This window comes from Ceratotherium simum, chromosome 25 (genome assembly GCF_057802395.1).
Source record: "Ceratotherium simum simum isolate JZ-2026a chromosome 25, ASM5780239v1, whole genome shotgun sequence".
Classification (NCBI taxonomy): Eukaryota; Metazoa; Chordata; class Mammalia; order Perissodactyla; family Rhinocerotidae; genus Ceratotherium; species Ceratotherium simum.
The window spans coordinates 7,659,027-7,728,320 of NC_141924.1; the positions used below are offsets into that span (position 1 = coordinate 7,659,027).

Below are 69,294 nucleotides of genomic sequence, written 5' to 3' on the forward strand. Positions count from 1 at the left end.
AGGAGCACAGAGGCTGGGGCCATCTCAGAGTCACTTCCCCTGGACACATTTCTCAGCTGTGTGACCTTAGGCAAATTGTATTTTAACCTCCCTGAGTCTCAGTGTCCTCATCTGTGAAATGTAGCTGATTAGAGGACCTCCCTCACAGGACTGCAGTGAGGATTAAGTTGATTTGTAGATGAAAAGCATCTTGAACACTGTCTGGCGATAGGTAACTGCTCTGAACAGCTATGTCATTGCTTAACTGTGCTGAGGTTATTGCTCTCCCACCCTGGACGGGGGCTCCTGGAAGCTGAGGTCTTTCACTTCTGCATCCTTCTGCTGAGGCCAGCGCCTGGTCAGAACAGGCACTCAGCAAGATGTGAAGGGAGAGATGGATGGATGGACGGATGGATGGACAGACGACTGGTTGAGAGCAAGTGCTGGAATATGCTGTCCCCCTGGGACACTCACCAAGGACCCAAGACCCCTGGTGTCTTCTTTTCCAGTCGCATCAGTGGTCTGCAGCCCAGGGGCCTGCCCAGAGGGGATGTGGGCCTCCTCCCACCCCGGAGTCCAGCCATCCCGCCAAGGCCTGTTGGGATCCTACTACTGACAGGCTGTATGTTAAGCACCCACCTTCACAGTGAGCCTGGGAGGGGGCACGTTACCCCTGTCTCAGGCTCGTTCATCCATCCATTCACACACCAGTATTTATTGAGCACACACTGAGTGCCAGCACTGCGCTAGGAACACGGGAGTCAGAGGGGATGAAGACACACAGGAGGCCCCAGGCAGGCGGGAAGCCTTAGGCTGGACCCAGGCCCAGGGGCTGTTAAGCTCCCGGGGCTCCGGGATGCAGACCTGGGGCGTGGGCTGCACCGCCAGGGGCCCGGGGCTTTGTGTGCATGGGAGGCCGAGCGGCTCAGACAGGCAGGGCCAGAGGCGTCCCGTGTCCGCGTTCCGAAGCAGCCTGCGCTCGGCCGCCTCCCGATGCCGAGTCGTAGAGACTCCTCGAGGCGCAGACCGATGCCTTTAAAGCGCTCCTCCGTGCGCGGAGGCATTAATGTGACGTCTATCACCACGGCGTCGAGGTGCGGAGACAGCCTGCTCCCCCCAGGAGCTCGGGAACAGCGTGAAGCAGATTATCTGTGTCTCGCTGTGACATATGCGATCATGTATCACCGTGATGGATCAACAGTCAATACCGCCAGGGTCCCCGCCGCCCCGGGCTGGTGGGAAACGTCTCGCGTTCATACGTCTTCCTCACCTGGTGGGCGGTCCCTGCCCGCGCCTGCCACCCTCCCGACGCTCCTGGAGTCGGTGGGAAGGGCCTTCTGGCTTTCATCGCTCAGGTGCAAAGGGGCGAGGGGAAGGTATTGGGACGAAGGCTGGAGACTGGACCCCGTCATGCCACCATTGGGGGCTGCATGGGCCGGTAGAGAGGCTCAGGCTTCACTGGCTGGGCGTAAAATTCCCACCCCACGACCCTGGCCTGATCTTGGGCAAGCTGCTTTGCCTCTTGGGGACATGGTTTCCTCCTTTGTAAAACTGAGATAATCGCATGTATCTTGAGGGTTGATGAGCACTAATGGAGAAAGGAGTGCAGTGCTCAGCGCATGGTGCAACTCAACCAGCTTCCCCCGGCTTCCTCCCGCGCCTGCGAGCTGGGTTCCTCACTCCACCCCAGCCCCCTGCCCTCTGCCACTCCAGACACACAGGCAGGCATCTGTCGCCTACCCATCCAGCTCAGCCCCGGGCTGGGCTCCAGAATGCTGAGGGCAAAAGGCTCCCAGTCTGCTGGGGACAGGGGCCCAGGCAGCAGATAATCACTGTGCCTGTGCTGGTGCCTGCTGCAAGCCAGGCCAGGGGCTGCTGCGGGCCAGAGGGGGAAGCAGTTCATGTGTCTCCGGGGTCGAGGGGGGGAGCTCAGGTTTGGGAAGCCACAGGGAGGAAAGACTTGAGATGGGTCAGAGAGGGGGACCCATGGTGGCCCTCCCTGGGCTAATGACAACGGGTACCCTGACCTTCTGCCCCTGGAGGCAGTCGGCAGGAACTTGTGGCTCCTGCCCTTCCCCCTAACTGCCTGCCCCTCCTCCATCACGCACCTGCCCCTTCCCCATTCTCCCGACCACTTCCGCCCACCACCCCAAACCCTGCTCTCTGATGAGCGTGTTATCAGGGGCTCCTGGATTGTTTCCGAGGGGAAGTTTGTGTGAATGCGGTCGTTTTAAGAGTTTGAGACATGAGCAGCTAAACCAAGTCCCGGAGTTACTTGTACAAATTCTGTGTCCCCCTTGTCACTGGTGTCTTCTGGACAAGCCAGCAGCTGGGAAAGGGCCGATGAGGGGAGAAGCCCACCACACTGGCTGGGTTGGGAGACCTAGGTCTCCCCCAGCTCTTCTCCTGGACGAGGGTGAGCCCCAGATTCCTCACCTGGTGGCCACCCGGCCTGGAGCTGTTCCACTCCTTGAGTGGAAAGTCCGGGCTTTGAGAGGAGGAGGCCGAGCGGGCCCTTGAGGAAGCAGAAGGGCGGCCAGGGAGGAGCTTGGTGGGGACGTGAAGGGGAACTGTGGCTGCCAGCGTGCTGTTCCCTCCTGTGAAGCACAGAGGAAGGAGGGACACCGACCAGGAGGCCCCGATGGAGAGCCGGCCTCTGCGGCGGTGGGCCCAGCCGGGACCCCCCGTGTTCCCCCGGCTCCTGGGTTTGCTCCTGTTCCCCTGGACCCTGCCGCTCGCAGGTAGGCTGTCTGCTGGCTTCCCTCTCCTCACTTGCTCTCTGCTGCCGCACATCAGAGCGCCTTTCATCCGCCCGCCCAGGCGGCTAATTCCCTGGGCCCCGTCTCAGGGGATTTGCTGGTGGCGTTTGAACATTGCAGACTTCACAGGGGACGCCTTCAGGGACCGGGATATGTTTAGCTAACGCCTCGCAGAGGTGGCGTTTGAAGGGGCCGGGGCACGTTAACAGCGTCCCTGCCAGCACAGCCTGACCTCCCAGCCCTGAGACAGGGTGGGTGGGCATTGCCGCGGCCAGGGGGTGGCAGGGTCCGGCGTGGGGTCTGCAGGGAGGAGCAGCTCGTCCCCAAGGACTCTTATGGTGGAGCCACTGCGTTGAACCTGCCAAGCAGCCTCGCCACCCTCCCTTCAGTGTTGTTGCCTGTGTTAGCCAGGGAGACCGGGGAGGCCAGCAGCTGGCCACCTGGAGTGCTGTGCCTGGGGTGCAAAACTGTCACTGTCCCCGGAAAGGGTCGCACCTCCCACTTCCTGAAATACAACTTCCAGGGGTCACGTCGTAGCTAGGCCTTGCTGGGGGCCAACGCTGTGCTCCTTTCCTGGTCCCAGGCCCCTCAGAAGCTGGGTGGCCTGGATCCAAGCCAGGCCCTGAGGTAGGTGGCCTTGGGGCAAGTTCATCCAGGTCAGGGAACCCCAGGAGTGTCCCTCGCCCGGGCTACCCACACAGAACTCCCTCCGGCTCAGTCTCTCCCTGGGCGGCACTGACTCTCCTGTTGTCCCAGGATCCCTCCCCGCCCACCCACGCTTTTCTTCCTGTTTTAGACTTTCATGAGGCTTCCAGGGACTGCCCCACCCCCTTCTGCTTCATCGTCTGCCTTTTGTTTATACCATAAACAATAATGGCCATTCTTATTTTCATGAATTAACCTCTCTGGGCACTTGTCACACTCACCTCCCTCGAGGCACCCTTGGGTGTTGTCCCTACTGGCATCCTTTAGAACAGGGAGGCCAGGTGGCTTGTCCAGGCCTAGAGGGCGAGTAGGCCAGGTTCAGACCTGAGTCAGCCTGAGCCCTGAGCCAGGGCCCTTGGCAGTGGGCTCTGGGGCTCCTCCTCCTGCCTTTCTTTGTAAAGAACATTCTTCACAGAAAAATGTATCCCCCCCCCGCCCCAGGCAAGAGCTGACTGTGCTGTCTCTACCCCGGGCCTCGAGGGCCAGGTCCTTTGCCACATCATCTCCTTTAGCCCTTTAATCTTGTGCTCCTCAAGCCCCCTGCAGCCCCCCAGAGATGGACCAGTGCAAAGATGGCCCCAGGAAATGCAACTTATTGGTGACAATGCATTTGAACTCACACTGAGTCATTTTAAGCTTAATTTCCCCCAAATTTCCATCATTTCTCTTTGTGTGGTCCCTCCTCCCCAAAAGGGACCTGGCACATCTTGGTAACTGAGTGGAGGAGACTTTTTGGGGTGCTGTTGTGAAAAACACTTTAGTAACCATGTTCACTGCAAACAAACCGCAGATTTGCCCGTGTTGCAGCAAATGTACGAAAGAGAAACTCTACTCTTTCACAAGAGGGGAAAACACCCTCGCGGTCTCCTAGAACCTCTTGGAGCAGCAGGCAGCGCCCCATGACTCCTGGTCCTGGTCCTGTCCCTGCAGCGCCGGGCTCTGCCTCCTTGTCGCTCCCCGCCCCTGCCCCACCCCCTTGTCTCTGAGCTTCACGGGTTTGGTGGAAGGAGTCCAGCCTCTCTCACATCCCCCAACCTTCCCTGAATTCACCCATCAGCCTAGGGCAGCCAGCTCTGTCAACACCAGCCCGCACCCCTCAACTGTGTCCATGGGGGCCTTGGAGAGCGGCCGTCACTGAAGCCCGGGGTCAATGTGGAGCGCAGGCCCAGGGCGTTCAGCCTGAGTTTGAATCTGAGCTCTGCGACTCACCCTGGGCCCCTGGGCAGGTTGCTGTGCCTCCGTTGCCTCATCCGTTAAATGGGTGCAACAGTGGCACCTGCCTGGTAGCACATCCCGAGACTGAGGGGTTAGGGCTCAGAGAACGTCAGCCACCTGCCAGCCCAGCAGAGCCAATCGAAACGAGAGATTCATTTGGCTGCCTGGACATCTTGGGCAGCCCACGGGCTCCTTGGGGTCACTCCGACGTTTCCAGTGGTCTCCAGCACACCCAGTCTCTCAGGACCCCTTCTGCTCCCCACCCTTCTCCTCCTGTGTAAGCCGGGACTCAGGCCTGCTCTCCTCTGGGCTGCTGAGCCTCCTGCAAATCCCACTTTCCTCAAAGGGACCGGCAGCCACTTGTGGTCTCACAGGCAACTGCTCTCCCCTAGAGGTGGCTCATCTGAGTCTGAGGCCCAGCTTTCCTGCGAGCAGCTGCTCACCTCCTCTAGCCCTGCTTCCACAGGGCCTCAGTCACCTCCAAGGGCTTTGGGACCAGACAGACCAGGTGCAATGCCTTTTTATATTGATTGCTGTGTGACCTCAGGCAGGTTACTTAACCTTTCTGAGCCTCAGTGTCCTCAACAAATATCAGTCCTCTTTCTCCTCCTGGCCTTTCTAGAACTCTGGGCTGTATTTATTTCTCAAATATCCATTGAGGAGGACCAGTTCTAGGCACTGGGGGTGAACAAGCCACAGCCCCCACTCTCAGCCTGGTGGAAACGGTGAGAGTCACCCGGAGACCATGACCCGAGGCGGAGGCACGGATGCTGGTTAGCCTCCCCTCCCCACCATGTGCTCTGGACTCAGGTGTCACCGCTCCCTTTGTTGTCCAAAAGATGTTCAGGAGCCTCCTGCTTCCCTTCCCGCAGCTCCGGGCCTCTGTCAGGATTGGCCTCTGCTTTTCATCTTTGTCTAATCCCAATAAAGAGCTTCCGAGGCAGGCGGAGGAAAAGCACCTCTCTGCTGGAGGTGGGGCAGGGGGAGTGTTGGAGGGGGCAACGGAGCAGAGCCCAGCCGGGATGGGAGGAGACAGAGCAGGTGGGTGGGTGGCAGGCACAGCATGAATAAAGGCTGGGAGGCCAGAAGGCAGTGCCAGGGGGAGGGAAGGGGGAGAGGTTCCGTTTGATGAGAGGAGCGGCTCTCAGCAGCGCGGTGGGATATGATTCCCACTGGGAGATAATTCCGGGTGGATTATAAATGCCTGTCAGGTAGGGGTTCAGATGCCATTCCAATAGGTCCTATTGTCATTGCTTTCTCTTTTTAAATTGTGAAATATAATACATACACAGAAAAGTGCAATAAATATTACAAAACAAGGTCCTGTGTGACTACCACCCAGGTCAAGAAAGAGAACATTCCAGTGCCCCAGAGGCCCTGGACCCTGCCCCCCCCCAGACACCCATCTCTCCCCTCAGAGGTACCACCATCCTGACTTTTAGGGCAGTCGCTTTCTGGCGTTTCTTTATGGTTTTATCCTTTAGTATATGTCCCTAAATGATACAGATTACTCTTGCCTGTTTTTGAACTTTGTATCATCAGAATGATACTGTGTATATCCTTTTGTGACCTGCTTCTTTCACTCAATGTTATATTTTTTTAAGGATGTATCCAGTTGATGGTTGGGCTGAAGTTTGTTTATTTTCTTTGCTGAAGAGCAGGGGTTACAAACCACCACCCTTGGGCTAAATCCAGCCCACCGCCCTTTTGTATGGCCCACAAGTTATGAATGGTGTTTATATTTTTTAATGGCTGGGAAAAACATCAGAAAAATATTTCATGACGTGAAAATTATACAATATTCGTATTTCCGTGTCCATAAATAAAGTTTTATTGGAACAGAGCCAGGGTTATTCGTTCGTAGATCATCTATGATTGCTGTCACCCTACAGCAGCAGAGTTGCCTAGCTGTGATGGAGACCATATGGCCCGCAAAGCGTAAAATATTTACTATCTGGCCCTTTACAGAACACGTTTGTAAACCCCTGCTGTTGAGGGTCCCGTTGAATGAATATACTGCGATTTATTTGGTTATGATCAGCATTTCAGGAGCTTCTCGTCTGGGCCTTTGAACACTCGTGTGTGGTCTCCAGGCACATGTGTTTGGTGCCTCCAGGGGACATGTTCCCACTAAGGCCCCTTCTCTCCGTGCTGTCCGCCTCCCTGTGTGGACTGTGCACTTTGAGAGGGCAGGAAATGTGCGGACTGACTTGGCTTCGAGTCCCCATGCCAGGCCTGCACGTGGCCTGGCACCCAGCGGATGCCCAGAAAGTACTAACCATAACAGGATGAATTCCTCAGCCACAGACAACCCCAGAGGGAGTTCCCAAGGGGGTGGAGATGTGATGCCACCAGGAGAGGTGCCTGGGGCCCCCGGGGTAGTCCTGGGTGAGGTGGGGCTGGAGAGGGCCTCCTGCCCTCCCTGAGTGTTGGGCTCCTCCTGACACAGGGGGGGTAACAAGACCCTCCTGTCTCATGATGTCTCATGAATGAGAGAGTGGACAGGAGAGCGCTGGGGAAGCATGGACCTGAAACAGGATCTGACCCTCCACTGCTTCCCTTCTCACTGTAGATCCAGGCAGGGCCTCGCTGTAGTGGGAGTGCATGTGTCAGAGACTTGGATGGGGGCTGAAGCCAGAGGAAGGGAAGGGGGTGACTCGGGGGAGGCTGGAGAGGTGGAGGGGGAGGGAGTAGATGTGAAATTGGCAGGCAGAGTTCCTGGCCCCCTGATAAGGACAGTCTGACCGCCCTGGGTTTGAGTCCTGGGAGACTTTGGCCAAGTCCCCTGTCCACTCTGAGCACCTACGTCCCTGTCGTGGCGCTCAGCACCTCCCCAGGCAGGATTCTTGGAAGGAAGACCTGTCCAGGACCACCGCTGGCCCCAGGGCTTGGCACTGGGACCCCCTCAGGGAGGGACCGTGGGGCCTCAATCACGGGGACAGGGTGCCTGGAAGAGGCGGTGTGGCGGGCCTGGCAGATGTCTGCTCCCCTCCCACCCCAGGGTTGCGTGGGCTGTAGGGGAGGAAGGGGAGGGCCGGAGCTGGGTCCCCTTTGAGGCTCTGGGCCAGATCTCTGCTTGCTGCCCACGGACCAGGGGAGGGGACACTGAGCGAGTGCAGCCAAGCCCAAGAGCAGGGGCGGCCGCCCATCAGGCAGGGAAGGCACCTGCAGCACGGGTCATGGGTCCAGGGGCACATTTCTCAGGGCCACTTGGCAACACATGTCAAAATTTAGAACGTGCATACCCTTTAAATCAGCAACTCTCCGTCTCAGACCTTGTCCTAGGGAGCTGGGGGCCAGGAGATGACCTGTGTGTGTAAGGATGATCCCCAATGTGTCCTTGGAGCACGCTATAGACAGCCTTACTGCCTGCAATGCATTTAGATAAGACTGCTGCCCCCAGGCCCGCCTACCCTTTCCTCCCAGGCTCCTGCCCCCCTGGCCCACACCCCACTTTTTGACTGCTGCCCATGAGCTTTTGCTCCCGCTGCACCCTTGGCCTGGAAGACGTCCCCTCCCTTTCCCACCTGGTGACTCCAACCTGTTGGTCAAGGTCGAACTGCTTCTTTCTCTGTGGTGCCCTTTCTGGCCCCCTCTCCCAGCCCCTGACAAACCTGATGGCCTGCCCTCCCCCGGCAGGGCAAGTATTCACCTGTTGTTCTGAGTTACTGGAGCTCAGAGGTACGAGGAGCCTGACTGAGCTCACCTGGGGCAGGTGAGGGTGCGGAAGGAGCCAGGGAACAAGTACAGAAACTTAAGAAGTGGGCTGTGTAAGAAAAGCCAGAGAATGGGAGAAGGTGCATGCTGGGGGAACCCTGCGGGGAGGGAGGGGTCTGCAGGGTCAGGGTCATGGCCAGAACCAGCAGGAGCCAGAGCTGAGCCACCAGGGTCTTTGTGGTGGGAGAGAGGAGGTGACTGGGAGGGAAGGACAGGGCTGGCAGATTGCAGGATGTGGAAGGCCAGGATGGGGAGGACGGAGGGCAATTGAGTGATTTTGTGCCTGGAGGGTACAGGATCTTTGGGGAGGTAGAGATTTAAGAGAAGTCAGGATAAAAGTGATCTGGTGAAGGCATCCACAGGAAGGAGTTAGTGTGTTGACAGCCAGGAGCATTTATATTTAAAAGGAGGCTGGAGGGGGAGGGGGCCCAAATCCTGGATTGAATCACTATTGTGAGGGGTTTAGGCGGCTGAGGAAGGCTGTTTGGAACTCCATAGTATTTGTCTTGTCATCTTTCTAACTAGAAATACGATCATGTCACTTCCCAATTTAGAAGCCCCCAGAGGCTCCCCCAGGTTTCCAGGACAACACCCCCCCCCAAAAAAAAACCCTTTCTTTCAACTCCACCATGATTCTGGAGTTCTCCAACTTGGTGCCCTGTTTCAAGACTTCTAGAAGCTTCACCCAAGAGCTTTCTTGTGCTTAAGCCCCTCTCTGTGCCCTCCGCCTCCACTGCCTCCTACTCCTCCATCAAAGTTCAGCTCAGTGAGAGATGGGGAAGAAAGACCAGGTTGTTCACAGCTGTGATGTCAGGGTGGCCAAACTGCAGACAAGTTCAACGTTCTTCTTGATCCTTCGCTGTGGTTTCTAGAATTTCTATAGTGAGCATGTTTCACTTTTATAATGGGGGGACCTGAACAATTATGATTTAAAAAACAAGCAGGGCCCAGTCTGAGGGTCGCTTCTCCAGGAAGCGCCTGCTCCCTCCAGCCAGGTTGAGTCCCCTCCTCTGGTTTCTGCCTCCCCTGAACTCCCCTTTATCTCATCACTTTCCAGCCTCGTCAGTCAGCCCCCTCCCCAGCGGCAGGCCTGGCCCTCCCTGCAGGGACTTTGGGTGGGCACGCCCTCCAGGGGGTGCCCTGGCAGGGTCTGTCCCCCTCGCTCCATTTCTCCAGCCCCCATTTAGAGTCAAGGAGCAGAACCCCCACCAGCATCTCTTGAGCCCTATCGCCGCCCTCCACCCCATCTGATGCCCTTCTTTGAGGGTAGGGGGGTGTAAAGGGAGAAACTGAGTCCCCTGCTGCCCCAGGCCACATCCTCAAAGGGGCTCAGAAGTTGGAGCAACTCACCTTTGAAAACGGCCCGAAAGGGAGGCGGCTGCTATAGAATACCAATTAACACCTGTGAAGCTTATACATTTCTGGGACCAAACATTTGACATTCTGCACTTGGTCTGTATCCCCGTGTGGCCACTGTGCACCCAGAGTCCAGAGTCTGGAGGCGTGAGGACGGGACGCTGGCCGGCTGTGGAAATGGCCCCAGAGGCAAGCCTCATCCATCTGCATCTTGGTAATTCGGAGGTGTTGAAAGATGTGACAGCCAGTCTGATGGCACGTTCTGAGGGCATCAGCACTAAAAGCTCCGTAATACACATCTGTTCAAAGGTGGCCTTCCAACGCCTGCTCCACGCTTCTCCCCAGTCAGCCGCTGGGCCCCACGCCGTTCCATGCATGTATCCTGAAGGACTCACCCATTTTTCTGCGGCATCCTGGGATTCAGGCTCAGGCAGCTGCCCGGAGCCCTGTGCTAAAATCAGCAGCCCCGCACCTATGTCATCCCAGCAGCCCTGCAGGTGGGCCTTGAAAAAAAGGCACGGCTCTGAGAGATGCCAGAATTAAATTAGAGGGCAGAACTCCACACCTGTAATAAAGACCATGGAAACCGCTTTCTTCTGTAGCCGGGCATCAAAGTGTTTTCCTTTAAAATCAACCTCAGTCGAGATGGATACCTTTGATCAGTACGTCTGGGCTCTCACACCCTTGGCTGATGATGCTGATGCCCGGAGCCAGAGGAGGGATTGAGTTCCAGGCGGAGGGGGAGCTGGGGCCAAGGTCCAACTCTAGGGGTGAGGGGATATCATCCTGCAGTGAGGGAGGGACCCTGGCTGGCCCTCTTTTGACACTTGGCTGGCCCACCACTGGCTTCTGCTCTGGGAGCCACAAGCTCTACTTGAGATGGGTGACCCTCTAGTGCTACAGGATCTGTTCTGAGAACCATTGTCCCCAGACCCTACATGCTCCCAGATGTCTGTCTGCCTATTAGGGGATGCAAATTTAAGGAAATGGCCTCTAAATTTTTGACTCCCTTTAAAAGAGTGCAATTCTTTCATTGGAGAAGTTTTTTCTTTTGCTTGCTTTGAGACTTTAAAACTGTAGGGTAGAGCAGTGGTTAAGAGTGTTTAGGACCGAAGGGGACCCAGCTTAAAATCCCATCTGATGACTGTGCTGCTGGGGCAAACTCTTCCCTTCCCTGACCCTCAGTTTTCTCATCTGCAAAAGGGGAGCGTGCCCAGGGACCTCAGCTCTTATCATCGTGTGGCTGATGCCTGAGAGTCTGCGCTGGGCGGGCAGAGCCACGCCCCCAGGAGTGGCTCAGGGAGGAGGGGAGGTCGTCCTGCAGACCGAGAGGGTGACCCCACAGCCCGGGGAGAGGAAGGGAACAGGAGGGCATTCCTAGCAGCAGGAATAGTGCGGACCAAGGCTGGAGGCATGGTAGGCCTGGCGCCGGTGAGGGGTGAGCCGAGGGCCGAGGGCAGCCGAGCCGGGCTGCACCGGCCTGGAGCATGGACTGGATGCATGGACTTTCAATTGTTTTTTAATGGTGGCCCAAAGTTAAGGGATGCACGTTATAGCGTGACCCTGTCTGAACCCAGTTGTATGAATATAATTGAATCCAGAAGGTCACAAACCTGCTCTTACTCTGCATGCAATGCTCCATGTTCTATTTTTTGTAACTGCTTGTCTTGACCCTGTAAATTGATTTCAGACTCCTTCTCGGGTCTCCTCCTCTGGGGGGCGCCCCAGCAGGGTCAGGGAGGGCAGGAGCAGGCTGGCTGGTGGGTCCCCCGGGGCAGCGCCAGGCAGGCCCTGGCTGGGGAGGCAAGGAGGCTGGAGCTGTCGAGGCAGAAGGGGGAGTTGTGCTGGGGTGGGGAGGTCTGATGGGGTGGGCGCCCCTCCACACACCCAGTCCAGTTCCCTGATTGCGAATCCCTCCCCCTAGGGACTCAGCATGGGGTCCCTGGGCCGGGGTGGGAGTGGGGGCACCTCCAACCAGCTCTCAAACCCACAGTTCAAGCGGCCACAGATTCAAAAGAAGAACCGGAAAAGGAAGGAATCAGGCGCCAGCGGGTGGTAGACGAAGTCTTTCCCAACACCGGCAACAGACAGGCAGGATGGGGGAAGAGTAGGAGGAGGCTGCTGGGGGGAGGGCTCTCGGCTCAGAGCCGCCCCCTCCCCCACCCCCGTGTGCGCGCATGCACACAGAGCTCACCCAGTCAGGGGAGCTCCAGGGCTAGGCCCAGGGTCTGTGCCCCAGGGCATTGCCCACTCCCTGGTGTCCAGCCCAGCGCAGGGCCCAGGGTGGTAGGCAGCGAGAGAGGGCTGGCCCCTGGGAGTCCTGTCATGTCCTGAGGCTACCCCGTGCTGTGTGTGCCCTGCGCTGTGGGCCTGTCACTTATGCAGGCAGAAGACTCAGGCTGGCATTTGCCTTTCCAGACTCACAGTGAGGACTCAGGACTGGGCTGACTTCCCTGCCTCCTTTTCATCTCTGGGGAAAGGCAGCCCAGCCCTGTGGAAGGCCTGCTGTGTTCCTGGCCCCATTTAGTTCCATGACAACCTTGTACGGTTGGTATTGTTGCTCTCTCCGTGTTGCAGGGAAGATACTGAGGTTCAGAGAGGTAAAGCCACCTGCCTAAGGTTGCACAGCCTTTAAGTGGCAGAGCCAGGATCTGAACCCAGGCCTGCTGCCTCCAGAAACTGGGTTTTTCCCGGGCAACCCCCGCCCCCATCATGGCCATGCTGAGGAGTCCTAGCAGTCCCTGAAACTTCCGAGAAGTGAAGGATCAAGGATGCGCCATTCCTGAAAATATCCCTGAAAACTCGCTGCAAAGTGGAGGTCGGCAGGGCTTAGTGGTGGCAACCTGTGCTGCCCAGTGGGACCATCTGTACTTGCAGTTGTGTGGGGGGTGCAGAGGGGAGGACCAAGAGATGCACAACAGGCAGCCAAGCTCCCGGGTAGGGCTGGGCTGGGATGGCGGCCCTGGGGGGGGGGGCGGGACCCTCCCAGACACCATGCTGCAGCTGTTTCCCTGCTCCCGGGTTCCCTGCCACCCCCCATGGATTCCCCCCACCAGGGGTGCACCAGCCACATTCACACAGCCTCACACTTCTCCCATCCAGAAAAACTCCCCCTGGACCCAACCTTCACATTCTCCCTGCCCTCCAGCTCCCTCCTTTCCTTTTCTGACCAGCACTGGAAAAAGCAGCCACTGCAGGCTCTTCTCCCCTGTTGCCAGGCAAACGAATCCGTTCTCCCACAGAAAACACGCGAGGCTCCTTGAAGGTCTTTCCTCCCCGTGCCCGTCCCAGTCCAGCCGGCGTGGAGAGCGGGCAGGCCTCCCGGAGAATTATCCAGCAGTAACTTTGTGTTGCTCCTCTAGACCTCTCAGCATGGGGAGAGTCCCCCGGTGCCTGGAGGGAAAGCGGGCCGGCCTAGGCTGCTCTGGCCACTCTGGGTCCTCTGGTCACTTACAGTCACAAACAAGACCCAGTTCTTCAAGTCTCTGGCCCCGAGTAACAGCCAAAATTCTGAACGTGAGTCATGCCAAAGGGGCCAGCTGGGGCCCGTGTGAGAGTCGGGGGGAGGCCCTCTTCTCTCTCCCCAGCATCTTGGCCCTTCCCCACCTGTCAGCTGGGTCGAGGCAGGGGAGTGGGGGAGCAGGAAGGGGCAGAGAAGCCCGGCGGTCAGCTGCTGTGGACAGGTGGCCCCATGCTCTGGATGCTTGTAGAGTCTGGAGTGGACCCCTTCGGGCACTTTCCTGGCCACTCAGCGGCCCCTGCTGGAGTGTGCCAACAGGTCTCCCGGGGCTCTCTGTCCCGCCTCAGCCCCAGGAATCCAAGGTCCACCCCAATCCACCTCCCTGAGCCGTCTGCCCCTCTCGGCAGCCCATGAATCTAGGAGGATCCCGAGGCTGGCTCACTCTGCCTGGCCCCCCCTCCCTTGGGGGATATACTCCCTTCGCCTAAACAAGGGACAAGGTGTGGTGCAGCCGGTGCAAAACAGACAGTAGCCACTGTGCCATCCTTGTGGCACTCAGAGGACACACCTCAAGCTCTGTGAGGGCCACACTGAAGCCCCTCTGGGTCTGGGGTGAGAAGCAGGCACCCGCAGGGCAGGCTAGGTGCCCCTGCCTCTCTCTCGAGGTCCCCTCTTCACCCATTCTCTCTGCCATGTGGCCACTTGTTGGCCTCCAAATGTGAGAATCTGTGACGTCTGCCAGGGTCTGACAAACCCCTCTCTTTAGCATCTGATGTCTCCTGTGCTTGGTGCCACCACGGACACTCCCAGCCCTGCACCAGTCACACTTGACCGGGTCTCTGACTCTAGTACCCAGTGTGGTTGCTGGCTTTTCTTCCTTGGCACAGTCAGACAAACCTGGGTCCAAATCTTGCCTCCGCCACTTAGTAACTCTGTGGCTTGGGGCCTCTAAGACCCTCTGATTTTTTTGTCTGCAAAATGGGGTTGTGGTGGTGTTTGGTTGACCGAGGGCCTGCATCATACCCAGCCCAAGTGTGTTTTCTATACATTTTGTTTCCTCTGTCCTTGGGCGGTTTCAGCCCCACTGTACGTGTGTGTTCCTGCTGGCAGTTCACTGATGACACCCAGACCCCCAGGTCACCAGCATGCCCCTCCTCAGACAGAATCAGTGGTTCCCTCCCCATCAGCCCTCTCACTCCAGGCTCAGTCTGCTTCCCCGTTAGACTGGGGACCTTCCCAGGGCAGGGAGCCCCTCCAGGTCTTGGACGGGGCCTGTGGCCTTACTGGTGCCCCTTAAATGTTTGTCGGAGGCACAAACAAATGGTCGCTGAAAAGAATTCATGAACTCGGAAATTAACTATGAACTTGTCTGTAGCCCTGAGCCTTGACCGAGGAATTCTTGGCAGCCAACCGGAACAGCCTGCACCCCGGAAGGGGCATCTCGGAGGCACAGGTCCAGGAGAGGGGTGGGAGCTGGGCTGCTGTGGTCCAGGCTCTGGGGTTCTGACACCCCAATAAAATGAAGGGCCAGTGGCGGCAATTAGCTACGTCATCAGACCAGAACCAAACGCCTTCACCGCAACCACAGCCTCCCGCCTCCTCCTCGTGTTCGGCCTGCTGTCTCCAGATGGGCGGTTCCTACTGATCCACAGAGACAGCCCCAGTGCTTCACTCTTGGAGACAGCAGTTTCATCCGAGGTCTGAGGTTCTCCTCTCTGTGGCAGACCTGAGCCAGGGCCATGCATTTTCGTGATCCTAACCCTCTGACCTTAAGATAACGAATCCCAGAAGAGTATAGAACAATACTCATCTATTTTTATACATTTCCCCAGAAGCGTAAAGATGGGCTTAATTGTACTAGCAGGTTCCATCATTTTCTAGAGGGATACCTCAAATGGGGAGAATTTTTTAGGACAATTGAATGAATGTCTTCCTGCCAGGATGAACAGGAATGTGGCCTCGTTGTGCTGACCGCGCGTCCAGCCTCCCCGGGCCTGGGTGGCCTCTTAGATACATGGAGAGGAGGAGCGGGAGGTGGAGAGGCCTCTGGGCAGGCCCTGGTGCAGGGTGCTTTCCTGGTGATTCTGGTCGGGTCCCAACCTCCGACCCTCACGAGGAAACCCTAGCCTGGCACCACTCCCCCTGCTGCCACGCAGAGTCCCTGCGAGAACCACCTGGGAGGATGTGGACAAGAGTCAGCAATGGGTCCCGAGTCTGGGGACTAAGGAGGAGCTGGCCAGCTGGGGAGGTGGAGGTCCAGGCAGGGGGACACAGGGACAAATGCAGAGCGGGGATGTGGCCTATGTGTGAAGGGAGGATGGCAGCGTGGGCTGGCTGGGCGGGACAAGCAGTGCTCCTCTCACCCCTCCTGCCTCTTGTCCTTCTTGGCCCACCTGGGACCCCGGGGATCATGCAACAACACCCCTCCCCCTGCCCCTGCACCCCACCCTGCTCCTGCCACATCTCAGACAAACCTCAGCCCCGAGTCAATGCTCCTTGCTTTATGACAAAACTAAAATATCGTTATAGTTCAACAGCGACGACAGCCACCCTACAGAAGAGCCGAGAGACATAAAGCATGGTGTGAAGTCCCCTCCCGCTCCACCCCCAGAGGGGAGCCCCGGGGCCTGCTCAGTGCGTTCTCCACATGGGGGCATCGTCCTGTGTGTGACGTACACCAGAGCCGACCCACTGTGACCTCCGGACATGCCAGTCACTCCCAGGAACTGTTGGTGCCTTTAGTTCTTTGGAGAAGGGGTGTCTCTGTAGTTGCTCAGCAGGAAGCTCAAAATATCAGCGTGGACAGAGCTTCAAGGGATTAACTGGTGTGGAGGGTCATCTCTGTCCCTGTCCCTGGAGTCTTCCGGAGAGCCTGGCCTCGCCTCCCCGTGGGATCCAGCTCAGGGCTGAGCTGAAGAGGCCGGAGAAGCCAGCCTGGCCTCCTGCCAGCCCCGCACCACAGGCAGGAGGCCCAGCCTCACTTTCCCCAACAAAATAAATCTCACCGCTCCCTGTGAGCGTCTCCAACGCATGCTCTTCCCCCGATTAACAACCTGGCCAGCGTGTTCTTGGCTGCTCGCTGCCGACCTCAATTTAGAACTGTCTGCTGTTCGGCTGCTGGAGAAGGAAGGTGCTAGGGGACCAGGGCGTATGGAAGCTGGGCGGCTGGTGCCACTGAAGTCTGGGGGCGGGGAGGGGGCGGCTGCTGACTGGGGCCTGGAATCTGACCAGTGTCTCAGGAGGCTGCAGGGGAGTGGGAGGCCCAGCCAGGCAGGCTGCTGCTTTGGGGGCTTTCAAACTGTTTTCCCAGGTGCCTCTGATGAGAAGGGGGCTGGCAGGTGGGGGAGGAGGCGGCTCCCGTAGAACTGTCTTCTTAACAGTCATTAAACGCCGCGGTCAAATGGCTCCATGCGGAACACCTCCGCATTATCAGAAAACTGCTCTCAGGGCGTTGCTTGCTATACTCTGTAAAAAGTGGACAAACTCGTCTCCGTACTCAGATTCAGGGAAGGATTTGTCTGCCTGTTGCCTGGCATGCCTCCTCCTTCAGACTGGGGAGACCCACGGGCAGACCTGCCTCGCTCTGTGTGTCTACTGCCAGGAAGGGCTTCTTTATTTTGTTTCTTGCCTCCTTCCTCTTTACTTCTCCTCCTTCGCCAGCTTTGGGTCTTCTCAGACCCGTGCTTTCATACAACGCAGCCTCTCGGCCTTTGGGAAGGAGAGTGGTCGGGATCGTGGGGTCTGGAGTCTTCCAGCCCTGGGCAGGGCTGCAGCTCCATCTCATACCTGCTGAAAGATTGAAAGCTAGCAGCTTGACCTCCCTGACCCTTAGTCTCTTCCTCTGTGTAAAACGGAGCTCTCAACACACTTTGCCTTGGGTGTGTTGGGAGAGGCAGGGTCGTGTATAAAGCCCTTGGCGCAACACCTGCACACAAGTGTATGAGAAGTGTGAGCATGAACCACGGTCCTCCCAGGGAAGCAGTGGGATTGGAGCAGCCTAGAGAGTGAGCCCCACTCTCTCTTTTTCCTTCCCCTGCAGGAGGGCAGTCGGTGATCCACACTGGCCCCCCCATTGTGGTCTCTCTGGCCAACACGGCTGTTTCCTTCAGCTGCAGAATCACCTACCCGTACGCCCCACAATTCAAGGAGGTCAGAGTCAGCTACTTTTATGTGGACCTGCAGGGCCAGAGCAGCTCTGAGGAGCAGACTGGCTGCTGGCTCAGCCCAGGCAAGGAGAACCAGACGTCTACCACGAAGTGCCAGGTCACCCCCAAGCTGCCCAACGCCTCAGCCACCGGCACCTACTACTGCTCCATCCTCTGGGCGGGCTCCAGGGTGAGCGGCACTGGAACCTTCATCCTGGTCAGAGGTGAGGCTTCTTTGGTGGCTCTTCCCAGAGTGAAGGGCCCGGAGGTTTCATGCAGCCGAGTTCGGAGCACAGGATCCAAACATTTGCCTTATCTTCGGCTTTGGCGGAACAGAGCAGAGGGTCCTCAGGGAGCCCCTGGCCATACAGGTGTGCTGAGACGTCCACCTTTGTGTGGGAAAGGCAGAGTCCTGGGATAGGGATCTGCCTCTGGCCACCTCTGGCTGGTGACCTGAGAGAGGTCACTTGGCCCCTTGGTCTCACTGTCCCTTGTGACATGGTGTGGGGGCTGGGCGAGTGCAGAATTGGGCGTGTGCACGTGTGTGTTTGTGGCGGCCTGTGAGTGAGCACTCTGCTCATGTGCATCTTTCTGGGGACAGATTCCTAGTTTTCGTCTTTCATTCTTAAAGGAGTAAAGACTCCCAAAAGTTAGGAACAGCCCATCACCGGAGCCATGACTCTCTGACCTGCCTTTGCGACTCCCACTGGTAGGGCTGGGGCTTCAGACCTGCGTCTGGACCCCAGTCCAGCTGTTGCCAGGATGTGACCTTGGGCCTGGTCTTCATGGCAATAACCTGCCTGCCACAGGCTTGACAGGGATGAATGAGCTCCTGCACGCAAGGGCGCATGCCTGGAGATAGGCAGTGCCTGATAAATAACAGACACTGACATGCCTGCAATTTTTTGCCAGCCAGACGGATGGACGGAGGGAGGGATGCAAGGATGGATGGCTCAAAGGATGGGGCTGGGCTGTGCCCTTCACTCACCCCTGGTGCAGGCCAGCCACCAGCTGGGCCAGATGTGAACCATCCCCTTCCCCCTCACCACACCTGCCATATGATCATGGTTGCATGTGTGGAGAAGAGGAGGCCCCAAGAGATGGAGTGACTCACCCAGGGTCCCATGCAGCTCTCAGTGGAGCCAGTTCACTGAGGTCGGGCACTTAAGAAGCAAAAGATGTGGTCCAGGCTCTTAACAAGAATCGAGGCAGCAGACAGAGAGGGGCTTGGGAATGAGGGCCCGAGTAGAGGTGGGGGTCTGCGGGGCCTTGTGGGGGCGTTGTCAGCGGGGTCCTGGGTAAAGGAGGAAGCAGGGATTGGGGGCCTGAGGCGCCCCGGCCTCTCTCGGGTAACTAACCCCTCTGCTTCTTCGCTTTCCCCCCAGACACAGGGTACCAGGAGCCCCCGCAGGACCCCCAGAAGCTCCTGCTCTTTTGCTTCACCGGCCTCCTGATTGTGCTGAGCGTCGTCGGCACGGCTCTACTGCTCTGGAAGAAGGTACGGGGTGCGTGCACACAGCAACGCTGCCCCTCCACTCCGCTCACTATGGTTAGGGGTGCCTCCGAGGGGCGGCCGGTGGGACATGGGGAGGGGTGCCTGTAGCAAGTGTTCCTCGTGGCCCCTTGCACCAGGGCTCCCTCCCTCGCCTTTCCTGTGGCTGGGCCTGTGCTGCCAACCTGTCTTCACCAGGCCCCTTTTGATCTCGTGCCAAGAAATCAGGGCTCTTCAGCCTTTTCCGGGTCACAGGTCCCTCTGAGTATCTGATGGAAGCTGCGGGCCCATGTGCTTACCGTTTCCAGCTCTTCTGATTGGGGGTCCCTGTCCCGGATTTTCTGGATTCCTAGCAATCCAGAAGAAGGGAAGAAGCATTTCCTAAGAGCCACTGTGTGCCAGGCACCCTCCCATGCGATCTCTCATTTGTGTCCCACTGTAACTCTGTGAGGGAGGTTTTTTCCCATTTTACAGCTCTGGAAAGTGAGGCTCAGAGAGGTGGTGACTTTCCCAAGGTCCCACAGCAAGCATGTGGCAGAGTCAGGGCTGGAGTGTAGGTGGATGGGGCAGTTTGGTCCAGCGCTACGCCTCGCCGACTCCTGCTCACGTTGTGAAGGCACCTACGCAGGGAGGGGTGGCTCCCCTCACTCTCATCGTCACCCAGCCCTGTGGTTTCTTGTTCGATGCCCACCATCCCTGCCAGGTAGCAAATGCATGAAGACAGAGACTGAGGCGATCTTGTTGCCGTGGCTCTGTGTGTGCCCAGCATGCAGTGGGTGTGCAGTAAATGTTTGCTGAGTGAAGGAATGCAGTACCCAGTGAGCGCCAGTTTCTGCCAGGCTCTGAGGTTCAAAGATGGCTGTTGGGCTGCAGGACCCTCTGTCCTGGCTCCTTGAAGGCTGCCGTCAGAGCGGCTTAGGCCATTGCTCCACCTCTGAGACCAAGAGCATCTCTGCTGTCTGCTCTCTGCTCCGTTAGGGGCCGAACTGGGGAACAGCTCAGTCAGCGAAGCCCCTGGGTGTGGCGGCAGGGCTCCGGCAGCACCGCAAGGGGCTCCTTGGTCCAAGAAGGCTGAGGCCCTGCACCCAAAGGGCCAGACCCTGTCCACACCCATGGAAGGCCCCCTTAGATGGGAATTCATGTGTTCATTCATTCAGCAAACATTTATTGAGCACCTACAGCATTCCAGGCCCTGTTCAGGCCCTGGGGATACAGCAACGACCAAATTGGACCCCCAAGAAATCCCTGCCCTCGTCGCCTTGTATTGCAGCTGAGGGGAGACAGACAGAAACCAACAAGTGAATAGGTAGCGTAGCAGTGTGCTAAGTGTTGGGGAAACACAGCAAAGAGGAGAGTAGTGAGTGTGGGAACGGGGGAGCTTGCTGTTTTAAATAGAGGGTCATGGAGGGCCTCCCCACTCCGCACTCAGAAGGAAGGGAGGCAGGCGGGCATTGGGAAGAGTGTGTTCGGCAGGGGAACAGCAGGTGCAGGTACTCTGAGGCAGAAGTGTGCTGGCAGCATCCCAGGAGCTGCAGGGAGGCCTGCGTGGTGGTGTGGCCTGAGTGCAGAGCAAGGGAGGGAGGGTGGAGGTGGGAGGCTAGGGTGAGGGCCATTGAATGGACTTGAGTTCTTACTCTGAGTGAGCTGGGAGCCATTGGAGGGAAAGAGGCGGGCAGGATCAGACTGAGATTCTGATGGAGCCTCTGACTGCTGTGAGGAGAAGCAGGGGAAGGGAGACCCAGTGAGGGGCTACTGCAATAGTCCAGGCACAGGTGACAGTGGCTGGGACTAAGGTGGCTGCAGGGGAAGTGGCGAGAAGGTGGGGCCCACGGGGTTCTCTGAGGAGATGACACGCAGTCTGCTAGAGCCCACTGTTTACAGGTCTGCTCTGCTCCCTCGGGGGGAAGGACTGAGCCTGGGTCCCTCTAGAACAGGGCCTGTGGGGTGAGGGTCCAGCAGACATGGGTGGGATGGAAGAACGGGTGAGGCAGCCCGGAGTCAGAGGGGTGAGGACTTGCCTGAGCCACACAGCCAGTACAGGCAGGCCTGGGACTCGAACCTGGCCTCGGTTTCCTACCCTTGCCTCAAGGCTTGAGACATTATGGCTCTTCCAAAAAAGGCCTCAAGGCTATAGAAGACGGCGAGCAGGGCCACTTTCTCCGCCACGAGCCCTCTGGAGGCTGCCTCTCCTGCCTTCTGTGGGCTGGAGCCCGGGTGACAGCCTCAGCCACCCCTCTAGTTCCTCTCCTATCCTGTGACCCCCTCGGGACGCCACAGATGGGAGGCATGACCCTGGTGTGACCTGTTCCTGATTTGGCCTCGTTCCTCTAACGAGCTGCAGAGGGAGCGCCCTTCACTCCGCCCAGGCGCTGGGCTCTGCCGGGAGGCCCAGGGAGGGCCCTGCCCCCTCAGTGGTCCTCAGTCCCCCACCTCCTGCCTGGCCACAGGAACAGCAGAGCAGGAAGACAGAAGAGGGGTGGGAACCACGAATCCCAGGATTAGGACAGAGACCCAGCCCCACGGGGCCCCCTTTGCTCCCTCAGCCAGCATGTACTGAGCGCCAACTGTACACCCAGCCCAGGCTCTTCCTTTTCACACACCCCAACCACCCCCTCAGTACCTTCCCTCCCCACACCTGCTGCTTCCATGAGGGGAACAGGCAGGACAGCTCTTGATTTGTTGGTCACTCAGCAAACACCTACTGAGCAGCCACCAGTGTTGGACAGGGCGCCCAGGCTGGGACGTGGGCGTGGACAGAAACTGCACTTCAGGCAGGGCAATGAGGGGCCCTTGCTGGCCTGTGGGCCCCTACACCAGGCTTATGTGAGTGTCCGTACAAGTGCCTGCCATGGGCGTGAAGCTCAGCGGGCGAGGGCCAGAGCGGGCCAGGTGTGACCTTGACCTGAGCCCCCACTTCAGTTCCCGCTCTGCCAAAACGGGACTGTAACGACTGGACCTCAGTGTCCTGCGAGGCCAGGAAGGCACCTGGCGCAGAGGGGGTGCTCAGCGGAGGCTTGGGAGGAGGTGAGAAGGGGCAAACCCCAGAGCCCCTGCTGGCCTTCCCATCCCAGCCCCTCACCCTGCGGCGTGGCCTCGGTGACTCCTCCCCTCCCTCCTCCTCCTCCCTCTCGCCTCCTCTCCTCTCCTTCCAGGAATAGCCGTTGAATATCTAGTATGTGCCAGGCGCTGGGCTAAGTGCCAGACACAGGAAAGCAAGACAGACACAGCCCCCGCCCTCTTGTCAAGTTTTGACCCTCCCCGAGCCTCAGTTTCCTCCCCCAGCAATGAGGATAAAGATAGATCCCCCCCTCACACGGAAAGCGTGGAAGAGACAGAGTTTGGAGGCACAAGCTGGGTGCCCGACCCACAGCAGGAGCACAATGCACAGGCGCTTCCTGCTGTCCCTCCCTGCACTTGGGGGAGGAAGGGCTGGACGAGAGCCTGGCCTTGTGGGAGAGAGAACTCGGAAGGCCAGAAGCCGCTGCTGGGTTTGTGTGGCCAAAGAAGTCCCCGGAGCTCCCTGGAGCTGGATCCACATTCGGGATGCGGACCCTGTGGAAGCCACCTCGGAGCTGGATGGCTGCGGGTGACTTGTCCCCTCCCAGGCCAGCTGGTCTGAATCGTGATCTGAGCACAGGAACGGAGTGTGCAGTGGGGGCCTCCAGTCGGAGACCAGGCCAGGCAGCCGGCCGTGGGGGCTGAGAGGAGAGGCCCGAGGAGGCCTGGAGGACCCCAGGAGCAGAGCGGCTGCGAATGTAAATGAATCCAAGCCCGCAGCTACTGACCCAGAAGGGGCAGATGATTCCTGCCCGAGAAAGCAGGTGCAGAGCTTCCACCCCGCTGGAGGGGTCAAGGCTCGCTCCTGGAGCAGGCAGCCTCTGATGCCCATCCATCCTCATCCTCTCGGAGCATCTGACACAGCTCTCTCCCTCCTCCACGGCACACTCCTTCCCTTGCTTCCAGGCCCCCAGCGGCCCTGTGCCAGGTCACCCACGTCTTTGTGGCCTGTACACATCGGCGTGTCCCGGGCCCCCTCCTCAGAGCTCTTCCTGCTCTGTCTACTCTCCCCGATGACTTCTCTGTTCCTAGGAGTTACATTCCCCGCCCACTGGTGCTGCCCAGACCCCTCCCTGAGCTCCAGACCACGTCCACTCCATGTGGGGCCCTAAGGGCATTTGCACCTACCTCGTCCAGAACAGCACGCTTCGGTCCCCCGAGTCTGCCCCCTGCGTCTGCCCCATCTTGGCAAATGGCACCACGCCCCCAGATGCTCCGGCCCAAAGCACCCGAGTTGAGCTCGGCTCCTCTCTCTCCCTCCACAGCTGATCCCCCAGCAAGTCCTGCCCACAGTCTATCCAGGATCTAGCCCCGTCTCCCCTACCCCCATCCCCCAGGCCGGGGCTCCATCACTCCTTGCCAGGAATATGGTCTCCCTGCTTCCACGCTTGCCTCCCCCTCTGCTCCCCACACCCTTACTATGTGTTCACAGCTATCTCCCCAACCAGGGCGTGAGCCCCAGAGGGCACTGGTGTTCCCAGTGCCTGGGGGAGCCTGATGCAGAGGAGGTGCTTGTGGAAGGAATGATGGGGTGAGTGAGCACTGAGACCTGAGAGATGAGTCGGAGATGCCAGGCTGTGATGAGGGCAAGGCGGCAGTGTCGCTCCCATTTTACAGACGGGGAAACTGAGGCTCTACAGGTTTCCTGAGCTGCTGATGGCCACATTGCTTGGTTTATTCATTTGAAAATCACAATTGGAAGGACATATATGGATGGCCTGGGACAGGGCACCCTGAGGGGGCAAGGCTGGCTCCCAGGGGTGGAGCATCCGCACTCTGGTAACAAAATGCAGCCATCTGATTTTTCAAGGGAGGCTCCCTCCGTGCTCCACAGGACCCCTGGCCACAGCCCAGGTCTCCTCATCTCCCCCCGGAAGGCCTGCCCCTCCTGGAGGTCTCTTGCCTCCTCTGCTTACCACCCCTCCCAACTCTCAATCCACCCACAGCTGAGGCAGCTAGGGAGCCTTATAAAATGCAAATCTGACCCAATCTGACTGCTTCCTCAAGTAGGGACTGTGGCGGCCCGCCTTTCGTGGGCCCGCCCTCACCAGCCTCCCAGCCCATCTCCTTTCATCTTTTACTTCTGTCGACTGCTTTCTGGCTGTCCACCCTTCTGCGTGTCCCTGACTCGGGCTGCTACTCCATGGGCTGTTCCCGCGGCCCGGGACATTTTCTCAGACTCCTCTCCTATCTTCAGGAGATAGCGCAAGCCCTGAGAAGTCTGCCCCAGCCCCCAGGCAGACTTGGGGCTCCTTCCCACGGCCCTACAGCGGCCCCCCCAGTCTCATTAGGAGCCATGAGGCCTGGCCTGGGTCTTGCTCACCATGGGGTCCAGGAGGGCCCTGCCATGAGCTCATGTCCACCAGTCTTGGCAGGGTCCAGACCACTGGCTCAGGGAGGGGAGAGGCACCAGCCCCCTGGCTATCTTGAGGAAAGGCACACCCCCTGACTGTGACAGACCCCTCAAGAAGTAGGTGGCCCGGGGAGGGGCACTAGATTTGAGAGCAAGCCATCTGGGCTCCATCAGGGGGCAGTCGTTGACTCTCTGGACAAGCCTCAGTTTCCCCCTCTGTAAAGTGGGAATTCCATGCCCACCTCCTCAGGCTATTATGAAAATAACCACAAGTCCTAAGGTCCTTTGTAAACTGTCAAGTGCTGCACTGATGCCAGCACCTATCTAACTGTCCGTGAGACCTACACATTCAAACAAAACAGGAGGGAAATTCCAGGTACCATCAAGTCAGCATCTTGGTGAATCACACAGACCTGGGTTCAAATCCTGCCTCTACCACTTCTGGCTCTGTGGCCCCAGGCCAGTTGCCTGCCCTCTCTGAGCTTTCACGTCCTAATGTACGGGAACAGAGACGATACGAAGACGTGTCTTGCAGGTTGGTTGAGGGGCACATGAGATGAGGTAGGCAATGCGTTTAGAGCCCACCTGGCACCCGGTGAGGCTCCATCGTCTTGAGCCATTATTATGCTGTGACTGGGGGTGGTGCTGGCTTCTGCCTGAGAGTTAAGTAGCTCTCAAGAGCTAATCCTGAGTAAATGGGTTGGGGATTGGCAGGCGGCCAGGGTTTTTAATTAGCTCCTGCCCCGAGATGAGGCTGTTGTTGCTCCACTGTTGGCAGTGTGGTGCCTGCGATGAGGGGGCACGTCCGGATGGCCTCCCTCTGCCTTGGGAGGAGCTGACTGCACCGCCTCCTGACTGTCCTCCTGTCCCCGAGCCTTAGCCTCCCTGCAGGCCCACTGCCCCTGCCTCTAGGACCACCTTCAGTGCTTCACACAGCAGCCAGCATGCACTTTCGGAAACTGCTTTCGGATCCTGGCGCCTCCTGCTTAGGGCCCTCAGATGGTTTCCACTATCTACACTCTTCGCGCGGCCCTGCCCAGCCGTCCTGACCCAGCCCGGGCAGATTCGCCTCTCTCTGGCCACACTGACCATCTTTAAGTTCCTCCAGACCTTTAGCCTTGGCACATGCTATTCCCTCTGCCTCTCCTCCCTCTCCTGCCAAACCAACTTCTCAGCCCTCGGGTCTTAAACATCCCTTCCTGCCGGGTGAGGCGCTCGTTCCCTCCCCGTGCGCCCGAGGCTGCACCCCTGTTGGTCAGCAAACTGCTAGTTCATTGTCCGTCTCCCCACTGGGTCCTAAGGTCGGGGAGGGCAGGGACGGTGTCCACCTCTTCATAGCCCCTGGCTAACAAGAGGTGCCTGACCAGTGTTGTTGGTTGGCCAAGGGCCATCTGAGTGCCACCTGAGTGCCAAGCACTTACCCCTCGTCACCTCCCTGAGTCGTTGCAGCAATCTCACAAAGGAGGGTTATTGCTGAAGAAGTTGAGGCCCAGAGAGGGTAAGTGGCTTGTGCGAGGCCACAGAGCCAGTGGGGGGCAGAGCGGGACTGGACACCTGGTCTGGCTGGCATGCGCTCAGGACCACCACAACAGTCGGCTCCGGAGCCGGGGACCATGTCACACCAGCACTGTACCTGCAGTGCCTGCTCCCCTGGGCCAGGCGCTGTGTCTCGGGCAATGCCTCATGGGGGTCTTTGTCGTTTCTTGTATCTCCAGGCAGGTGAATGGCCTGATGTAGGTCTTGGAGGCATTTGCCAGGTTTCCCTGGAGAGGGTGGGCGGAAGGTGCTGAGTGGTCAGCTTCTGTGTGGCCTCACGACTGTCTGCGGTCCCTCCCCTGGGGGGCGGGGTCTGTGTGTGTGGGTGGAGACAGGGGAGCCGCTGGTCTCAGCCCTGACAGCCCTGACTCCTTTCCTCACAGAAACAGATGCAGGCTCGGCGGAAGCACCCCGCCAAGAAGTGCCCGGCTCCCAGCGCTGCCAGCAGCCGGGAGCAGCCTGCGCCTGAATCTGTCTACACGGTGAGTCTGGGGGCCTGGGCTCCCTCCACCTCTCTCAGGCCTGACTCAGGGTCTGGTTCCCTGGCTCGGTCGTGCACCAGCTGTGTGACCTCTCTGAGCCTCCAGAGGAAACTGGGGACAAGAACTCCTGCCTGGTGGAGTTTCTATGCGGGTGAGCCGAGATGACGTGTGTGTGGCCCCTGGCCCCCCGGCAGGCACCTAGACGCGAGGGGCTGCCCCGTTCCCCTCCCTGGCAGATCCCTTTACTTCTGGAATGAGGGGGAGCAAGGGCGTGAGTTGGTGAGGAATGAAGACAGTTTCTTCATCCGACCAAATGACATTGACCAGCTCACTAACTCCTTCCTGTTTTTGTTGCACAAACAACATCACAGCAGCAACAAGAACCACAAAAAGAGGAAAAAGGTCAGGCACCATCCCACGCCCTTCACACATCAACGATCCTCAATTCTTCACACTCCCCCTTCTCCACACACAGACATTGTTTTTTCTCTACGATCAAGGAGAGACACGGGCTGGGGCACTGTTTCCTTGTGTCGTAAGCACTGTCCGTCACTGCCACACTCTTCCTGATCATCCTGGGAGAGGCTCAGCCTCGTGCCCGGCTGGCCACTCTGCCCGGTGGCTGGGAAGATGACAAACGTTCTTTCTAAGTTATGTCTATTTTAGTCCCACAAGTAACATATGCTCACTGTAGAGAAAGCACAAACAAACGCAGCTCAGTGTTAGTGGGGTCCTGACTCCGTGAGATCGAGAACCGCCAGGTTGGGATCTTGGCTTCACATCTGGAGGCACAAAGCCCTGTGGGGTCCTGCAGCTTCCCCCGGGGCGCATCCTCTGGCTGCCTCTGGGCTGGGATTCTGTTCCTGTCCCCACCACCCTGACTCACACATGAAACTCCAGTCCTTCCTCAATCTCCACAAAACCCCGTACACAGGGCATTCGGAATATGACCCCGTTCACCGAGGATGGGGCAGATGAGGATGATGAGGCCAAGGGGGTGTCCCTGTGGGGGAGCGCTGACAGCTCCAAATGGAACATGACTCGGCCAGCCCTCGAAGGACCGTCACCCCTCCACCCAGGGAATTTCCCCCAGCCCCTGCTTCCAAAGTGGGCCCAGACTTCCCCATATTCTCTCCCAGCAGGTCACCCTGGTATTTTCCCTATGAGGAATGCTGGTGTCAGCTGTTAAATAAAAACATTTCTCTCTCTCTCCATACAGACACACGCACACGCACACTCACATATGTGAGATGTCTCTATATATATATCAAAAAGAAGAAAATAACCATCATCCCAGGCCTATCTTCTTCCAGGATAAATACTAGTAACATTGACTTCTATACCTTCCAGTCTTTTTTTCTATAAATACATACAAAGAGACCCGTACACGCACTCACACACACTTTTTTTTTTATTGGAGTAGCACAGCTATTTTTGTTCATGTTACAATATCTCATGAACATCTTTTCCACATGAATAAATATCCTTCTCCAAGATGATTTTTAATGGAAGAAACATACTTTTGCATGGAACATGTTGCTCGCCGGTGTTTAGACTTCTCGGAGGCTCAGGCCGACTTTTCTGGAGTGGGGGGAAGAGGCCCAACTGCCCTGCAGGGTTGCAGAGTGGCTTCAAGAGGTTTTAGGACCAGAAAGGAGATGTGAAGGGGGGCCACAGAATTTGCTCGCCCTTGAGTCCGGTCCCCGCCAGCTGGAGTTGGACCTGGGCAGATAAGAATGACATTAACATCAGTGATGATGATATTAGGAACCATGTGCTGAGTCCCACTATGTGCCAGGCACTGTGGTAGGACTTTACACCCATTATCTCATTAATCCTTATCACAGGGCTTCAGGTGACAGGTGTTGCCCCCATTTAAATTTCATTTGCTAATTGTCTATTGCTGGTATGTAGAAATATGGTTGACTTTTTTATATTGACTTGCTGAATTCACTCATTATTTCTAATAGTTTCTCTGTAAATTCCTTTGGATTTTCTACAAACCCAGTCATGTCACCTATGAATAATAGGAAGTTTCATTTCTCCTTTTCCAATGCTCACACATTTTACTTCTCTTTTCTTGCTTTATTGCACTGCCTCAGACTTCCAGTGCGATGATGACCAGGAGTGGTGACAGCATCCTTGTCTTGTTACCAACCTCCAGGGAAGGATTTTTATATGTTCCTCCTCTACTTTCTTTGGATGGAGACTTAGAGCATTGGTTTCCAATCTGCCTTCTTTTCTAATTTATGTGCTTATGGCTATGAACTTCTCTTTAAGTATGCTTTAGCTGCATCTCACAAGTTTTGGTATGTTATATTTTTGCTATCTTTCAGTTTAAATTTTCCATTGAGATTTCCTCTTTGCCCCATGGATTATTTAAAAGTGTTTTGCTTAATTTTCAAATGCTTAATTATTTTCTAGTTGTTGTTCTATTTTTTTATTTCTCACTAATTCCACTGTGATCAGAGAATATATTCTGTATGACCTTAATCCTTTGAAGTCTTTCAAGGCTTGCTTTGTGGTTCAGCTTATATTCTGTGTGCACTTGAAAAGAAGTGGTCATGTGCATGACTGAGTGAGTGTTCTGTATATGTCAGTTAGGTCAAGTTTGTTGATCATGTTGTTAAAATATTCCATATCCTTATTGATTTTTTTGTCTATCAGATGTTAAGAGAAATGAGTTAAAATCTGCCCATACGATTGTAGATTTGTATATTTCTCATTTTAATTACATCAGTTTTTGCTTTTTATTCATGTGGAAAAATGCTCATGATCATAAAAAAAAGCTATACTACTCCAATTTGTTTCAAAAATTGACATATTAAGGAGGGTGGATGTGGGGGGGGTCAGATAGACTAGGGGTCAAAGCCTGGTTCTTTTGTTCACGGGCTCTATGACTCAAACTTTCTGAGTCTTGGTTCCATAATCTGTAAAATGGAACTAATGGTACAATATTACATTTGCAGCTTGCAAATATGCTGTGATTTCTTCCATCTTAAATTCTGTATCTTGAGCCTGCGTCCCCCTCTAGCAACTCTGCACTTTGTCCACGACTCCTTATAACAGAATTGTCAAGACTCTGTCTGCAGTTTCTCTCTCTTCTTTCTGACCCACTCAGTCAGGTTTCTGCCCACCTCGTCACCAAAACCTTCCTTCTCAAGGTCACCATTTACCTCCACATTGTGAAATCCAATGGTCAGTTCTTGGTCCTCATCTTCCTTGACAAATCAGCGGCATCAGGAGATCACCATTGAGCTCTCCTTCCTCCTTGACACACTTTCTTCACTTGCTTCCAGAACATTCCGTACTCTCCTGATGCCCCCATCTCACTGTCATGCCTCCTCTGCCTCCTTCACTGTTTTCTCCTTAGGAACCCTGACTAAAACATTGGAGTCCAGTCCCTGGGGCCCTTTCTCTTTGATCTTCACTCCCTGCCCCATGGGTGATCTCATTCAGCCTCAAGGTTCTGAGACCATCTACACTCCGACAACTCTCAAATTTATATCTCCAGCCCAGAAATCTCCTCTGAACAGGCAACCCCATTTGGACGTCTCATTGGCTTCTATCTCAGACCAAACTCCAATTCTTTACCATCAAAGTGCCTCTTCCCACAGCCCTCCTCACCGCAGTGAATGATCGCTCCATCCTTCCAGTGGCTCAGGCTAAAAATTTTGAAGTTGAACTTTCCTTCTCTCTTTCTATCACCGTTCGTATCTGACCCATCAGCACATCTTGTTTCAAAGCATATCCGGAATCCGACCCTTCCACCCTCCAGGGCTGACGCTGGTGGGAGCCACACCATTGCTTGCCTGGAGTCCTGCAATTTGTTTCTAATCAGCTGGCCTATAATATCCTTGCCCCACAGTCTGTGCTCCACCTGGCAGCAGCCGGAGTGAACCTGTCCAACCGTAGACAGATCACAGTCCGCTCTGCTCAGAGCCCTTGGCGAGTCTAGGTCCTCCGAGCAGCAGACACTAAACCGGGCTTACATGTGCGATAGTTTTGTTAGGGAAACCACCTGTGAGAGCAAATGGGGATGACTGGGAGAGCCATCAGACTGATGTGGATGTGGTCCTGAGTGAAGGATGGGGAAAGGAAGGCAGAGAGGGAGCACTGATCGCCACACAGTCTAGGCAAGGTTCAGCAAGGCCCTTGGGAGCACCCAAGTCGGGGGAGCCCCGTGTCTCCCAGGGCGGGAGGCTGTGACAGCATCCCTGCCATACTCAGCCATTGTCTGGGAGTAGCCCACGGGGCGTGTGGCCTCCATGCACATGTAATGATGGGTTTCAGAGCCCTGCAGCTAGGGCTCATGGTCAATGCTGATCCCTGGAGTTGAGGTCTGCAAGGCACGTTCTCGTGACCGCTGCAGTTCTCCAAAGGTTCCTGTCTCACTCAGAGTCCACGTCAGAGCCCGCTGATGTCCACGTGTCTCTCCACCCCGTCTCTCCCCCTCACTCACTTGCTCCAGTCACACTGGCCTCCCTGCTGCTCCCCAGACACACCAGGCATGCCCCGCCACAGGGCCTTGGTGTTGGCTATGTCCTCTGCTCCAGAGTGTCCTTTCTGTAGCTGTCCCGGGGCTGCTCCCTCACTCCTCAGCTCTCTGCTCAGACGGCACCTTTGCGGTGAGGCCTTTCCTGACCTCCCTTCTAAAACTGCAACCTCCCCTCTCCCCTCCATGACCCCAACTTCCCTATCTTCTTTCTCTGTGTCTCTCCATGGCCCTTTGGCCACGATGTACTTTGTGACTGTGGTTTGTCTCACACCCCTCCCCCGCACCAGCCCAGTGCCGGGCACACAGTAGGTGCTCAGCCATCAACTGCCATACGGATGAGTGGAGGACTGTTCTCACCCGGGGTTCTGTGGGGCTCAGGGCTGGGCCCAGAGCGGGCCCCCGTGGCAAATGCAGGGCATCGGCATTGTGGTTTGACCCTCCCTCGGCGGCCCTTGGACACCTCCCCTCAGCTCTGTTGCTGCCTCTGCATGGCCCAGTGCCCTCATTCTTGCTCTCCACCTCCAGCCTCTCCCGCTCCTCTCTGCGGCAGGAGGGACCTTTATAACTCACCGCTGATGCTCTCGCCTCCCACTCAGAGACCTCCAGTGGCTCCCCATCGCCAGCTCCTCCTTTCCCGGGGACCCATCCCAGCCCTGCCTCCCTGGGCTCCTGTCTCTGCAGGGGGCCGTCACTCAGACATGCCAGGACCTTGACCCAGGGCAGAGGCGCTCCTCCTCCACTCCTTTCTGAACAACACCCAGGTCTCACCCATCTGCCTCCAGGGTGCACCATGCAGGTCTCTACACGCAGGTGCCCATGAGAGTGCAGCTCTCTTTCCGTGGTCACGGTATTACAGGGGGACCCTCACTCAGATTAGGCCCTGGCCCTGGGCAGCTGACTCCAGCTCTGGCCTCAGCCCACCTGGAGGAAGGCCTTGGCACTGACCTAACCTCTGCCAGGGCTGATGACCATTCAGGGCAGCACCATTGCCCCCTAGGCAGCAGGAGGCAAAGGACTTGGAGGGCCTGGGTCCCACACAAACAGCCCCAGCCCAGCACAGCCCAGCACAGCATGTGAAAACAGAACACAACCCAGCCCAGCACAGCACCACATAGCTCAGCTCAGACCAGCGCCAGCCCAACAGAGCAGAACACAGCACAACCCCAGCATAGCGCAGCACAGCTCTAGAACAGCACAAAACGGCCCAGCACAGCCCCAGCCCAGCACAGCCCCAGAATACCATAGCCCAGCACGGCCCTAGCCCAGCACGGCCCTAGCCCAGCACAGCCCAGCACAGGCAGTCCTGGCCCAGAGCAGAGGAAGCACACAGCACAGCAGAGCACACCCCAGCACTGCCCCAGCGCTGCCTCGTCCAGCCCCAACGCAGCACAGCCCAGGCCCGGCTCAGTCCCAGCCCAGCGCCACCCAGCCCAGGGCAGCCCCTGCAGAGGCCTGGGCAGTCTTCTCCCAGCAGGCATGCCCTGAGGGAGGCAGTCCCCATCACCAAGCGCGCCCGGAGGGTCTGGTTCAGAGCCTCTGTTGACAAGGGCACCCTGCATTTCCCAGCCTAGTGATGCGGGTCACAGCCTGAATGCAAATGCAGCCATCGGGTCAGGACTTGTCAAAGGCTTCACTCAGCAGCTGCTAATTGGCAGCCACCTCTGCAGCCTCCCCTGCCCTCAGCCCCACAGCTGCTCCTGCCCACAGCATGGCCACCCGCCAGTGTGGGTCAGAGGCCTGCGGGGTCCCAGGGCAGGGAGCTCTTCTCTGGCTCAGAAATTCCCTGGCCGCATGCCCGGGACGGTGGGAGCCCGCGGAGCTGGGGGCAGGAGGCCTGAGTGCCAATCTTGGCTCTACCACTGAGAGGCTGTGTGACCTGAGATGTCTCTGGGCCTCTCTGGGCTCATGTGTGGTGGGCAACCCATGTGAGCTGGACACGAGGGAGAAGGGAACCACGTGGGGGACCCCAGATCTGCTCCCCTGCTGAGATGTCAGCAAAAAGGCCCTTTTCCTCTCTTCTCTCTGTGACCAGAAACGTCCAGCTTGGAGAGGCTGTCAGATCCACGGAGAGCCAGGCCTGAGTGGACAGAGGGTGGGGGCACAGGGCTGCTGAAGAGCAGATCCCCATCCTGTGTGCCAGGCTTGCTGATGGTGGCTGGTGCCCTGGGCAGGCAGGAAGACCCGACAGGCCAGAGCAGGCCTTGGAAGTTGCCTTCTGGAAATGCGGCTCCTCCTTTGGGTGGCCCTGCCCCCTTCCCTACCCGGAGGCAGATTGGAAGCCCTTTTCCCAAGATCTACCCTCTTTCTGACTCAGAAGCCCCTTGAGTTGGCCCCCAGGGCTGCCTTGCCGTCCCTGTGTGATGTGCTTGAACTGAAGGTCCACCAGGTGCTGAATGGTTTATTACCGGGTTTCATGCCCTGCTACCCTTGGGCACCTCCCTCCCTCCCTCCTCCCCTCCCCACCTCCCCTCCCTCCTCTTGCCTCAGAGCACCACCTGTCTCTCCAGCCTGCCTCAGCAACCCCTGCTTGCCTGTTGCCAGGGAAACCACCTCCTTGGCAACCAGCCGGCATCCATATGACATGTACATGCGGGAAGGAAAGGCTCCTGCCTTTTGCTTAGGCTGTTGGTAGCTCTGCTCCAACAACCCCAAAGAGCAGCATCTGCACCTCACACGGGACTCCGGTGCCCATCAGGGTCTGAGGGAGTGTCCAGGCCGTCACTGCAGAGAGGGGAGGGAGGCATCAAGCCTCCCTTGATGATCATTCAACAGTTATTCAGCATCTACTGTTTGCCAGACCCTGTGCTGGGCTCTTGATACACAATATATCATTTAATCAGGCATTGAGCCTGCTAGATATGATTATTCCCACTTTACAGATGAGGAAACTGAGGCAAGGTTCAGAGGTTGCCCACGGCTGGCAGTTGTCAGAGCTGAGAGTTGAACCTAGTCTTGTCTGATTTCAAAGCCCTGGTTCTTTCTACCATCCTGAGGCCTCTGGTCAGGCTGCTTATAGCTGGGCCAAGAGGGAGTGTGGCCCCAAGACAGATCCCCAGGTGAGCGAGGAGCCCCCTCATCCTAGCTCATTTGGTGCTGTTCTCCAAGTGTGCCAAGCACAGCCGTAGGTTCAGTGACCAGAGACAAGCCAGGCACAGCTTGATGGGAGAGGAGTGTGACTCTCATGGGTGCCTAGGTCATCCGTGAGCACAGGTTGCAATGGGGGGTCAAGGGAGACCTAGAGGGGTGGATGGGTGAATGGGACCCTCACAGGAGTGGAGGCTTTGGACTGGGGGAGTGAGGGCGGATGCCAGGAGGTCATCCTATCTGAGCCATGGCCATGGGTGTCCTGAGGGCCTGAGGGCAAGCAGGGAATGTGGGAGTGGCCTGGGCCCTCCTCCTACCAGCCAGGTGGAAGCCGAGAGAGAGCCCGCCGGGGCCGAGCCAGAGGTGGTGTGAGGGAGGTGGCAGGGGCACAGAGAGGGGTCACCCTTTACAAGTGGGAAAGGGGTGAGGTGGCTCTGAGAGGGAATGGCAGACGCAGAGGTGCAGCGCTGTGGCCATGGGTGGTGTGGCTTGGCAAGGTGGGTGTCCCCTCACAGGCTACGGCCCTCAGGGCTCTGCCCAGCCCATGGCTCCCGCAAGCAGGGGTGGTTCATAACAGGCTGGGAGGCCCGGCTGCCCTGCCCCTCGGTTCACCTGTTCTGACCCTCACACCGTCTACTGCAGGCCCTGCAGCGCCGAGAGACCGAGGTCTACTCCTGCATCGAGAGTGAGGCCAGCAGCCCGCCTTCCACCCAGAGGCTCCTCTCCCAGGTACGCAGGGGTGGGGCAGCCACCCTGGCCCCTCCTCTCCTTCCATCTGACCGGCTCCTCACCTGTGAAATGGGGGTGAATGGGACAACGAGAGGAAGTCACCGGCTGTGGAATCAGAGCCCTCTCCCAGGGCAGCTGGCCTGGTGGTTGGGAGGACTGGAGGGTTTGTGCCCCTGCTCCATCCCTTACCGCTGTGCGGCCCAGGCCAAGGGGTAACCTCTATGCTCCTCGCCTGTAAACTGAGGACCCTGACAGCACTGCCCTCATAGATTTGCCAGAGGATCAAATGTTGTACTGGGACCCATGTGAGCAGTCATAACTACCACTGGGCCCAGTGTAGTGTCTACACTGGCCAATCAGGCAGGGGGTGTTAGGCTTCTCATCAGCTTCCCCTAGGCTGATGTTGGCTGAAGTCAGGGGCTGGAGTCTGAGCTGGCGCCAGCCTAGGCTGGCCTGGTTGGGGCTCCGTTATCATCACGATGGGGACTGAGGCTCATCACTTCATCACGATTCTCACTTAAACCTCAGTTTGCTCATCTGTAAAGTGGATGAGCAAAACTTTCCCACAAATCCAACTTCCCCTGAATGCAAATGAGTTCCAAGTTAAATAACATCTACACCAGAGCTTTGGATGCCATAAAGTGCAAGGGGTTGTTAAGCCAGTAGAGGAGCCCATGAGTGGTGGGTGTGCCCATGGGCACCTTGGAAGAGCCCACAAGGAGTGAGGGGACTGGTCTGGGCTCCTCACCCCCAGGAGGCCCAGGCTGGCACTGTTCGTTGAATCTCCTATTCTCAACACCCTTTGTATACTCAGCCCTGATCTGAGCCCTGACTGGAAGCAGGGGTTCCCCACCCTGGGACCGTCAGGGGATGTGTGGGCCATCCCAGGCAGTGCCCACCCCATGCCAGGCCCTGGGCTGCTGGCCAGGATGGCTAGATGCATCCCTGCCCTCTGGGAGCCTCGAGTCTGCAGGAACAGGATCACGGACCAGACAAACACACAGAGACATTTGTAGCCTTCTGTGAGAGTTGGGCTCCGGCGAGGGACCAGACCAGTCCTGGGGGAGGTAGCTCTCGGGGAGGCTGAGCCGAGCGCTGCAGGGGGAGTAGGAGGTAGTCGGGGAGCAGGCAGGGTCAGGGGAGTACCCCAGACAGAGGGAAGAGCATGTCCTGCCCTGAGGCAGGACAGAGGAGGCTCGTGGGCCTGGAGGGCAGACAGCAGGGGTCGCGTGGACGGCTAGGAGAAGAGGATGGTGAGGTGGGCTTGGGGACAAGGACAGGCCTCCCTGTCACAGCCATGCAGGAAACCACATGCTTGGTTGCCTCTGACTAAAACTAAATTACTGCAAGTTTGTTCTTTTCCTTTCCCATTGTCTTTTTTTTTCCCCCCAGGAGAAACTGCACGGATTTAAGGATGACAGTGAATTTAACATGGTCTATGAAAATCTCTAGGACGAGCTCCCCCTGCCCACATCAGAGGCCCCAGGGGCAGCCACCCCCCCCACAGAGGACTTGCTCTGTACCAGGAGTGAGGCCCCAGGGGCACCCCATCACCTCACCCCCACATTCAAGGCCCTCCCTGCCCTGGTCTGCCTCCACCTCCCCTTCTGCTCCCCAGCCATCCCCACTGAGTGTTCCACATCTCCAGGCCTTTGCCCAAGCTGTTCCCTCTGCCTGGCAGGCCCTTCCTCAGTCTTCAAGGGCTCTCTTGGACACCACCCATTCCCCACCACACATCCTCACCGTCTCGAGACCTGAAGGCTCTGTTCACGCCAGCCTGCACCACGGCCTGCAAGGCCGACTGTGGGCTCCTCGGGAGGGACCTGGCCAGGGACACTTGTCAGAGCTGTGTGCAGAGCGTGGTGGGCCGGGTGAATAAAGGATCAACCATGCAGACGCCCCCACCTCCCTGCCTGCTGCCCAGCTAGGCCAAAGGCACGAGGCAGCCACACGGGGTGGGAGCAGGGGGCTGGTGTGGGAAGCGTGAGATGTGGGTAAGAATGAACCACAGAGGCTGCACTGGCCTCAGGGACGGAGCTGGAGGCCAAGGAGGTGGCCGAGTGCTGGGTAGGCATGGAGCAGGGAGGGTCCAGCACAGGCTGGTGAGGAAGGGGATCCGGGCGTGTTTTGAGCTGGGAGGGGAGGTGCCGGCTCACCAGGAGCCGAGCAGCCTGAAGCTCTCCACCCCCAACAAGAACCCCAATGTTGTCTCTCCTCGACCTGGCCCCCCAAACTCCCTGAGCCAGTTGCTTTGCCCCCCTGAGCCTCACACCTTCTCCCCCTCAGGGCCTCAGCGCCCCCTCCTTCCACCCCAAAGCCCAGTCCGCCAAAGGCCCCTGCGTCTGGCCCATCCTGAACCCCGCCACTTCCTCGGTCTTTATCTGTTTTTTGCCCACTCCAGCCCACTATGGGGTGGAGGCCAGACCAGCCCCCTCCCTCCTTGCCCAGGGCTAGTCCCTGCTGCCTCGAGGCCACCGCTCTCTCCATTGTGGTCTGGCTGCGTGGCTTTTCGGACGGAGGGGTCCCTTCATGTTGCAGAAGCTCAGGCCCCTGTGGACGGTGGCTCCTCATTGCCTGGCCCTGACCCATTCCTGCTGCTCCACGTGCTCACATTACCCCTCATGTCACCCTGGCAGCAGCCCGCAGTGAAAGGGGAACCCAGTCCACAGGCAGATGAGGGCCGACGTCCAGATCCCCCAGGCTGTCGGCTCTCCCCAGTCCCTCCCTCGGCTTTCCACTGTTTTCTCATTCGTAATATGGGCAGGCCAATCCTCCCTCCCCACCTCCCAGGCTGCCCCAGAGGTCCCAGAGGCGCACCCTCGCACACAAATCCCAAATGTATTGGGTTGGGGGAGGGGGGACCCTGACCCTGGCCCCTAAGCAGCACTGGGCTGCCGGGTCTGGGAAGCACCTTCCGCACTGCAGCTCAGGCCCTTCCACAGGGAGAGGAAGGCTGGGGTGGAGGGTGGACATAGATTTACGTCTGGAAGAAGTCCCCGGCCCCTCTGCTAGGGTGGTGCTGGGCCTCGCTGAGCCCCCAGGACAGTCCACAGCCTCCCATCTCTGTCCTGGGTCCGGCCTGCGAGCACACAGAAAGGAGGGCTCTGAGCTGGACTATAAGGCTGCACAGAGAGGGCTCTGCTTCCCAGGAGGCTGGGATCTAATGAACTTGCTGCCTGTTGAGGAGGCGAAGCCACCTCCAGCAGAGCTGCCCTCCAGGCTCCTGACTCCAACAGCCTGAGGCAGAGGTGGGGGGTGACGGGACCCACCTGTCATCGCTCTGTGGACACAGATGTTGCCAGCGTGGTGGCCAAGCCTGGTTCAGGGCAGGGCTGTGAAGCCAGCAGGTTTTGAGGTCTTGAGTGAGCAAACAGGAGAAGGAGGAGGGTTAGGGTAGAAGGACAGGACCCTTGGAGGGGCTTTGACACAAGGGAGGGTGGAGGACGAAGGTTCTGGGAGTCCCAGTGTGGAGCAAAGAAGGCTGAGCACCTGTTCCTCAGCCCCCGGGACTGAGAGCCCATGGAGGTGGGCGGTGCAGGGGTGAGGGGTGGCAGATTACCTCAAGGGGGTGCAGGTGGCAGTGAGGGGGAGGAGGGGACAGAGAGGGCCTCGAACTGAGCTCCTTGAGAGCAGGCTCGTGTGCGACTCTGAATGGGTGGAGGAGATGTGGGAGAGGAACCGCCCTTGGGGTCCTTTGGGGCTGGGCGGCCACTGGTCTCTCTCAAATCCCAGCTCCACCCCCAGCAGCGTGTCCACCTGAGCCTTGGTGTCAGTGACAACCAAGACAGCTCAGTGTCGCTCCGAGAGGACAGATGGGGACTCCCTGCTCATGCAGAGGCTCAGCGGGTGTGTTTCCTTCTTCACTCATCCTTCAGGAAAAATAGGCTGCCAGGGGCAGTGCAGAGGGGTCAGCTAAAGGAGGGGCAGGCCTCCCAGAGGGGTGGGGACCCAGGCTTTGTGGCTGCCCCACAGGGAGCACCTGGGGGTGGAGGCAAGGCAAGCAGAGAGGTGTGTGTTGAGGGGAGGGGTGTTCCTGGCCCAAGAGGGGCCTCAGGAGGGGCTAGAGAGGACAGGAGTTTAGCCAGCTGGAAAACTCCCCGGGGGAAGGGGGCCTGAGTGGGAACAGGTGAGACCCAGGTGAAGGGAAGCCTTAGACCCAAAGGGCGAATGGCAGCCATCCTGAGGGTGGACCCCGGGCTTAGAGCTGGTAGGAGAAGCCCAACGCAGCCCCTGAGGGCCAGGCCTCAGGCACTGCTTCCTCCAGTCTGTCCCCTGCTGCGAGGACCCACCGCGGGGAGCAGATGGCGTGTCAGGGTCTCAGTGGATGCTTCTCTCTGCCTGGCCTGCATTTGCTGTGATGGGGAATTTCCCACCAACCCTCCTCAGCAGAGCCTGCCCTGGCCTCCTAGGTCATGCCCTGCCACCATCTTCAGAGTCTCGGGGCATCTGAAACATTTCAGCTACTTCTGACTCCCTCAGCTTGCACTGGCCTCTCCAGGGTGGTGGCTCGGTGGGAAATGGCCCATCCTGCCCCTTCCTGCGGTTCAGCCTCCAACCCTCCCCTCTGCTCTCGCTCTTCTCAGCACTTGCTAGAAAAAATCATCCCTGGAAACCAAACCCAGGAACACAAAGTGGGTGTGGGAAGCGGTGGCCCCTCCTTGGCAACAATTTCCAGAGGATTCTGCGAAGCAGAGTTTCCATGGGAACACGTGCTGGTTACACACAGTAACCGAGTGGGGCTGGGGTTCCCTTCACAGCCAATATCGCAGGATCCCACAGGCTCTGGGGGTGGGGGTGCCTTAGGCAGGCACAGCCACTGCGTTTTGACCACGGGCCCTCGCTAACCTGAAATCAAGTAACAGGCAAATCTGCCTTTTTTTTTTTTTACATTCTAATTTAAAGGCCACACTCCAGTCTAAGGATGCCTCTGGGATTTCCAGGATGGATTTTTATGTAGTTCAATAGTTTTCTTGGCAGACCGCTCAGCCAGGAGAGGTGGGCCGTGGCCTCGGCCCAGCCAGGCTGACAGAGTGGTGTCTCTGTCCCTCTTGAAGGCCAGGGGATGTCACTTGTCCACCTGAGGGGCTTCTTCATCCCTGAATCCAGACTCCAAGAGTTGGGACATCAGCATGAGGCACTGGGACACCTTCCTTCCTAGGCTCCTCCTGGCCTCCCAGCAGAATTACGGCCTCTGAGCCTTGACTGAGCATGGCTCAGGCCCTGCTCTCTGCACTTGGTGTTGGCACGCGATTTTTATGTGGGTGTCTACGCAGGTGATGCGGGCACATATTGTGGTAAAACACTTAAACTACAGCAAAGTGAAATTCTCTTTGATGCTCCTGCCACCTCACAGCCTCCATCCCAGTCCCCCCCACAGGGACCACCACTGGGTCACTTGGGCGTGTTTTCTTCCGGGCTGTTTTTATTGCATCTACGTGCATATACGCATATATACGAACATATTAGATATAGAGTGTTTGTGTGGGGTTCTGAAAGCTTCAATAGAATCATTCCGTAGGTGCTGTTTGCAATTGCTTTGTTCAGCTCCATGTGGTGGGGATCTGCCCGTGACAGCACATGGGAGCTGCCAGACTCCTTAATTACAGCAAAGGATTCCACAGGACCGATGGGTCCTAATTTAATCAGGCCCCTATTAATGGCCTTTTCAGTTGTTTACAATTTTCCATCCTCGCAGAAGGTGCTGCAGGGAACATCCTTGCACATAGCCGCAAAACTTTCCGGGTGTGGACATTAACCATTTGAGCAGACACTGCCACATTGTTACTCATGGAGGTTGTACTGGTTTCTATTCCTCGGGTTCTTTATCTACAATATCTCATTTAATCCTGAAAACACCCTGCGAAGTGGGGGGCTTGTCTCCCCATTTTAACAAAGCAGAAACTATGATTCAGAGAAGCAGGCTGGCCATACAGCCCAGAAGGAGCAGCGCTGGGCTGGCTCCAACTGTGCGCAGTTCTGCTGCCTCCATAGGTCAGGGGAGTGGGGGTACGGGTGGAGGCAGAAAGAGCCTCAGAGGGACTCGGTGCCCCCAGGGCTGGGGAAGCCCACGAAGGGACAAATTTCCTTCAGAGATGGCCTGTCAGCCTTTATTGCTCATACTGGCATCTCAGATTTGTGGGGGTGGGGGTGTCCTCCTGCCCGCGGTGGTCTATCTCCCTGGGGAAATGAGGCAGGTCAGTAGGGGTGGTGGGGCCCGGCAGCCCACACCCACTGTGGGGCCTGGCTTCAGGCAGCCTGGACATGGATCCCAAGCCTCCTCTGGAAATTTCTGGGCACAGCATGCCTGGAGGTGTGAGCTGCCTCTTGGAAGCTTTATAATCCGAGATAATGCTGCTGTAATTGGCATCGTTTCCCATTTACAATCCTCTCATTACCTGAAAACCTACTTGCAATGGCTATGTCTGGAGAGGGTTTAATTTTAGCACTTTGTGGACCTTGAGGGGCCGAGGAGCACGGGCTTTTTCTCTGTCGCCCCCATCCCGTTTCTCCAGTGAGTGTCACAGGCCTGGGGACCACATTGCGGCTGACCTCACAGCCTTGGCTCAGGGCACAGCCCTGTAACTGGCTCCCCACCATGGGCCCCGGGCTGACCTGCTTTTCTCCTGCATGGTACCCACCCATCTAGTCTCCTTCCAACCCCTCCTCCCTCCAGCCCTTTCCAGCCTCTGCCACCACATTGATCTTTCTACAGCACAGATGTCACCACAGCAGCACCCTCTCAAAACCCTGTAGTACCTTACATTTATGGTCAATTCATTTCAACAAAGGGGCCAAGAGAATTCAAACAAGTCTTTTCAACAAACAGTGCTAGACATCCACACGCAGAGGGATGAAGTTGGAGCCCCACCTCACACCCTATACAAACCTCACGGTGGCTTCCACGTCCACGGGATGGAGGTCTGGCCCCTCAGCCCTGCACTCAGGGCTCTCACAACCCGTTTATTCTTTCAACAACATTTGTCCAGCTCTGACCAGGTACCAGGCCCTGTGCCGGGGCTGGGATAAGAGACAGACGGTTCTGTCCTTATGAAGTCCATCAGCCCCATTTCTGACCAGCTCCCGCTGGCCCAAAGTCACCCCTAGGTCCATCCATGTTCCCATCCATAGCTGCTATTCCCTAAGGTGCCAAACTCCCCAATTCTGAACCTGGGCAGGAATTCCTGCTCAAATGCCACCTCCTCCATGAAGCCCTCCCTAAAACCCCCTCCCCCAGCAAGCAGTTTGTTCACCTCTCCTATTGCTCTGACCTCCTCGCATTGAATCAGTTCACACATACCCATCTCCCCCAGGAGCCTCTGGGCTTCCTGTGCATGGCAAACAGCCTACTGGTCTCTCATTGTGCCTGACTCAGAGTAGAGGCTCCACAACCATTTGTTTAAAGAATAAATGAACCTTTTCCTTTGCTGGCAATTTAGTGCCAGTTCTTGATGAAATAGGGAGAACGATTTTTTTTCCAATTTCTGGGAAGTGATGTCTAATTAGTACATGACCCATTTTACGTATGTGAAAATTGAGGCAGGCATGTTGCTGCGTCCACACCAGGAGAGGCAAGACAATGACAGTGCAGGTTCTGGAAGGCCAGCGCCCTGCTGTCTGATGGGAAGGGGCAGGCTCCGTGCAGGCTGTTGGAGGCGAGGCACAGGCACAGGAGAAAGACCTGCCGCAGCCCCTCGCTTCACCTCCTGGCTGCTGAGGCTGTCAGAGCATCCGGTCGATGGCATGTGCCTGCGGAGTGTGCAGCGGGGCAGCAAGCCCCGTTAAGGTGGTTCTGCTGCTAATTGATCCCAGAAACCCCTATCACTGCCAGGGGATACCTCGGCTGGCTCAGCACTGTCCTGACTGCTGTCCCTCGCCTCACCAGCTGGCCTTCCCGCCTGCTTCAGCCGCCTCTGGGCTAGCCCAGACAGCCCTGACCAAGCGGGGCCTGGGACCCTCCAAGCAGCCAGCAGGACTGAGCCCAGCGGGGGGTGCAGGGTGGGAGCACTGAAGAAGCTCTTTGTGGGTCCCTTGTGTCCCAGCCAGGTCACAGCCACCCCAACAGTGGCTGGATTGGTAGGGGAGGCTCAGGGCTGCTCCAGCCTTAAAAAGGCCCCCTACTTTGGCCTCTCTGGGAACCAGTCAGGATCCTGCCTCAAATGCCCCCACCTTCCTCCAGCAGCCCCCACAGCCTACTGCCTCCTGTGGGAGCTGGGGAGCCCTGAAGCTCCATGTGTCTGGGGTGGAGCCAGGAGAGCTGCTGGCCCCCTGACCTGTTAGGACAAGTCTGTGCAGGTGAGTCCCGGCGGGAAGGAGACTCCGGAGCCAAGTGACCCGGTCCAGAAATAGAAATGGTGACAGTGAGCCCTGAGCTCCTGCACCTCGGCCTTGTGCAATGGCTTATCTCTGCTTCTGAGATCAAGAGAGGACGCTGGGAGGGCTGAGGAGGGACTCCGTCCTGGCTGGTCTGGCCCCTCAGCAACACTCCCGCCCCACATCTCAGTGCTCTGGGACTCCGCTGTCTACTTTCTGGGTTCAAACTGGGACTGGGAGATTGAAGAGAGCTTTAGGATGCTCCGTCCTAAAACTGCCCTGCCTTGGGGGAGGGGGAGTGACTGCTAACAGGTATGGGGTTTCTTTATGGGGTGATGAAAATGTTCTGGAATTAGACCGTGGTAATTGTTGCATAACCTTGTGAATATGCTAAAAGCCAGTGAGTTGTACACTTTAAAATGGTGCATTTTATGGTATATGAATTATATCTCAATAGGATGAAACAAAAACTTCCCTGTTTAAACAGTTTCTGTGTCCCCTGTCCACTACCCCTGGGACAGAGCACATGCACACACACACACGCACTTCCCTGGGACCTGGCTCAGCTCTGCCCTCCAACCCAGCCTGCCCTGCCCTGTCCCTTTTCCTGCCCTTCCTCCCTTCTTCCTACAGAAGGGGCCTTCTTGGGTCTCTCTTAACCTCCAAGCTCTGGCACATGAAGATCCTTCTATCCGATAGGTACTTAAATGCCTACTGAGTTCTTATCTGGAGCTAGGTACTGTTCCCATTTTACAGAGGAGGAAACTGAGTATCAGAGAGATGTAGCAACTCACCCAAGGCCACACAGCTGGCAAATGGTGCTGCTGAGATTCAAGCCCCAGAGGTGACTTCAGAGCCCCTGATTTGAACCTCTTCACTCAGTTGCCTTCTGTGGTAGACTGAAGAATGTGCCCCCCAAGATGCCCACATCCTAATCCCTGGAACTTGTGAATGTTACCTTATACGACAAAGACTTTGCAGATGTGATTAAAGACTTTAAGATGGAAAGATTATCCTGGATAATTACAATCACAAGTGTCCTTATAAGAAGGACGCAGAGGGAGGTTACAGACAGAAGGCAGAAGGCAATGTGATAATGGAAGCAGAGAAAAAGATTTGAAGATGCTACACTGCTGGCTTTGAAGATGCTACACTGCTGGCTTTGAAGATGGAGGAAGGGGCCATGAGCCAAGGAATGCAGCTGTAGATGCTGGAAAGGGCAACGAAACCAAGTCTCCTAAAAGCTCCTAGAGAGAGTGTGGCTCTGCCAACACCATGGTTTCAGCCCAGCGAAACCGATTTTGGATTTCTGGCTTCCAGAACTGTAAGAATAGATGTGTACTGTTTTAGCCCCCAAGTATGTGGTAATTGGTTACAGCAGCCCCAGAAAACCAGTATACCGGGGCTGGCCCCGTGGCATAGTGGTTAAGTGCACGTGCTCCAAGGTTGGCGGCCCGGGTTTGGATCCCAGGCGCGCACCGACGCACCGCTTGTCAGGCCATGCCGTGGTGGCGTCCCATATAAAGTGGAGGAAGATGGGCATGGATGTTAGCCCAGGGCCAGTCTTCCTCAGCAAAAAAGAGGAAGATTGGCATGGATGTTAGATCAGAACTGACCTTCCTCACAAAAAAGAAAAAAGAAAACCAGTGCACTTTCTGAATGAAGAGCCCATTCAGCCTCCCAGGCCCCTGGTCAGTGGTCCAGCCCCCTCTGTGCTCCTCATGGACACCTCCTCACAGCTCTGACCCTGGAGGTGGCTGCCACCACGGCCTCTGTTCTCTCCCCAACCTTGGGCCTCTCCTCTCCCTGCCAGCACTGACCTCTCCAGGCTGGTCTCGTCCTCCAGGTGCCCAAGGGCAGGCACCAGCTCTGGGACATGGCAGAGGAGGATGCCGAGGCTCAGAGAGGGCCAGTGAATACCCAAGGTCACTCAGCGGGCAACAGGCAAAGCCAGGTTTGAACTTGGACTTGTCTCATTCCAGAGCTGGTACTCCCAACAACTCCTCTCCCAGTGGACACTAGTAAATGTCCCTGAAGGAGTGACAAGGCAGGCAGACAGAGGAACACAGGAGAAATGGATTGTGGGAAGCGCTATGGGAGCCCCAAGGAGGGTGGTAACTCTGCCTGAGCAAAGTTGCTTCCTTGAAGGATGAGGGCACCCCAGGCAGAGAATATCCTGAGTGAAGGCCTGAAGATGGAAGGAGTGAGATGGCAGGAAAGAGGAGGTGCTTGTGGGCAGCCTGGGGAGATGACGCCAGGCCCAGCTTGTGGAGGGCCATGGAGACCATGCTGCGGCCTGAGGAGCACACAGAGGTCGGAGAGCCAGAGACCAAAATCCCCTACGCTGTTCTTTAGGAGGCAACTCAAGTGAGTAGCTCTGGGGAGGGTGGCCTGTTCCATTTGGAGGCTGCTCAAATAGGAAAAAGCTTAAGGGCTGGGACTGGGCCCAAGAAGGCAAAGGTTGGGGCAGGGGACCAGACTCTAGAGCCACTTCCGGGGGGCAGGGAGGGGCAGGCAAGAAGATGTGGTGACCTACAGGTCTCAAGGTGTCAGGGTGAAGGGGTGTCCATGCCCCGATCCAGTAGACAGAGGCTGGTTTCAGTAAACACCACCAGAAGTACAGGAGTGGAGCAGCAATGTGGGGAGAAATCCAGGCGGCAACCAGAGGGAGGTGTCTTGAAGGGAGCCAAGAGAATGGGTCAGGATTCAGGAGATAGGTGGAGGCTGAACACAGATGGTGGGGAGCAACTGGGAAGGCCATGGTAGCCACAGCTGCAGGAGGTATGAGGTAGTTAGGGGAGGTGTGCCAAGAGGTGACCAGGGCCCCCGTGGTCAAGGGCTCTTGAGGAAAGGGCCCTTTCCCTCCTCACCTGCTGCTGCTGCCCCTGCATGCAACCCCAGCACCCATCCCGGCCCAAATAGAATTGGACCTTTCCCAGTGGGCTCCACTATAGGGAAACCTGATAGCAAATTCCAAACCAATAAGAGCAAATAAGTGAGGGGAGATTACTGACAATAGGAAAGGGTACACCATGGGGTGCCTCCAAATAGCATCTCCTCCAGTACGTTTTAAGTGCTTTATAGGTCATTAACTACTTGACAGAGAGAGCCTGACACTTAAAGCAAAGAATTCTGCGCCTCTGCCGGAAAATCAATCAGAAATGAAGATAGAGCATTGCTGCCGTTCAGATGTACGGGGTGGGCAAACGGGATTCGATTTACACATAATTTTAAGGCCCTCTCCATTGTGTAAAGTGAGGCACACTGGTATTTGAGGCCATTTATAAATCCCAAACTAGGGTTTAGAAATACTTAACCTTCCCCCTGCCCTTTTTTTTGTCTGTTAATGAAATATTTCAAAGACATGGAAAAGTACAGAGAGAAGCTTGAACATCTTAGCCCACCACCTGACTCTGTCAAATAAAACATTACAGCTATGATTGAAGCACTCATTTTTAAAAAATGTTACTTTTTTTTTCTTCCTGTCCTTTCAAATCCTTTCTGTCTTCCAGCCCCAGCTCTTTAGGGAAACCTAGGCTGACCACCCACCCCTGCCCAAGACATCTCTCCTTCCTCCGAAATCCAAGCGTAATTACTGCCTGTTTAATTAACTTGGAGATTAATCACCACCTGCTTGTGAAATAGCTTTTATTGTCCTCGTCTGTCCTGCATGTGGGATGCAGCTGGGGGTGGGGACCAGGCAGGGGGAGGAGGGACAGGCGGGCTGGGCTCTCCTGGGGCCCAGGCTGGACAGGGTCAGCTCGAAGGAGAGGTCTGAGAAGGCCTGCTATCCAGAGGGTCAGCTCCCTTCTGGCTCTGTTTAGGCAGCTGCCTGGTACCAGGAACTGAGATGAGCTGGAGATGAGCCCCAAGAGAGCAGCGGGCAGCTAGGAAGGTAATCTACCCTGGGCAGCCTCAGGGCCTCTGCCCTTGCTGTTCCCCTCTGACCAGAATGTTCTTTCCTCATTGAGCCTTGCTGTGGGTTGAATTGTGTCCCCCAAAAGATATGTTGAAGTCCTAACCTGTGAATGTAACCTGATTCGGAAATGGGGTCTTTGCAGATGTAATGATGTTAAAATGAAGTCACCTTGAATTAGGGTATGCCCTAAATCCAATGACTGTTGTCTTTATAAGAAGGCCATGTGAGTCAGAGACCCAAGGAGAATTTGCTGTGTCACCAAGCCAGCTCTTCTGCACCCTAAATCTGGCTGCCCAGGATCTCAGATAGCATTTCTCTGCTAGATTAACCCTCCCCCACCCAACTCCAGGAGCAGCTCCTACACCCTCCTTTATCAGAGGAAGCCTTCTTCCCTATCACATCTCAGAGACCACCTTGAAATCAAAAGGACCCACCTGGGAGGAGCGGGGGTTCCCAAGGGCTGCCCTCTCCCAGGACAGCATGCCTGCTCGAGTCAGTTTGCTTAATGAGAGCCTCCCGGGGCTCCACCAGGAAAATCCTCCCAGGTGCCCCCAAACCTCAGAGGTGAGCAGGGTAGCCTGATTTGGGCAGATTGCTTTTTTTTTGAGAAAGATCAGCCCTGAGCTAACATCTGCCAATCCTCCTCCTTTTTTTGCTGAGGAAGACTGGCCCTGGGCTAACATCCATGCCCATCTTCCTCCACTTTATATGGGACGCTGCCACAGCATGGCTTGCCAAGCCGTTCGTCGGTGCGCGCCCGGGATCCGAACCCGCGAACCCCGGGCCGCCCCAGCGGAGCACGCGCACTTAACCGCTTGCGCCACCGGGCCAGCCCCGAGCAGAGTGCTTTTAATTTCCTCTGTGATTTGGGGGGGAGGGGGTCCCAGGGAGGGAGAGGGTACCAGGATCTTAGCACGGAGGCCGGGCCTGTCTCCTTCACACTGCCAAGCACAGCGCTGGTACAGCACATTCACTGAAATAACATCTTCTAAGCCATCTACGCCAAACCAACACTATCTTTTGACAGATGGGAAACTGAGGCCCTGACACTCCCCAGGGCATCCCTGTGTAGAGATCTGAGGTCCAGTAATGTAAGTATGTCCCAGTACAGCTCAGCAATTCACTCCCAGGCGACAGCATTTCTCCACACTTCTGTCTCCCCATTCTTGAAAGAGAATAGTAACACCATCTTCCAGGGATATTACCAGCCTTAATGATAGCTCTAAAAACCTGTGTGCACATGTTCCATTAATTCAATCAGCAAACACGTTTTGAGCACCTCGTGCGTGGCAGGCCCTGAGGATACAGTGGTGAGCGCCACAAACCCAGCGTCCCGACCTCAAGGTGCTACCTATTTGGTAGAGAAGGGCAAAGAAACGCAGTGATCCTCGGGTGATTAAGTGTTACGATGGGGGGAACGGAAGCGGAGATGAAAAGGCTGCGGATCTCAGCAGAGCCCAAAAGAGCAGCAACAGCCACAGGAAAGAAAAGGCGGAGAATGAAACCCGCCACCCACCCCCAACCCTGCGGCCTGAGCCCCTTCTTCGTCTCAGCCAATCAGGCGTCAGCATAGCCGGCCAGCTGACCAATCAGGAGCCAGAAGAGGAGCACTAGTCGCAGGCCACGGCTTCCCCGGGGAGGGCGGCCAGAGCCCGAGCTCCCCGCCCGGCCCCGCCCTCGGCCCTCCCCGGCCCCGCCCCGCCGCACCAAGGGCACGCCCCCACCCCAGGCCCCGCCCCAGGCCCGCCCGTCCCCGCCCATGTCCCGCCCCCGGGCCAGCCAGGCCCCGCCCCGCCGCGTCCAGCCGCGCCTGCCTGGAGCCCCGTGGCCAGCGGCCGGCCGCTGGGGCCGAGTATTGTCCTAAAGGCCGAAAAAAGAGGAAAGCGGGGAGGTTGGGGGACAGCCACGAGACCGGGAGAGGATTTATAACATTTTCTTTCGCCGACAATACTGCAAAATGTGTGAAGGAGAGGGCGCCGCCGGGACAGCGTGAGCGCGGGCCAGGTAAGCAGCCCCGGCCGGCTGTCCCGCGTGGGGGGTGTGGGGGGCGGTCGGGCACCCCCTGAGCGGCGGTCGCGGGGGCTGCGCCCCGTCGGCGCTTCAAAGGGTCTGGTGAGCCTTGAGCGGTGTGGACGCGGCCCCGGAGCTGAGGCGTCCTCAGTGACCTGGGGGCTGCCGGGGCGGTGTAGACGAGCGCGGGTGGTCCGGCCGGGGCGCCCCCGACATCCCGAGGTAGGCGAGACCGACCCCTAAGGCTGAGGTTGGCGTCCGCGTAGCTCGCGGCCGGGCAGCCGGTGGACACGCGGACTGGGACAGAGGCACCCTCCAGCGCCCTGGGGCGTGTGAGGCCGTGTGGACACGCGCCGGTGGTTGACGCGCCGCAGACCCGCGCGCAGGTGTAGCCGCGGGCGGGCGGCGGCGGCGGAAAGTTTGCTGGAGTGCGCGGGGCGGGCGGCGCGGAGGAAGGGGCCCGGCGCCGCGCCGGGGCGAGGGCGGCTCAGCCTCCCGGGCTCAGCTGGAGGCGCCTGGGGGACCCCGAGCCCCAGCCCGGCTGCTGCCGCGGAGGTGGAGGATGGGGAGGGGACGGAGAGACGGAACTGAGTCCTAGAGGAACACCAGAGGAGGAATCGTGTTGAGCCTTTCAGACAGGTTCCCCAAGCAGGCTCGTCCCCCTGCAGCCGGAGGTGTCTCCATTGCACATGCAGGAATCTGAGGGTGGAGGCCACCCGGTGTTCCGACACACGCTGCTCATCAGCTGACGGGACTCATGCGCGGGCGGTCCACGCGGGAGCCCAGCTCCTTCTCTCCTTCCGTTTCTGCCTCGGTGACGAGAAAGGGTGCAGGCGTGGTAGTGGGGAGCGCAGATGGGACCTGGGGCTGGAGTGCAGGGAGGCCCTGGATTGGGACCCCTGGTCTGCCTCCCACCGCCTCCCTGTGGCTTCAGGTGGCCCCACAGTAGGGGCGAGGGAATGAGTGGAGGAGGGAAGGCAGTGACGGAGAGAGAGAGTGTTGGGCAGGGGATGCTATGCCCACCTACCTCGTCTGCAGGGGTGCTGTCCCTGGGGCAGATCAGTGGGGCAGGGTATCTATGTGACACTCTCCTCTATGGGAAGGAAGACACCCAACCCCTGTCTCTGCCACAGGGGAAGGGCAGAAGGGAGCCCAGTGGCCGGGGGTGGGGGTGGGGATACCTACATGTCCAGGGTGGTTCTTAGGGCGGCTCAGTCTCATCTCCACTACTCTCTGTCCCTTTTGTCCCGTTCTTACTCCCACACCCTCCTAGTCCCTGTGACTCCTCCTACCACAGGTCCCTTGCACATGTTGTTTGTGTTTTTGATCAACTAGTAGTCATCAAGCTTCTACTACGTCCCAGGCACGGGCACCTCAGTAGTGAACAAGACAGACCCAGTCTCTGCCCTCACGGAGCTTCCGAACGAGTGCGGGGACATAGATGATGAACAACAGTAAGGAAGGGAACGGGGCATGGGCAGGGGAGGCACCTTGGGTGGGCATCAGGGAAGACTTCTCTGCAGAGGTGACAGTGAGTCAGAGGGATTAATGCCTCCTCATTCTTTGGGCCCCAGTGCCAGTGTCACCTCCTCCAGGAAGCCTTCCCTGACCTCTGCGACCTGACAGTTCCCCTATGACAGGCTCTCATAGCCTAGAGACCACTCCCTTCATAGGCATTTTTATGTCATTATTGGGTTAATGTTTGTCTCCCCCCATCAGTTGTAAATGCCATGGGGGCAGGACCTGAATCTCTTCTGGGTAGATGGTAGGCAAAGCAAATAAAGGACGAGTAGATTTCCCCAGAAAAACCGGAGCTGCTCTGCCAGGTCAGGCATCCAGATGGCAGAAAATTTTCTTTTCCCTTCCGTGGCCCGAGTCCTGGGCTCCACACCCATTTGCCATTCACAGAAACAAAGTTAAAGAAACCAGCAGGCCTGGTGGGAAAGAGGGCAGGGAGAGCCCTGGTGCAGGTGGCCCACTAAAGCGCTAAGGCTGGCCCGCCGGAAGGGAAGTGGACCTGCAGTGGGGGAGGCCTGGGGACAGGTGCCTGTCCTGTTTTCTGAGCTCAGACCAGCCTACTCCTCATTCTTCTGTCCCAGCTCCTGGAAGCCTGCTTTCCTTCAAATGCTCCTCTGGGAGAAGGTGGTGGCCAGCGGGGTCCCCAGGATGGCCAGGGTAGAGGGCCATAGTAATTGCCTGGCCTCCTCCTCGCCCCTCCCAGTCCTGGGCGGACAGGACCTTGGGCAGCGCCTCTCTGACCCAGAGTCAGGCCCCGGGGGCCACAAATAACTGCCCAGGTGACCTGCAGTTCATCTAAACTCCTGGCTGGGAAGCAGGAATCAGGTTTAGAGGGACTGAGTCTTATTTTTTGTAGTTTCTATGCTCAGGGCGTTTCTCCCTCCCCTGGCTCTGTCAGCCCTGTGCACCTGGCACCTTTCCTGTGGCAAATTATGCTCCACAGACGCCCAACAAAGCTTTTAGCGCCCCCGCCCTCCCTACTTCAGGGCTGGAGTGCCGCTATGCATGGTGAGAGAGTCTGCATGCTTTCTCCAGGCTCCAGCAGGGACAGAATCAAAGCTGCCTCCCTCCCCCCACCCTCCTGACTGGAATGGCTTTAAAACATTAATTTGCGATGATTTACTCCCTTCTGTTCTGTGGGGATCACTAGCATTTTAAATATGTATGTATGTATTTATTTATTTATTTTTAATTTATTTATTTTTCCCCAAAGCCCCAGCAGACAGTTGTATGTCATAGCTGCACATCCCTCTAGCTGCTGTAAGTGGGACGCGGCCTCAGCATGGCCGGAGAAGCGGTGCGTCGGTGCGCGCCCAGGATCCGAACCCAGGCCGCCGGCAGCGGAGCGCGCGCACTCAACTGCTAAGCCACAGGGCCGGCCCTTAAATATGTATTTAAATCAGATTCACTGCTCCCGGTTAAACCTTAGCTGCCTCCCCTGCCCCTCCAGCAGAAAGAACACTGGATTCGGAGTGGGCAACTCAGAGGTTCAGGCCAAGTTCTGCTAATGACAAGCTGTGTGACCTTGGGCAAATTACTTAACCTCTCTGCGCCTCCATTGGCTCCTCTGGAAACTGAGGTTAATGATAATCCTTCCCTCACAGAGTGTTGTGAGCATTAAATTAGATAACGTCAGGGAAGAGCTGTGCAATGCCAGGCCCGTGTTTTCTGTTCCCAGGACTGACTGTCCTGCTAATTAGCCTGGTGACCTTGGGCAGGCCACTCAGCCACTCCTTGCCCTCAATTTCCTCATCTGAAAAGCACAGGGGTTGTTCTAGGAGATGAGGCCACGGAGCACCCCCCTTCCAGCCCTGAGCCCTCCCTCCCCTCCCCTGCCAGACACCTTCCCACTGGTCACCCCTTTTCTCATTATCCAGGCGCTTGCTTCTAATTGGAGATGGTCCCTCCCCAGCTGCCTCTCCTCCCGGCTCCCTGTGAAGTTGTAGGTTTTAGGCCCCAAGGGCCGGCATTTCTTGGCTCATTTTCAGGGGCAATTAGCCGTGATGTCACAGGCCTTGGAGGTGGCCTCAGTGGGCACATGGCCAGGCCGCCCAGAAGCCAGGACTCTGCTCCGTCTGTGGCCTGCGGGGCTCCCCTGGACCTGGGGGGTCCCCAGTGCTATTTGTGGGGAGGCAGTTTCCCAGGCAGAGCCATTTCCATTTCTGTACTTTATGACTCCTTGAGGCCCGAGCCTGAGTGTAAATTAGCTCTACACTGTGCTTTTGTTGGCAACTGTCTGTTCCTTGGAAGCAAGGGGCTTTGTCAGGAAGAACAAAGCTGTTTGGCGTTTTTCTGATTTGGGGGAAGCATGCTCCTGGGGGAGGGCTCCTCACTTCTCCATGTCAGTCGGGGAGCCCTTGGTTCTCAGACTCGCGGGTTTTGTTTTGGGTTTTTAAGTCCTATGGCTTAAGAGTCACATATGTTTGTGTGTGTGTTGGCTGAGAGATTTTTCCTCCTTTTTGGCTTACACAGTGTATTCCATGGAAGCTAATTCCAGAGACTGAACTTTTCAAATCACTGCTTCAACAGCTTTTTAAAATCTGGACCTAGTTACTCCTGTCATCCATGTATAAAGATTTAGAGAAAAATTCCAAACCCAAGGGTGGGCAGCCTTGAGGATGTACAGCTCCTGGCAGCGCGCGCTCGGTGTAGACCTGAGGTCAAAGCCGCAATGTTGAGCACCCCTTGGGACGGGAGGTGGGGGGGGAGCGTGGTCTGCTTGGTGCCAGACATCTGGATATTTAGAAAACATCTGGGTGGCTGGATTTTTCAGGTTTCTGCCTGACATTTAATATCACAGACATTGAGCCTGCCTCCCGCCCCCCCGCCTCTCAAACACACCCAGCCCCTTCCCCCCCTGCCTGATGGGTAAGAAACATCCATTCTTTCCAATTCCCTAGCGTTTTCCCCCTACCGGAAATCTGATGGGCTTATGACATCATGGCTGGCTGCTGAGCGATGAAGTGGATGCCACAAAGAAATCCGACATATCAGATGGATTTTGAAATCAGTTTCCCTCCGGCCATAGGAGCAGGCGTGAAGTCAGGAGAATGTGAGCTTTGTTTAAAAAAACAACAAATAAAAGTAAGCTTTGCCCTGTATTAAATACAGTTTTTTAAAGCAAACAGACCTTTTGGACATCATCCTATTTTAATATAAATGCTGGTGTTTATGAAACAAAAGCGGCTAATCAATCAGACGTGAAGCTGCGTGTGAATGTTCCGTTTCTGTTGAGTTTTTGTGTGTCCTCATTCACTGATAAAGGAGGAACTGGGGATGGTTTATCTCCCTTCGTTATTCAAATAGGATAGCCTTTTTTTTTTTTTTTATGCCAGTAAAATTCACTGGGTAAATTGCTGGTTTATGCTTTTCCGGGAATCCGTTTTTATGGAGTGACCTTGGACCTGACCTGGTCTGCAAACATTGTGTTTCCCTCTGCTGGTTTTTCTGGCTGTGAAACTGTTAAGAGGATGCCGTGAAGCTGGCTTCTCAGTCTCCTCTCGCAGGGCAGGGCCGGGCCGGCCCAGTGCGCCAGGGCGGTTCTTGGGATGAAAAACCTCTTTGAAAGGACAAAGTCAGGAAGGGAACAGACAGTAGAAGGGCCTGTGACACAAGCCCCAGGGCAGCCAGGGAGGGGGATCCACTGCCCTCCCCTTCCCCCAAGAGGGGGCTGAGGGCCTCAGAAATAGCTCCCAGCTGAGGGAGGTCACCCCCGATGTAGGCCCAGGTGAGAGGACGCTCAGGGTTCCATGGGTCCCGCCTGCCAGGCCCCCGGCCCGGGCATCTGGAGTCTAACAGACCCGGACTGGAGTCCCAGCTCCTCCGTGGACCAGCTGGGGGGCCCTGGGCCCGTCACGTCACCTCTTAGTCCCTGCCCCTGTGGACAGGATCAACGACCCCGCCCTGCCTGCTGGGAGAATTGATACTGCTGGATGCTCCCAATGCCCGGCTACTTCAGAGTGCTCGGGGTCAGTCTCAGAGCTGGGAGAGGCCAGCGTCCACTGCCTGAGTTTCAACCCGGCCGGCTCTGCCAGCCGCTATCTGCATGACGACGTTGGTCTGTGTGACCTTCTGTGTGCCTTGGTTTCCTCCTTTGTCAAACCATAGTAATAATAGGACCAACTTCACCTGGGGCTGTTGTGAGGACTAACGCGGCCCCCGAGGGTCAGCTGTCACTGTGGGATGTGCCCCTGAGCCCTGAGCGGGTTGCCGGGTAGGGCTGTTGGGCCTGGGTGGGAGGGATGTGTCGGGTTGAGCACAGGTGGAGGATAATCAAGGACTGAATGGAACATCCCTCATCTCTCTGCACAGAACTTTCCGTGGCTTCCCATTGCCCAAAGGGAATAAAGTCCCCCACGTGCCCAACACTTGGGCCTCAGGCACTGTCTCTCCCCTGGTTCCTCCGTCCTCCCGTGCAGCTGGATCATGTTGCCTTCTTTGGATGCAATACTAATGGGCAGGTCACGTTACTGAGCCCCTGCCGTCACTTTATTCTGGGCACTTTACATGGATTAACTCATTTGATCCTCACACAACTCCTGAAGGGGGTGTGGTTATCATTTTAGAGGCAAAAACGGAGACCTCAAAGGTTAAGTATCTTGCCCCAGACCCCAGAAGCCCAGATTGGAGCCGGGGTCAGGTGCCCGCACCCATCTGTGTGACCCCAGCTCCGCTGGCTCTGGTGGGCCTTCCTCCTCCTGTGTCCCACCTCACTCCTGAAGCCGGAGCCCCTGCCTTCCCCGAGTGCCCACCCCCATCTCTGTCCACCAAGACTCTCACACCACCTCGGCCAAGAGATTGCCGAGATCCCAGATTGCCCTCCTGCTGCGTCGTCCGAGGAATGCTGGCCGTGCCACATGAGCCCTCTCAGAGTGTGGCTCTCGAAGGTTGGTGCTAGGGCCCTTGTCCACCTCTCCTCGAGGCCAGGAGCTGGGCTGGGGCCCGTTCTGTGTCCCCCAGAAGGCCCTGCGGGCCAGCAGGCATTTACTGAGGACCTCTATGTGCGAGACGTGGAGATTCATAGGACAGGTGCCACACCCACCCGGGCTTCTCTCCCAGACTCCAACCGTGCAGCCAGCGCCTTCGCCACATCTCCATTTGGGTGGCCATGGGCAGCTCGACCTCAGCAGGTCACAAACCGAGCTCCTGAGGTTCACCCCAACCCCCCCCACCCCAGAAACCTTTTCCGTCTCAGGTAATGGTACCTCCATTTTTCCACTCGCCTGCTCAGGCCAAAAACCTAGGATCATCCTTGACTTCCCGCTCTCTCTCTGCCTCTCTGTCTGTCCTCCCTCTTTCATTCCATCAGCAAATACCGTTGATTCTCCTTTCAAAATATATCAGCAATTTGACGCCCTCCCTCCACATCCACAGCCACCACCCACATTGTGCACCTGTGTGGGTGCAGCAGCCTCCTCATGTGCCTCCTGCTCCCCCTCGGCCCCCTGGAGTCGCCACTCTCCAGCAGCCAGGTGGATCCTGTTAGAACTTAGGTCAAATCCTGCACTCCTCTGTGCAGAACCCTGCGATGGCTCCCAGCTCATTCAGGGTCAGAGCAGAGTCCTGCCTGTTGCCCCTGCTTGTTCCTGCCACCCCCACCTCGCTCACTGACCTCCTTGCTATTCCTCCAACATACCATGTGTATTCCCACCTCAGGACCTTTGCACCTGCTGTTCCCTCTCCCTGGTATACCCTTTTCTCTGATATTTACATCGCTCTTTCTGTTACTTCTGAGATCTGGTCAAATGTCACCTGCTGGGAGAGACTTTCCCGTACGCCCTCCCCCATCCTTTTCCCTCTCTAGGGTTCTTTCCCTGCTCTGTTGCTCCTCAGAGCACGTGTTCCCACTTGACTTTACGGTATACGTGGATGTGTTTGTTACTAGTCCTGCCTGTCTTCTCACAGCTGTATCCCTGGTGCTCAATGAACGTTTGTTGAATGAAAGGATAGATGGATGGATGCCATGCAGGACAGCACATACTGAACACCTGGTCTGTGCCAGGTCCTGTGCTGGGTGCTGACGCGATGCGTGTGAACAAGACCACCCAGCCCACCCACAGAGCCCTAGACTGAGGGGTGAAACGGACATGGAGCAAGAAATCACAAAGCGGGTGCAGTGGGGTGGAATCTGGGAATGAGCTCTGAGGGGGAATTGGTCCAGCCGGTCGGAGGGAGCTTCCTGAAGGAGGGGACATGCACGAGGGGACCCGAAAGGTGAAGAGGAATTGGGCAGGGAGGAGGGTCAGGTGGACAGATGGGCAGTGTGCTCCAGGGGCTGAGGATGGGGCTGGTGGGCAAGGACGAGTGCCCAAGGTTCTTACTCAAGATTAGTAAGAACCAGGTGGGTGGAGAGAAGGGTAGCTTTCCAGGTTGGGGTTACTGTGTGGGCAAAGACCCCGAGGTGGGAAGGTACACGGCGTGTGTGTGGGCAGCTCGGCCAGTGGGGATGGATTGGGGAAGGTCTTAAGTGCTGCCTGGGGAGGTGTCAGGAGGAGCAGTGGGCCTGGGTTGGAATCCCAGCTCTCCCTCTCCAACCGCGTGATGCTGGATGCATCACTTCCCCTCTCTGGGCTCAGTTTTCCCTTTGGTGGTCTCCTGACCACATGCCTTTTGTGCTGTGCTGTCCTGCCCCACAGAGAGGGTGAGGCTTAAGCCTGGAGGGCTGAGGGTAGAGAGGAGTCTCTCGGGAAGGGCATGGTGAGCAGGGAACAGAATATGCAAAGACATGGGGCCCTTCTCCCTGACTGCGTTTCTTCAATCTCTCCCTCAGTGAGCAGAGAGCAGGGAAGACAATGATGGGGGTGGCCTGGCTGTCCCCAATGGGGGCCAGGCCTCGAGCATGCCTGGCTCTGCACTTGAGGGGCCATCCAACTTTGGCCTCACACACTACTGAGCACCACAGCCCTGAGAGACAGTCTCTTCCTCGAAGCTGGAGAAGCCAAGGCTCAGAGCAGAGAGGTGACTGGCAGCTACATTACCACCTGGCTGATCAATGGCAGACAAAGGACTTGAACCCAGACCTGCCTGGCCCCACTCCCTGCTGCCCATTAGCAAGACTGAGCCCCACACTTCGGGTGGGCCAGGTGAGCTGGTGCCAGGACCGCACAGGTGAAAGCCTGGCTCATGACAGGCTCTGAGACTGAGTCCCAGCCCCCACCACAGGGCTGCTCTGATTGAGGCCACGCCTCCTTTGGGGAAGGCAAGTTAGGCCTCTGGAAAGCCCTCTGAGCCTCTCCCTTTGGCTGGAGCTTCTCTGAAGACCCTGGATGCTCCTAGAAAGTTCCCGGGTTATTGACTCCCTGAAGCCTCACACCTCCCCTCACACAGGGGCTGTTGTTATCCCTGTTTACAGCTTGGGAAACTGAGGCTCAGAGAGGGGCAGTCCCCAAGGGAAGCACACTGCTTAATTGGAGATGTCCTGCTGTGTTCACGCTCTGAAGGCTGCTCTGGGGATAGAGGGGTGCAGCTCAGGGCTGGTGCTAGGGCCCACGGCGGGAGTTTCAGGGGGCCCATTTCAGCCCGCACTAAGAACTTTCTTTCACATATGCCCAAGATGGGGTCTTGGCAGGAGTGAGCTTCTTGTCATCACTGGAGTGCAGCAACCTCTGCATGTGGGGGAGGGAGATGAAGGTCAGTGGGGCTGTTGGACTGAGAAGTCCAAGTCTCCTCAGCCTCTCCCAGCTTCAGTTTCCTCATCTGTGAAAGTGGACTATTACTATCTAGCTGTCAGAGGCATTGGTCAAGGAGTGCTGTGAAGCACCAGCCCTTTCCTGGCCCACAGAAGGGGCCCAGTAAGTGCCACTGTCCCCTCCTGCGGCTCCCAAGCTTCCCCTATCGCAGCCAGGCCCTGAGGGCAGAGTGGGAAGGGGCCACCTCCAGCAGCCCTGCCCTGGGGAGCCCCACCCCCACCCCGGCAGATCCCTGCTACCTTCCTGTCTGGGGAGCTGCGGGTCCAGTGTGGGGGTGGCCGGCCCTAGACACCTGCCTCCTGTCCCATGTGTCAGCTGGGCCGGGCATGGCCAGCACCTGGAGTAACGGAGAGGCCCCACGATGACTTTGGGAAGCCTGGCTTTGAGGGCAGACTTGGCCCCTTGCCACCATTGACACTGGCCCCCAGGCAGCAGGGCTCACATTTCATCTTTGCAATAACTTGCTGCTCTGATCACAGCCCCACCCAGAAGGAGCCCTGAGCCTCCCTGCCCTCCAGAGCTTCCTGCTCCTCGGCTAGGGAATGGCTCCATGCCATTCCCCCCTAGAGAGCTGGAGGAATCTCCCCCTGTGGGCTCATCACCCAGGAGCCTGGTGCTCCAGGCAGTTGGTGTTTGTTGAGCCCCTACTCTGGGCTGGGGGCTTTCTTTACCTTCACTGGAATAATCCTTGAGGTGAGGCCTACCACCTCATGTCACAGAGAGAAAGCCGAGGCTCAGGGAGAGGGCGCAACTTGGCTGAGCGATATCAGAGCAGGAGTTCCCTCCCAGGGCGTGAGCGTTCTCTGTCAGTATCCTGGCGCCCCTGGGCAGGGCAGTGGAAGGAGCACTGGCTTTGGAGCCCTGGAGTGTGATGGAGGGACTCTAGGCTGTGCAGGAGGACAGAGCCCAGCACAGTCCTGACTCTGCCCCCATGTCTTTGCACATTCTTTTCCCCCTGCTCACCATGCTCTTCCTGGCAGACTCCTCTCTACCCACGTCTCTCCAGGCTTAAGTCTCACTCTCTCTGTGAGGCGGGGCTGTGCAGCAGGAAAGGCACATGGCTGGGAATCCACAGGCCTGTGTTCAAATCCTGCCCTGCCACCACTGAACCTGGAGGGCAAAAGGATAGGGGAACAGCATGCAAACAGGGAACAGCATAGGCAAAGGCAAGAGGGTGTGAGTGGGCCTTTGAGAGCTGCATTAGGTAGGATGGTGGAGCCGGGAGCCAAGCAGAGGGGAGGAGACCTGGGTTAGGCTGCCCTCTCCCCACTCTGGGCCTTTGCCCAGGCTGTCCTCCCTGCCTGGCCTGTCCTTCCCCTTCTCCTGTCCAAACCTTTGTGCCTTTAAGTGCTCGCTCCTTGGCGTTCCCTGTCAGTCCCTTCCTGAGCCACCCCCCTCAACACCCTCCTTCCCCGGTGTTCCCACAGCCCCAAGTGCTGCCTTGATTTGAGCAGTCAGTGATGTGGGGCATGCAGGTTTCTGTCCTGCCTAATATCCATGACTCAACTCCTGGCTCTGCCCCTCGCCCGCTGGGTGACCATGGATGGGTTACTTCACCTCTCTGTTTTTCATCTGTAGGATGACAATAGCAGCCCCCCATTCACAGGGTTCTCTAGGGGATTAAATGAGGTTATGCTTATAAAGCAGCAAACCACACTGCCTCGGAAAGTCAGCCAGCTGGGACGCACACGTTCATGCACATCATTATTATTATTTGTGAGTCCCCTGAGGGCGGGGCCTTATGTCTGGTGCCCTGCACATGGCAAGGCAGAGAGGGGGCTCGGTGATCGCTTCTGGAATGAATGGGAAGCCCATTCTCCTGTGCAAATGTGAGCTCTAGGAAAACTACCAGTAACCTAAATAGTTATCAGGTATTGAATGCCTGCATCATCTTGTTTAATCTTGACCTCCCTTCAACGTGGGAATTATTAGACCCGTTTGGATATTGAGGCTTAGAGAGACTAGGCCACTGGCCTGAAATCCAGTGAGTGTGCAGCGGAATCGGGCTTCACACCTGGGTCTGGCTGACTTTGCTGTGCTGTGTGTTGGTTAGGACTCGGTCCTCTTCTGCCCCTGGCTGAATGGTCCAGACACCGCCTGCCCCCCAACCCTGGTGCCCTTCCCCATTGCCAGGCCACCCCTTGGAGTCACTGGGGCGAGGGGACGTGGATTTGGGGGCCCACAGTGATCTGTCTGTTCATGAATCCTGTGCCCTACACACACACACACACAAACATACATGTGACCTCTGCAGCCAACAAGTTCCCCGGTCTCCAGAGCCACGTCTCCACAGCCCCATCCCTGTGAAGTCCCTGTGAAACACTGTGAGCCAAGCTGTCACTGCTCATCGATTTGTTGGCCTCAGTCCCCAAGCTGATTTCACTGGAGCTCCTGTGGGCTCATCACTTATGGGGTCGGAGGGGGCTTGGGGACTCCCCTCCAGCGGCTCAGAGTCCCTGGTGCAGTGGGGATGGCAAGGAGGGCCAGAATTCTCCATCCAGTCTCATCAGGCCTGGACTCCAGGGAAGCCCGGGACCTTGCTGGGGGCCTTGAACAGCTCACATGACCTCTCTCAGCTCGTTTCCTCATTTGTTCAGGGACCCCACAACCCTGCTCCGACCACTCTGTCTACCTGGCCAGCTGGATTTGAGGCTTGAGTAGGAAAATGAGGAGAATTAAAGAGGGGAAGGGAAGGAGAATGTAAAGTGGTGGTGGCTGGGGGTGATGTTCAGAAGAGACCTGGCTGCTGGGGGCCACCTTGGCCCACTGGGGAAGGTGATGCGTAAATGGTTCTGAACCAAGCAGAGGGTGGGCCGGCCCTGGATTGTCTTCCCTTGAATTCAGCATGGAGCCCCCTGTGGCTGCGCCCATCCCTATAGCCTCTGAGAGAGGTGGGCAGCCCTTGGCGGGGGAGGCAGTCCTCGAGGGGCTTCAGGACTCATTCAAGTGGCCCATGGCAGGCTAGAGCAGCCAGTGTCCAAGGAATAAAGGTAGGGATGGGGCAGGTAGGACCTGTATGGGCGATGGGCCTGGGGCAAGCCAGCCCAGGAGGAGCAAGCCTGGACCCCGGAAAGGTTCGTTCATTCATTTGTTCATTCATTCTGCACATGTTTGTCGAGCACCTCCATATGCCCTGTAGACCCTGTCCTCAGTGCTAGGGACACAGCGGTGGACAAGACCCCTGCCCTCACAGAGATAACATTCTAATAGAGGAACACAGACAAAGAACGTAATAAGGAAGTAAAATATCTTGTGGTCCAGAGTGATAAGTGCTAAGAAGAAAAATAAAACAGGGAAGGGAAACAAGGCATGGATTTTTTCCTCATGTATTAATAAGATGTCCAAGGAAGGGCTAATTGAGACAGTGACATCTAAGCAAAGAGGGCACGGAGGTGAGGAGGCGAGTCAGGTGGCTCTCTGGGGGAAGAGCATGCCAGGCAGGGGGAACAGCCAGGGCAAAGGCCTGCAGCAGGGAGCGGGCCTGGCACGGTCGGGGACTAGCAGGAGGCTGGTGTGGCTGGAGGGGAGTGAGGGAGGGGGCAGCGGTGGCAGATGAGCTCAGAGAGGAAATGGGGGCCAGATGGCGAGGCCTCCTGGACTCACCATTTAAAAGGACCCTCCGGCTGCCAAGTGGAGAACAGATGGGGGAGGGGCACGGGCAGCTCCAGGGAGGTGGGGAGGAGGCTGTTGGAAATAATCTCCAGGGTTTGCTGATGGATTGGATGTGGGAGAGGGAGAGAGCAGAGGTGTGGAGGATGGCTCCAGAGTTCTGGTCAATTTGCTGGGAAGGCTGCTGGGTCTGGAGGCTCAGTGGAGGCCCTAAGGGAGGCGGGAGACCCGTGAGTGGGCTCGGAGAGGGACCAGCAAGGGGTGGGGGGGTGGTTAAGCCCCAAACAGTGAGATGCCCTTGGCCAAGAGGGGGCTCTGGCTTGGCCACCCCTGGTGGATTAAAGAGCTGGGGCTTTCTGCACCCACGGGAGCTACATGGATCCCAGCCCACCCCCAGGAAGGGCCTTCCTCACTGTGATCTGGACTGTGGGCTGGGCTTAAAGTAGTCCACTGGCCGAAATGAACCCTCTCCACTCGACCCTCCTTCCCCTCCATTCACCCACTCGTCTCCCTGCCTTCCTCCCTCCTTCCTGTCTATCCACCCTCCTTCTTTCCACCCATCCAGCCCCACCTCAGCACCCCAACTTTCCAGGTACAGTCCCAGGCACTGGGGCTGTGTCCATGAACCCAACAGACAGGTCCATGCTCTCATGAATTTGACATCCCATGTGTCTGGGCCGGAAGCAATTCTCCACGGGGCAGAATAAGACCAAAGGATACTCTTAATTCTTTCCAGTTTAAGGTCACTCGACAAGTTTGTGACTACATGTGATTTGATTGTTAAGTATTTCTAAGTCATTTCAAATTAACTATCACTGAAAAACCCTGGTCGAGTCATGCCTCCTGGTTCGGGTTCCAGAAGAGACTGGCAGAGCTGAGAGCTCCATGCTGCTGAGGCTCAGGGAGGGGGGCTTCCCAAGGAGGTCAGGCAGAGACGGGGAAAGGACATTTGGGGCAGAAGCACAGCACTCCCAAAAGCACAGAGTAGGGGAGAGTGTGTAGAACGGACTGGGGGTGTGGAGGAGGAGAGGAGGCTGCAAAGCCAGGTGGGCCAACCGTGGAGGGTCTCATGGGCTGCGCTGGAGTATCTGGCCTTTGTTCTGAGGGCAGTGGGGAGCCATTGAAGGTTTCTGAGCTGGGGGAATGACCCACCCTGTGCTGGTGGCACCGCAGAGGACGAATAAGAAAAGGCAAGTGGTTTGAGTTGGGGAGACCAGTGAGGAGGCTGTGGCCTTGGTCAGAAGTGGGTGCTGAGACCTGACCTAGGAAAATGAGGAGTCAAGGGGGATGGATATGGGAAGCAGCACAGGTGACCGGATGGGTCTGGTAAGGGGGGTGGTGTGGCTTGCTGGGTCCCACAGTCGGCCACTCAGATAACCTCCCCCAGACCTGCTCCTCCTGCAGTGCTCCCCACCTCGGGAATGTCCCCGTCCTCCCCCAGCCCTCTGCACCACCAGAATCCGGCACCATCCTGGACTCCCTCTCCCCTACATTGGTGCCATCTCCAAGTCATTTAGATTTTGGCTCCCATGGGGCCGGCCCCGTGGCTTAGCGGTTAAGTGCACGCGCTCTGCTGCTGGCGGCCCGGGTTCAGATCCCGGGCGAGCACCGATGCACCACTTCTCCGGCCATGCTGAGGCTGCGTCCCACATGCAGCAACTGGAAGGATGTGCAACTATGACATACAACTATCTACTGGGGCTTTGGGGGAAAAAATAAAATTATAGATTTTGGCTCCCAAATTCCTCCCCAGTGTGCCCCTCCTCTGCAGCCATACGGCCTCTGTCCTAGGCTGGGCCCTGCCTCTCCAGGCCTGGACTAAGGCCATGGCCTCCTCCTGGCCTCATGCGTCCAGCCTTGCACTGTCGGTCCATCCCCTGCAGAATAGCCAAAGGGATCCTTCTAGGACCTGAGCCTGGCATGCCACCCTTCTTGTCCTCATGGTTTCCCATTGCCCTGAGGAAAGCCCACCCAGCACAGGCCCTCTGCAGCCCCACACCTCCCAACACGTCCAGCCTCAGATGGAACTTCTTGTTCTTGCTTCCTGCATTTGACTAAGGTTTATTGTATGCCTACTCTGTGCTGGCACTATGCTTGCATCGAAGGTTGGGGACTGTGTGAGAGGAAAAAGAATCAGTCACGGGGTCTGGGATCAGATAGGGCTGCTCTGAGGACTGGACATCCGAGCTGAGATCCAGAGGATGAGCAGGGGGCGGGGGGGTGCGGGGTGAGGGGTGGAAAGAGTGTTTCAGGAAGAAGAATAGTTAGAGCAAAAGGCCTGAGGCAGGTGTGAGCCAGACCCATTGGAGGAAGCAGCATCCTATGCCCATATAAGGGCATCCACAACCTGGTACCCCACCATTGTCCCAAGATGGCGGCTTGGCAGGGGCAAAGGTCGAGCCCGGGCAGGTGGAGGCCTATGGGGTAGACTGAGGTGTGGGGACCCCATCTTTAAAAAAAAAAAAAAAAAGCTTTATTGAGATATAACTCACATACCATAAACTTCCCTCTTTTGAAGTGTATAATTCAGTGGTTTTTAGTATATTTATAGAGTTGTGCAACCGTCACCACTAACTAATTCCAGAACGCTTTTATCATCTCCCAAAGAAACTCTGTACCCACTAGAAGTCACTCTTCTTTTCCCCTACTCCCAGCCCTTGGTAACCATTAATCTACTTTCTGTCTCTATGGATTTGCCAATTCTGGACATTTCATGTCAATGGAATCAGACAATATGTGACGTTTTGTGTGTGGCTTCTTTCACTGAGCATAATGTTTTTTTTAAGATTCATTCATGTTATGGTGTGACTCAGTACTTCATTCCTTTTTATGGCCAAATAATATTCCATTGTCTGGCTAGACCACATTTTGTTTATCTGTTCATCAGTTGGTGAGCATTTGGGTTGTTTCCACTTTGGGGCTATTATGAATAATGCTGCTGTAAACATTCTGTACAAGTTGCTGGGTGGACACATGTTTTCATTTCTCTTGAGCAGATACCTGGAGGTTGCATTGCTGGGTTACAGAGTAACTCTTGGTTGAAACTTTTAATGAATGGCTAGACTGTTTCCACCGTGGATGCACCATTTACATCCCCCCAGCAGTGTGTGAGGGGTCTGATTTCTCCACATTCTCGCCAATACTTGTTATTGCCTGTCTTTTGATTATAGCCATTCCACTGGGTGAGAAATGGAATCTCATTGTGGTTTTGACTAATGACTAATGATGTTGGGCATCTTTTCTTGTGCTTATTGGCCATTTGTATGTCTTCTTTGGAGAAATGTCTGTTCATAATCCTTGCCCATTTTTAAATTGGGTTATTTGTCCTTTTATTGTTGAGTTGTAAGAGTTCTTCATATTTCTCGATACAAGTTCCCTTGTCAGGGGAGAGGAGCTGGAACCCAGGCCAAGGAACCAGGCTCTGGGGCTTCCCTGAGCTCCACACTCCTAGTCCTGGTGCGTCTCCAAGGTTTCACAGAGGGACTCCAGTGTCCCCTGGGAGGGTGGACATCCACCCCATGAGTCACCTTCCACCTCCAGCTCCCTCATGTCTGCTGCCCCACTTCAGACACCACATGGCGAACACTTCACAGGGATGAGGGTGTCTCCACCCACCAGGACCCGGGCCCAGCAGCTGGTTTTCCTATCAAGCAAAGGGGAAAATGCCGATCCTTTCAGAGGTGACCGCAGAGAAGCCACCACCTGTTCCATGCCTGCTGTGACACCACCACAACCTCGGCTACGACAGACCAGCCGCCTCCACGGCCCAGAGGTCAAGCCGCAGCAGACAGCAGGGGGGAGAGGCAAGCCTGTGCTGTGGGAGGGACGCCTGCCAGGGCAGCCGCAGCCCCCTCGGGCTAGGCCCTCCCTCGTCCTGCTTATTTAAACTTTCCTGAACTTTCCACAGTTTGTAAGTTGAGCTCTTATAACTTTGAGAATCAAGGGAAATGGTGAAAACACAAAACCCAACCACGGCTGCTGGCTGATTTGGCTCAGACATCTGGGGGCTTTTCTCTCTGTGGCTTCCCAGGGCTGGGCTGGAAACACAGGGGCAGTGCCAGCTGGGCTGGTCATGTGGGGTCTCACTTCCCCTACAGCCCTCTGGGCTGGGGTGTTTGTCCAGCCAGCGGCCCCAGCCACATGCCGTTGCTTGTGACTCTGTGCGAGCGGCTCTGGGCCCCTGCAAAGCCGCTGCCCTTGGGAGCACAGGATACAAAGAGGGAAAGGGGCCTGACAAGTCAGGGAGAGGGGGCCAGGCGCAGCTGGGGGCCTGAGGTGCAGTTTCAGGAAGGGATCTACAGGTGGGGGAGTTCTAAACCGTCCTTCAAGGAGGATGAGGATTTCGAGAAGGCAGTAAAGGCATTCGGGCAGAGGACAGCATGCACGAAGGCCTGGCACATCGGGGAACTGGTCAGGGACTGTTATCTGGGGGGTGGAGAGAAATAGGTGAGAAGCCAGCTGGAGCTGACTGTCCCTGTCCCCTGTGCCTGGCCATCAGCCCACCTCCCTGATGGTACTCCTAAGTGCTAAGGAACCCTCTGGTCCCCTCCCTAACCTTTGTCCCTGCATCCCTTGGTTCCTTCCCACCCCTCCCCTCCAGCCCCGCCAGCCGCCCTCCCAGGAGATGTCCTGGGTCCAGACAGTCTATTTCTCCTTTGCAGGATTGGACCCTGGGCTTGCTCCTTGCTCCTGTGGCACCCCAGCTGGGCCTGCCACCCGCCACCTGCCACCCGCCCACGTGGACCCCCCTCTGCCCCTGCTGGCATCAGCTTTGGCAGGCTCTGGGCCCCGAGGCCCCTCTGCTCACTGATTACGCAGCAGCCGGTGGGCTCGGGAGCCAGAGCGAGAGATTTATTGTGGTTTTTAGGGGGCGTTTAGGAGCCGATGTGATAATGTCTGTGAACGCACTTTGTAAACTGTAACGGGGGAGTGCCATGCACATGCGAGGGGCTGCGGCTGGGGAGGGGGCGGGAGCCCAGCCCCCACATGACATCCTGGGGCTCAGCAGGGAAGCCCCTTCAGTCTCGGGGGTGGAGAAGCCCTGCTGGGCTCGAGAGCGGGAGTCCCAGGCTGTATCTGCTGGAACAGGGCCTTCCCGGGCCTGCGGGCCCGTCTGTGTCACCAGGCAGCTCTGGAATGAGCTGTGAGCCAGAAAATTGCCGGGGTCCCTCCCCCGCCCAAGAGGCTCCATTGCAGGCAGTGATAGTGACACGCTTCCTGGCTGCAGAGTAGGGAGGACTCCGGCCTCCTGACCCCTGCTCTGGGGGTACTGAGACAACAGGGGGTCAGCAGCTGGACTGGCTTCTTCTGGGGAGGGAAGCTGTGCACAGGTGGAGGGCTCTGCCATCCCACCCTTCTAGCTCAGTGTTACCATCTGAGGATTTTTTTCAGTGGCAAATGTTTGTGGAACACCTACTATGAGCTTGGCACTGCTCTGGTTGCTGGGGCTACAGCAAAGACCAGGACAGACAGAAATCCCCGTCCTTGCAGAGCTTACATGGAGGGAGGGTGAAGAGAGACAATCCACAGGTGAATAAAGGTGGTTTTAATACCAATCGTTACTACAGTGACAGTAAGATGGGAGAATCTGGAACTACTGAAGCTGGCGGGTCCTCTCTGAGGGTCACCCCTCTCTCCAAGTGGGCCCCTCTCTGTGGCCTCCAGGACAACCCTGGACCCTGAGGGGCTCAGCTGGTCCCCCCACCACCTGCCAATTGCTACCCTCCAGGCCTGTAGGCTAGGCAGCCTTGGGCTCCCAGGTCTGTAGTCCAGGGGCTGCCCTGGGTCCTCGAACTTGGGACTGGTGCCTTTATTAATCTTGAGAGTAAGGAGAAGTGAATTAATGCTGTTTGAGCATTACTGGCACCAGCAGCTGTTCAGACCTAAGTTATCTAATTTAATCACCAGCACAACCAAATGATGGGGGAACTGTCATTAATATTCCCATTTTACAGACAGGGAAACTGAGGCCCAGCAAGGTTGTGTAAGTTGCCCAAGGCCACACAGCTGGTACAGTGGAGCTAGGATGTGAACCGTCCAGGGCCCACACTTTTAACTGTTCCCTTCGGTCTCCTTCATCAAGGTCACAAGCCTTGAACCTTATAATTGCCAGGCTGTGCTGAGTGGTTCTACATGCATCACCCCATGTCAGCCTCATTACAGTCTCTTAAGTCAGTGGTCTTCTTATGATCTGCCCCTACACTTTTTACAGAGAAGGAAACTGAAGCCAAGAGCAGGTGAGTCACAGCTGGGAGGTTAGGAAGTCAGGATTTGAATTCAGGCCAGCTAACCCCAAAACTCAAGCACTTAACCTCCTGGCTCTCGCTCCTCCTTGTCTGCTGTCTTGTTTGTGCCCTGAAAGCCCATAGAGGCTGGGTTGTTCCCCCATATCACAGATGGGCACACTGAGGCCCAGGGAGGTGTTTTGTGACTTGTGCATGGTTGCTGGCTGTTGAGCTAGGCGTCCTTCCCGGCTCCCTTACTGAGAGGGCACCTGGCCGGGCCACTGTGGCCAGCAGGTGGTTGAGGAGGTGGGGACAGGGTCCTGGACATTCATCTACGTGTGTAGGCCTCTTGGAGGGAGGCCTGCCCGGAGCCAGCTCTGGGATCCAGGTGTCTGCATCTCCTCCATTACAGACCCCTCCCACCTTCTAGACTTAGCTCTGGGTCCAGCCCCGAGGGGGGTCTCACTTCCCTGCAGGGCAGGGGCACTCTGAAGGGCCATGAGGCTCCTGGCTTAGTGCCCTACCAGCCTGTGACCTTGGCAAGGTCACCGTCTCTGAACTCATTTCTTCTCCGTAAAACGGGATCCTGGTATCTGGCTGGGCTCGATACACAGACTTTTAGTAAAACCTGCGTTGTCTCTGGTGGCTGGAAAGGGACAGCTCTTGCCTAGACCCCCTGGTCATCTGCTTAGGAAGCAGCAGGATGAAGAGGTACTAGAGACCCCTGCCCAGGGTGTCATCATAGCTGTGCCGGCCCAGGATCTGGGTTACTCTGTTCCCCCCACGGGCATTGGCCAGCTGCTGCCCTCGGACCCTGTGGCCCTAAGGCTTGCTGTGACTGACCTCATGGGTGCCAGGGAGGCACAGCCAGGCCCTCCCTGAGCCTCCTGGACGCTCCCCAGGTGGACGGCACCTTCTGGGAGGGATCTGATGTCAGTCTGAGGGCAGCAGTGGCAGAGCCCTGAAGCCTTGGCAGTGGGATTAAGGTGGAGAAATATGAAGCGTGGAAATCATTAGCTTCCTTGGTTGGCAAGAGCCGCCCCGAATGAACATCTGGGGCTTTTAAAATGAACATCAGCTACAGGGACCGGTGCCCTGTGCCCGCCATGCCCAGGCTGCCCTGTGGAATCCTGATCCTGGCCCTTCTTTGGTTGCCACTCAGCCAACACTCACTGAGTGCCTACTGTGGGCCAGGCCCGGAGCCAGGAGGGGAGGGAGAATCCAGCCAGAGAGCGCAGCCGCAGAGGCCACAGTGCCAGCCAGCCAGGAATCAGGCAGGGCAGGGTGGGGGGCCTCCACCTCCTGGGGGCGGTGGGAGCAGGGAGCGGCAGCGTGGCCATGGGTGAGGGCTGGGGGTGGGGGACAGTGCCAGGAGGCTTCCCAGAAGAGGGGTCTTAAGGGGTGGGGGTGGGGATCCCATGAGAGGGACCTGTAAAGGAATTGGGGTAG

At 57.0% G+C, this 69,294-nt stretch overlaps 1 protein-coding gene and 1 long non-coding RNA gene across 2 annotated transcripts; both read left to right on the forward strand.

Annotated features, from left to right (window-relative positions):
• The first annotated feature begins 2,385 nt into the window (after positions 1-2,385).
• On the forward strand, positions 2,386-36,459 carry NFAM1 (NFAT activating protein with ITAM motif 1). The gene is made up of 6 exons (XM_087448807.1): positions 2,386-2,720; positions 17,231-17,560; positions 18,722-18,834; positions 26,158-26,256; positions 34,481-34,567; positions 35,960-36,459. The coding sequence occupies exons 1-6, from the start codon at positions 2,621-2,623 to the stop codon at positions 36,017-36,019; spliced, it is 789 nt and encodes a 262-aa protein (XP_087304933.1). The 5' UTR covers positions 2,386-2,620; the 3' UTR covers positions 36,020-36,459.
• Positions 36,460-48,641: 12,182 nt separating this feature from the next.
• Positions 48,642-53,451, forward strand: LOC147913704 (uncharacterized). The gene is made up of 3 exons (XR_015556343.1): positions 48,642-48,800; positions 50,142-50,260; positions 53,225-53,451. It is a non-coding gene; the product is annotated as an uncharacterized LOC147913704 (long non-coding RNA).
• The last annotated feature ends 15,843 nt before the right edge of the window (positions 53,452-69,294 follow it).

Bases quoted from the DNA above. Each gene is read 5' to 3' on its own strand.
- NFAM1 (XM_087448807.1), top strand. From the start codon at position 2,621: ATGGAGAGCCGGCCTCTGCGGCGGTGGGCCCAGCCGGGACCCCCCGTG. The intron at 2,721-17,230 runs GTAGGCTGTCTG...CTTCCCCTGCAG, and splicing joins CTGGACCCTGCCGCTCGCAG to GAGGGCAGTCGGTGATCCAC. The intron at 26,257-34,480 runs GTGAGTCTGGGG...CGTCTACTGCAG, and splicing joins CGCCTGAATCTGTCTACACG to GCCCTGCAGCGCCGAGAGAC.